Source organism: Diuraphis noxia, unplaced genomic scaffold (genome assembly GCF_037042655.1).
Source record: "Diuraphis noxia isolate RWA-SAM2 unplaced genomic scaffold, SU_Dnox_SAM2 contig0004, whole genome shotgun sequence".
In the NCBI taxonomy this organism is placed as follows: domain Eukaryota; kingdom Metazoa; phylum Arthropoda; class Insecta; order Hemiptera; family Aphididae; genus Diuraphis; species Diuraphis noxia.
Window position 1 is genome coordinate 36790815 of NW_028301714.1, and position 72089 is coordinate 36862903.

A 72089-nucleotide genomic window follows, 5' to 3' on the forward strand; every position below is an offset into this window, starting at 1 on the left:
TGATTTTTCATTGTAAATATTAATTTTTAAATAATAAGGTTTAATAAAACTCGGACTACTAACAACGTTTCAACTACGATCTCGATTTGATCATACCATAAAAATGTATAGTTTTTCGTTTTAAGATATTGTGCAAATATGATATTTTAATGCTCATGTCAAACATAATAGTATAATATACAGGTACTAGTGTGCTACCCTATAATAACAGATTAGATTTTGTACAACTCTTTACATTTTATTCTTTTCGTTTCGTTTCCCCGATGAAAGCCCAACAACGCCCCTGATGTATAAGCATATTATTCTTTAAACAATATTGTACCGACGTCTTTTGTGCTTCGAGAACACTAAAAATTATGATTTTGGTTCACATGAGTGAATCATTACACTCAAGTGAGTCGGTCGGGTATACAGCTTCACCGCATTTTTGTTCAGTTACCTCCTAAAATATATTAGACTAAGGAATTAATATATTATTATTACCTCACGCGGATGTGCGTTTGATTCAAAAGGAACATTATTGTACGTGCAATAGGTACATCGGAGGTAGAACAGCTGATGTACATACACTACACAAATGATTATTAAACAATGAACGATGAATTTTTAAAACACAAATAAAATTTATTTTCATATCACTTAAATTTTTTATTTGTATAATATATACGTATATATAAATATTCTTTTTACAATATAGGCCTTCGATACACTATTACTATAATACAATTTACTAAATTAATAACCGAATGTGTATGTTGGCCGAACATACTCTTTCAGAGTTAAATTCTTTAGTAATACAAGATTGTACAAATATAGTGTACCTGTAAATGAATGGAAGTTTTTTCTCTTCTTTTTTGATTGGATGTTTACAATATAATATTACAAATACATTATATGCAATAACATATATACATGTTATAATGTTGGTATTTAAAAAATCATAATTTTTAAATATTTAATTTAAAGGCACTGTAACAGAGTGGTTCAGTTGTTTACAATACTTAAATTAAATTTAAAAAACAAAAACATCTGCAGTATCGTCAACGTTGTCAATTATACATGTGAACCTTTAAATTTAAAAAAAAAATAACCCATCGATAATAATTACACTAAAAAAAAAAAATAATACTAATAATAATATAAATCACAGGTGGCCCCCACTTCATATCGTAATGGAAAACGATAGAGAGCTGATTTTAAGACTAAAAACAATATAATATATATTACATATTACATATTATTTCTAATAATATAATAAACGATTATACATTCAAACGCGCTGCACGATGATATTGAATATCATTATCAAATGTTTACGATGATCAGATTAAATACAAAACGAAATGTTCATATTTTATACATTATATTTATAAGTGCATCATGTCGTCAAGGCGAGAATGTACTTGCCACTGCTGATCACCAACCGTTGTCATCGTCATCGGTAACGACGACGGTGGCGGTGTGCTACCTCCATTCGGAAGCGGAAGCGGAAGCAGCAGCGGTGTCGTAATACGAAGCGGGGGATTTGTTTCAATAAGCCGCGGTCCCATGATGGTGATGGGCCATTAGTGACGTGTGATGGTGTGGGTGATGATGATGGTGATGGTGATTTAGGTCGGTCAGATAGTGGTGACCGTGGTCGACGGACGATGGTTGAATGGACGGCGTGCCAGGTCCGGTGTTCATGTACCTGTAGAGGGTCAGAAGATCACTGTTAGACAATTAATTTAATATACATAATATTATACACATTAAAAATGGCGATTTCATGTCGTTAAGTTTTCTAATCAGAGTCTTAGTTTTGAAGGCGTACTTATTGTTAACATTTAAATATATTTCAATTGTGTACATGAAAAAGCGAAAAAGACATTATAATAATAATTGTTGTTATGATAATATAGATGGTTGAAATAACGAGATACATAATATAACATAATACATCTCATTCTTCACGCCACGAATTATTTTCAGACCGATGACATTTGTGCAATATAGTATATTTTTTATGGTCGATTAATACGTATATTGTTGTTGTACCTTGTACAATTGCACATGTTTTATAGTTGAATGTACAAAAATTTGAAATATTTCACGTTGTCATTTGTTGTGCATCTATTGGAACATATATAAATATATAATTTGTATTTATTGTACAACAACAAAGTACCTATAATAAATTTCATTGATTGATATAAGTGATAAAATACTTTAAACATAGCTTAGCTTTTCTACCTAATGTAATATATTTTTTTTTAAGCAAATATATTTTAGGGTTGTTTCTGTCAATTTTTTCAAAAGATATTCGTTGTCATGGTTACTTATTAGTTATCAACAAAAGTATATTTATGATGCACATCATATAAAGTATAGCCTGCCAAGGTATTTATTTATTGGTTTAGTTAATATCGTATTAAATGTTTTTTGAAAACTTCTAATCGTTTCTGTATAAATATTTATGTATTGAATACTGAAAACTGTGAAATGAGTTAATAAATGGTTAATAGTAATAATATCTTAAAATGGTCGATATTATATAGAATTATTTTGTCAGTGAACAAAAAAAACTTTTTCACATTACATTAATTAGAATATCATATACACGTCAGCAACCGAAATACAATTTTGTATGTAAATATATTATTATTATATACAGTCTAAGAAAATTCTTGGATCTATTCGGTTATCTAACTACCATTAAAATTTTCATATTTCTTGATATAGGTATACTGGTTTAATTAATTATTGATACATTATTTTTTACCATTGATTACCATTTAATTATTCAATAAATAAATTAAATAATTAAAAAAAAAAAAAACACAGAAATATGGAAATTGTAATGGCCGAAAAGATGCAAATTCTTATTTTAGATGTGCTTACCAATCGGACGTTGGCGGTGTGGGCAGTGGCAGCGCCGTTGGGTGTAGGACGGACGACGGTGTCTGTGCTCCGTGGTGGTGATCTACGGGCGACACAATGCTAGGCGTCGCAGTTGTACAGCTGTCGGTCACCCTGATCGAACCACCGGACGAGCAGTTGGAGTCTTCAGAGTCGTAGTTGCCGTCGCTGTCCATCTTGCCGTTACCGTGCACCTATGGAGATAAATAAACATTAATTAATAAATATGAATAAAATGTTAAAACGAACAAATCGACCCAGGTGTTATCCTGGAATAATGCTGCTGTAATGAATTTATTATCATTCGGCGGATCGGGCTTAGGGGAGATATTATAATATGTATTATTTACGTAAGCAGAATGCGTACCTTCATGTGCTTTCTGAGGGAACTGGGATGAGTGTACGACTTGTCACAGCCAGATATCCTACAGTTGTACGGCTTGTCCGATGTGTGTACGTGCGAGTGCTTTTTCCTGTCCGAACTGTTGGCGAACCTACGGTCACATCCTTCGTACTCGCATTTGAACGGCTTCTCGCCTATAAAAATACAAAAAATGTTATGTTAATATTATTATTATTATTATTATTATTATCATCGTCGTTGTATTATTCCAACGATCAGTATATTTGTGCATCACGTGGCCCATAAACAAAATCACAAAATAATACAAGTGATTCCAATGTTACTGCGGGAGGTTAGGAAACTGTCAAATGCACACAATGTGTTCATACAATAATTTACAGCAAAAATCCGGTGATGTACATTATTTTTATCGTTTTCGTTTCGATAGTGTAGTAAGTCGAGTAATGGAATTTTTCGGAACAAAGACATCCAGTAAATTACTTATTCAATACCTACATATGACCATATATAGAGAAGGAAAAAAAGGTCGTTTAAAAACCTTGAAGATTTTAGGTCCGAGACCCTTTTTTTTTGTTGTGCGTGGTGTGGTCAATATCGTTACTTCTGGAGTTCAGGTTCACTTGTGTTACTCGGATAGCCCATAAATCCTCTTCTAAATGGTATGAGAGAATACAAAAGGCCTTTATACGTAACCCGTGTCGAATCATCGATTTCTCCAAAAAAAAAGAAAGAAAGATTGTTCTGTTTTTATTGTGAGACCAAATTTTGTGTAACATTCGACACTAAGATTGACGAATATGTCCTTGGTCATGATATCATATTATATCTTTTAGCGTGTAAATTGAGTTTGCATCCATTTCATTGGTATGGTAGTTATTTAGGGATACATTTTTCCATTCAAAATATATTTGATGGTACCTATACATTTTTCTTGTTCGAAATGTATACAAAAAATAACAACACGTTTATTATTACGCATTTTAAATATATTTATGATTGACTACAGGAGGTGAACCATAATGTCTCTCATCCCATCTATTATTATAACAATATCTATTTTGACGATTATAATATTATTTATTCCGAAGTTTTTATTACCGAGCAATTACACGATTCAGACATGATTGGAGTTTATGTGGTTGGTCACACGGTATGCCTACCTATGACCTCTTTTACGATAACTCGTAGACCGATATTGTTATTCATTGCAAATATTTTTCATTCCCTCCCCCCCTCCTACCACTCGCACTAAGGTCAGACAGTTGAAAAGGAGTTGAAAGCTTGTTATCGACAATCTGATTATGGCAATCGACATGGTAACGTTCTAGACGGATTCACACCTCCATATGAGAACCGGACTACCGGTCGTGTTGATGGCGTGTTCAGTGTTTTGTTCTTGTACAATAATGTAATATGAAAAGCCCCATTATACATGTCGTTGTTGTGTTAGTATAGACAGTATAGTCGTTAAATACGTAAACTATTATAAAGGAATACATTTTAGGGGTAGGACTCGGGCGATGATAAAGTAGTAGGTACGCGACGGTCGTTTAATAGACTATTAAAAACATATGAAAAAAAAATAATAAATCTGTAATATTTTTGGCCACGACATAATAATAATAATATATCAAACGATAAAACAAAAATAATACGACCAGATTATATTATATTATATAGTGGGAGACGACGTATTTCGTTTTTACATAATTTAAACGCCTACGCGCGTCGACTAATAAAATATATTACTATCGAACTACGGTCAATATCAATATACGACGTGGTTAGTATATAAGCGAATATTATTCCCCCGGCGCCTAAGTCGCGGGTCAGTTTCTTATTGGTAATAAACGATTAGCGACACGTAACGGCAATGTTTTCATTTTTAACGACTCCAGAACGCCTGCATCAAGGTATAGGCACCTTATACAAACGAGCTGGAGATGAGTGTTTTAACGATTTACATATGTTACGGCATACAATGGACTGGAATGCAATAAAAATATACATACGTGTATGTATGCGTGTACACATACAAGCATACATCGTCAAAAGATAAGTGTAATAAAAATATTCTTCGTTTTCTTCGTCCTCCTGCTCCTATATATGCTATTCTTCTTTCATAATTTGGGTGGCATTTCCAAGGACTCTTAATTTTTAATGAGTTATTTAAAAAAAGTACAACTAAACGGGTTTATGACTTATGGGTTTGAGATGCGTATAATGAAAACAACGTGGAAGTATTATATTTCGTCGTGGATGATATATACGCGTCTCCGGAATATTGTGCCCACTCACGGCTGGTACAGCTGCAGATAATATGTTGTCTACCTCTACCGGAGATTTCAATCGCAAATGGTTTGAAATGTATTTTAATCGGAAAACAGCGTGTAGCGTAGGAATAAGGAAACACGTCTTACTAAAAACACAAACAAAAACAATTACAAATTTCCGCTAAGCGAAAAGGTATATGCCGTGTAATTAACGCGTATTGTTTTGTCGTAAGCCAATGAAGAAATATCTGACTCCCACAAGAGATGATTCTCATATATAGCCTTTTCCTGGTAGATTTATGAAAGAATTGTGTGTAACACGTTGTGTAAAGTTCAAATGAATATTATACAATATTATATTATACATGTAACGATAGAAGTATTACGCAATATCAATCGATATGTCGATTGTTCGTCACGAGCATACTTTATTTAATGTACCTGAAGGAGTAATATATATATACAAATCGAAACCTATATAGTATCGTAGATCTAAAACGATTATTTATTTTATTTTTTATTTTGTTAAGCTCTCTATTGTCATATTTTACATGTATCGTCCGTGTCGTATCTAACATGCATCGGACGCGATTTATTTCACTTAAAATGCATTAACTTGTAAGCCCGGTGACGGCTCAAGAACTTACTTGTCCGATGCACTAGGGAATTCGAGGGTAACATCGAAAGGGAACAATAGAGTTTAGATGTAGATATCTTAGATTTGTGTTCTGAAATATGAATTCGGCATGTACACTGACGGTCACCGACCTTACAAATAGTGCTATTGTTTTATCACGTCGGAATTAGCGATGAATGAACGCATGAAATTCGACTCACTGTAGTTATATTATTATAATTATTGAATTTCCAGTTTCCACCACCAGTCACCGCAGTCACCACCAACAATAAATATGTCTTTAAATAATATTGAAAACGAATAGAATATCATCGGAAAAGTCAATCCATATCTGTCAGATTTATATATTTATCGTGGGTGCTTATAGAACGTATTCGCGTGCGTGCGTGGGTCCACCACGAGCAGCTGGACAATGGAGTACACATCTGCCGGACGGAAGCGTCGATGACCAATGACTCCAGAGAAGAGGACCATTACAAAAGATCGCTACTTAATAAAATCTCTATTGAATATCTATACGGTATATAGGTCCCGAAAGGACTTTAAGGTGCTGAACGAATCGACAGAAAAGAAATACCCACCCGGTGTTAAATTGTAACGGGGGCCAGCACCTTCGCGACGGGACGTCCATTGTGAACTAACACGCGTGTATGTGCGCACGATCATAAATATTGCACACAGGACATATTTTTTCGCCTTCTTTTCTTCTTCGATTTTCGGTTTCCTAGAATAAACTTTTTCTAAAATGCTAGCGTGCACGTATAACACTAGTTGAGTCCTTTTTACATGGACATTTAGACCACACGCAACAGACAAGCTCTTAGATTGAGAAAATAATAACATATCTTATAACATGTCAGCCGTTAAACACAATAATATTGAATAACTCCTACCGTTACAGTTGCTCTTATACCTACATCATAAATTATTATTAGTGTACATCCTCTAACCCATCTCTGCAGTAGGTACACAGTAATAATACTTAGTATGTTTTGTCGATGAAAATAAAAACGATAAATTCAAATGAAAACTATCTTGACCCATATAAAAGGGTAGTGTGTAAATCCACCTCATACTGGCATTCGGTTCTCAATACAACGACTATTACTGCAAACATAATAACATACAATACAAGTACCCAAATATATAATGCGACCAGTCTGTCAGCCAATCGGAACGCGTGTGCGCAACACCTCTATTGTTTCGGACGCGTACAAATAAACGCAAATCATTTCGTCTGTACGTACATATCTCGTCTACCGTATGAGGGTATCAATAATGATAATAATAAAATTATAAAAACAATAAAAAATAAAAACAATAATAACAATAATTACTGATTGATGACTCGATTCTGTTTAAACAATGTTATGCCTTAAATATTATTATTACGCCGAGTTTTCTCTATTGTTTATGTTTCGATGTACACCCGCGGGCGACCCCGCGCGCTAGACTTCGACAACATTACAACAGCACGTGTGTTAATGAACAACGAAACTAAATAATTTTCAAACATCTCGCGACACGTGTAGCACGAACTGTATTATGATATCATCATACATTATCATAATACCTCATAATTATTATTATAATATATTTTAATTTATTTTATAGTAGTACCGATAATCTAATAAGCACGCGAAAACCAATGGGTATAGTCATATCGTAGGTATATATATATATGCGTGTACATGGTTATAATATAGTCACCTAAACACGCAATGATATTATGATAAAATAATCGTAAAGTATATGTGATATACTTACGAGGCTACGACGCGACGGTTTGTGGTATGAAATATACACGCGTGTAAAATAAATGAAGAAAACAAATGAAATAAAATATATATAAACACCGGATCACTTTTTTTTCCAACCGTCAACTACTACCATATAATACGTCCGAGTATATTACAGTGATATTGTATATATATATACACATAGTATTAAGTCGACTTATATTATACAAACGGAGGACTATAAACGTATATACCTATAACATAATATTATGCGTATTGTATATACATACATAATAATTTATAGCCATCTCGATTCCGGTGGTCCGGCAGCAAACGACACTACAAATCAAATTACGAGTCCACTTGCAGTTTTAATTATAAGCGGACAATTAAAAGATTGTACAATCGCCGTAATGAATTTACAATATAAAATGGCTTATTATATATGAATTAAACAACGTCTGGTCGTTTTTTACTCGTATGAATATAATGAGTGGGTAACTCCTGAGAACCGTCTTCGGTTTATTATTATTTATATATTTTTTCATATGCATCTTTTATTTTTCAATCATCCTACAGCAACAGCACTTATCTCAGGATATCATTGTCATACGCGTTGGTATATTTCTGTGATTCGTAAATGCGAGGGGCGGTAGATAGAACATGACAGGCGCAAGAACGTAATATAAAGAAAGACGTAATAATAATAAGGGTTATAAACACAGAATTTGTCAGCTCCACAAAAGGGTTGTACAATATAAAAGAAATCATAACAACCTTGAGGAACGTTACCGGTTTACATATATTTTCGTAAGGATTTATGGTTTTGTTCTACTCGGGACATAATTTTATTGTTTCGCGTGTTTGGCCAGCACATTTTATTATTATATACCATCGTAATTATTCAGAAACATATAATATGCGAATATCGTATTATTCAACCACAACTATAATATACAATGTACATGTGATTTTGATGTCTTTTTTTTAATGCTACCTATAGTAGATTTGTTTTCATTAATATTGAGTGAGATAAAATTCATTAATAAGTAGCTCACGTCAATAATTAAGTACGGATAGAAGAAATTGCTCTTTTTTTAAACTTATTTCAAAACTTGTTTTATAAATTTCGTATATAACATTTTATTAAATTATTATATGTCTCGATAGTTTTTTCTTAGTAAATATCGGTACCTATATTATAGTATACACATTTGTTTAAACGCGTCTGTCAATTATGTGAATCAAACATAATAAAGATCAACCTATTCGACTACAATTGATTGAGAAGTTTTGATAGTAGATAATTTAAAATATTTAAATACAAAAATATCACAATATTATACGCATTATTATATGCTCGTGATATCTACGAGTTGGCTTAGGGGAATATGTTTTAGGGACCATTTGTCTTGTATTGTGGCGGCCAATTCTGCAGCTGCTCTCTTCGTGGAAAAATGGATATCGTCCACACACACACACACACACACACACACACACACACACACACACACATAAGAACCGATGACAATTTATCATACGGGGCGTGATAAAAACTTAGAATGCATACTCGAAAATCCCCTAAACGGTTAGGGGCTTCAGCAAACAATACTGCAAAAGTGATTCGAATATAAATATTTAATGCGGTGTCCAAACATTTGCATAGGAAATAGATTGGACAAATAATTCGTTTCACTTAGGGCCGAGGGGATAATGTTGTTTTTACGGATGTCTAGTAAGTCGTAATAACTGTTAAATACGAATCATGTTTTATTACCTTTATAATTACATTAACACACGCGGACGCGGTATAATATGATATTGCGCACCTGCTGCAGTCTTACGGCACGTCGAAAGTGACTAGATAAAAAAAATTATTGGTTTACAATGAACCAATTAACAATAAAGGTACCTAAATCGTAAAGATACCTGGTACGTGCTATAAACTTTGCGTATTTTTTTGTAACCCATGTGTTTTAAAAAATCCTAAATCGATTTATCGTTGAAAAATACCCTGAATCACTTTGCGTTCATCCATTATACACACCTTTTGTCGGTATATAATCCCCCCAAAATCTTGATATGTCATTAATATTTTTTTCTATACCGCAGTATCGTACTATCGTTTTACGAAAATCCTCTTAGTATCGAAAAACCAAAACGATCACGCATATAATGTAATACGCATTCAAAACAATATAGTTAATAATATTTATATCCTAAAATTATACATATATATATATATAAATATATCACGTGGGCAATCGACGTTTAACATTTTATTATATTAGTTATGCAAATTTGATCACTCATTACATCGACTATGGCATTAGTCGATGTATACATAACATGATAATGTAATATATTATATATATTTGATATTTAAACCTCCCAAAAGTTAATCGGACAGACCATCCGGACAACATTGATTGATGATGTTGTTATTACTGTCATAACACGATAGGGATATCGATTTAAGTCGATGATAATATGTCATGTTAATTAAACGGTTGACGTCCCGTCTGTCTGTCTGTCGGATTATTTTTAATAACAATATGTTACACGCGTATGGGAGCGATATCGAGAATTGTAAAGCGCGTGTGCTTCGAAACTCATTCGGCGACGAATGTGTGCGCTGGAAGAGACTTTAACGAACGAACATGAAGCTTATAAACTCAACGGCCGGGCCGTTTTTTTATTCCTATACATCACAGTACACATTTACAATGTCACAGTATCACACACAAACGGGCGTATGCGTGTGAGATTGACTCGTGCACTCGAATTGTGTGTGGCTATATTGAGCGAATTTTAAAATGAAAAAAAAATAAACGTTATTTTTTTCTTCTACACACACATACGCAAACACAAATATATTTAACATAAAGACGTTCGAGCAGAAAAACGACAAATATTGCGGATCGATAAACATCTCGGCGTTCAACAATGGATCCTTGGTATCAATAATCATAATCTGATTGTACCGTGTTTCCCCTCGTATATAATATTATATTTTTACACCGAAAATATAAATGATTATCATACACACAAACACAATAATGGTGCAGTATATTGCAGTGAAATCTAGCTAACATTCCAGGATTCATTACACCCTTGTCACACTGACAGCGAATCTGATCGAAAAATCCGGTCAATTATCCCCGTGATCGTTTTCAGTACCTTTTGACCACCGAGATCGTCAATCACCTCGTGACAACGGCAAAAGGCAAGATTGCGTTTCTCCGTATTGTTACTATTACTCGAATACCAGTTGACGATCTTCAAGTATATAATAATAACATTATATTATATATTTATATTATATAGTAGCGGTATAATACCATTATGTATACCTGCGTACTCGCAATGCGTAAAAACATGTACAATACGATATACAATATGTCGTTTGCGTTTTTGTCAAATTATGATACAAGAGAATAGCGGCGATGCCCGGTAAAGATCGGACCGAGTGAATAGTGTGGACGGAAATAAATATCGACGAGAAAAAAAATAGCTATTCCATATCTGATTGACAGAACAATGACTGTTTCGGTTTCTTACTTATTATTATTATTACTTCACTTTTTTTTTCGTAATAAATAACTCGTGTTAATAATAATCGTTGATGATACATGTGTAAGGGAAATGCAGATTCGTGTGTATATTATACATGGCGAAATGATCGTAAGACTTAATGTATCCACACAGGATCAGATTAAAAAAGGTCCGAATTTGACCGTTATACCATTTTATTATAATATAATATTTTATACTTTTATAAATAACTGGAATGAACCAAAAATATTGGTTTTGTTTTTATTGTAATCTATAATAATAATATTATACTTTACTGACATTGCTATGAAGTAAAAATAAATTATTTTAAAAACTAATACGCAATAATTGTATATTATTATAAAACTGTTATCACCTAGTTATTACGAATTATTCAGTATAAATAATACAATAATTTTGAATTTCAGACTGACACGCGTATATAACAATAATTATATGATCGTGGCTGGACAATCTGGGGAGATGCGATATTACGCAAACGTATATAAATATATATTTCTATATGTATATATACATAGAAAGAGAGAGAATAATTAATACTGTGGAACTTATGTGTTTACACTTAACAGCTAAAATCGAAAGATCCGTGGGAAAAATTATGGAATGAGTAGTATTATACATTTGACCACGACAGGTTTTGATTCATTTTTATTTTTTATCATAACCACGTCGTTTATCCGGAATAAATAATATTAGTCACTCCGCAAAACTTGTTTAAACGCGTGTTGCAGTCGCCGTATGAATTCAAATTTTACGATGTTCTATAAAACGTGTATATTAGATTATTATTATTATTATTATTATTATTAAACGTAACGAATATGTTGAGGGGGGACGTTAAGTACAATTATTGACGTCGGTAATCAGATACGCGAATTAGATGTATAGGTACCTACATTTCGCACGCCTGTATTTTCCACGGGCGGTGGGCCGACGAATTACCTCTCATTCGAATCATAATATCTTGGCGGATAGCAGAATCGCAGTTTACGGTTACAACGCGCAATTGTAATTATTAATTTCATATTTTCATCATATTTAACATAATAATATAATATATCATTTGACCAACGTCACGATACACCGGGTGCCGGTGGTCCGTGAATAAAAGTGAGTATGTCTGTATGTATACTGCAGCCATATATACCTATTTCAATTTCAAAACGATAATATATGTTAAACACGGCATCACGCGCGTTTGTGTAGCACATACTGCGATATCGGTGTGTTAACAACTAAACAACGATCCAAAAACTACACCGGACGGATACGCACTCGGCTAATATTGTATATATATGTATACACATTACACACACTTAGATATGCATATAGTAGATATTAGGTGTATAGGTATCATTGCAACGATACAAATGAAGAATCTAATAATATTATGTAATAAACATGTAAACGGGTCCTCGTGTCGTTCGTCGGGTTATTTGACGATACAATACATTAATATGATAACTATATCCAACCAACGGACGGTAATCATCGCCGCGAAAAAAATACCGTCCACCCTATTTCCATCAGCCACCCACCAGAAACTGTACACACACATATATTATATATATAATGTACATGTGATGTATGTGTTTATCCCACATGATTAGAGTTTGGTTTTTAATTATGTGTGCGTACAATTATATATATATATATGTATTTATACGCCCTTTGAAAGGGCCCCGCTCGTTGGCGGTACAAAACAGCTCCGCCGTGCGTCGGATGCGAATATTGTTATTATTACATGTGACAAGACCAGATGACGTGCGTCTCGCGAAAATACTTTTTTCCTTCAGAATAACGTTCGCGTGGCGATGACGTCACAAAGGTTGTTTGGAAAAGAAAAAAAAACGAAACAATAATCATAATCATAATAATAATAATAATAATAACGATATTCGGTAGAAAAAAATAAATGCATAATATTATATATTATATTGTTTAACATTTCCAGAAACTGAATGGATGTTGCACGCTCGCTCGTGTAAATAAATACTATAATATGATATTACGTTCAGTGTACAGGTATCCATATAGACGTGAGCGTAGGCGTTCACGTCGGATGTCGTTAACGACGATATTTGCCAACACGAAGAAGTGTGCGTTCTGGTCTCGTAAAATAAATAAAAAAAAACGGCCAGAGAACCTGTGTGTGAGGAAGACGCGTAAACCGGGAAAAATGCGCTATAGATGAAAACGCGCGAGAGCACTCTCACACGCACACACTTACACACACGAGAGGTTATTTACGACTGGTTCATTGTGCGAATCCTCCGGCGGCCGAGTGGGCACGATAAAATTGTCAATGTCTACCGGCAGAGCTACTATAATATAGTATATTATAGTGGTAGGCATCACTATAATATACTACTATATGTATACTATTACTATATTAATATACTTCTGCTACAACACGGCCATACATATACATGGTATATATTATGGTATACAACACAGTTTCAGCATAATAATATTATATTTACGCAGCAAGTGTATTGAAAATTTTGAAACGCCCATAAATTACCACGCTTGCTGCCCCACAGTGTAAATATCATAACCGTAAAAAAAAGTCTGTACATTCACATTTCTGCTATTATTATATTATATGGTGAATTGAAGGGTTGTAGAGTGCTAATTCCCCCAGAATAGAACTTCCCATATAAAATTAAGTTTTAACCATACATATATAATTACCCAAAGTGAATTAATTGTTTATAATTTTTAATGGACATAAAATAAATGTTAAGATCGAGAATCTTGGTTTCAAATGGCTTAAGTAACATTAACTTTCAGTGATAATCGAATTATCATTTATTTCTGTAGTTATTATGGCCTGATATAGCCTGATGACCTATATAAATTAGATTGAATAATGTACACTTGTATCGAAGACTAAATTTAATACTGTCTCTGCAATTTGTTGTAATAAATTATTTAGCAAAAAGAAATGTTAATAGTAAATATGCCTAATTTTAAATGTATTTATTAGTTTAGCTATGATCAGAAACATGGTGAAACCACAACCCCAAATGATCTGATAGCACTATAGCAGGCTTATAAATTTTGATCCTGCATACGCTATTGGCTGCAGTATACCTAGTTGAATATCTTCCTCATTTTCTTTCTAAATCTGGAAAATTAAGAGAGGACGTGGACCCTTAATTAGACACGCGATAAGTTCATTATAAGATCAAAAGCTCGTTTACGGACAAATAATAAGTAATATTAATAAAATAATTATTTATTGAGTACCTATTATAAATCAGCGACAACGATTAAGTTGTACTATAACGAGCAAGTGAAAGCCATACGACTTCACATTATTAATAACCGTCAGTAAGTAGGTAATATTACTTTAGCATTCCATAGTACGTTCGTTAAGCTATAAAATATTAAAATTATACTACAATCAATATAATGTAATATTTAAGTATGGTTTTTTCGTCAATGACGTTTATACTTTAATATAATAAATGTTATTAATAAATAAATACCTATATATATATATATGAATATTATTTTACTTTTATACGTGTAAAATATTTTCCTTAGTAAAATAAAAATATATTTTCAAGAAAATTTAACAATTAAGATGCATTTGATGTGATTTAACAATTAAAAACGAAGAAGATAGTAAAAAAATAATAATCTGTACACATTCTACCAAGTTTTAATGTTTATAAAACCAGTAAACGAGTTAAGTCATCTTGGATATTGTATAAATATACAACGTCAAAACCCAGTCAGCTTTTTGTATATATTATATTATATTTAGATTTTCCAAACCTTTCTTTCCGCCGTATCCTTTAGTTCGTGTTCCGGACACATAGTTCCTATATTATATTGTCCAAAGTTTTTGTTGTACATTAATAAGGTGCAAAATATTCCTACGGTATAGTCATTGTTCGTCACTACTGCTCCCCTTCTAATCGCCAACCACCAACTACCCCACCAATGTAGTATACGGACACGCCTAATTGTTCATAATTATACACAACAACGAAGTATAATAATATAATATTATTATTTATGTTTCAGCGGACAGCCTTTTTGGCCGAATGTTATTTTTCTGTTCAGTCATGGCACTTCCTTTTTGGAATGCTAATTAACTTAAAAAGCAACCCCCATGCCTTCACACTGTACAACTATTGTTTTCGGCACGGCCAGGCAGTTAGTCCGGAAACTTGGCGGAAACTTTTAACCCACCGTGTTTAACACCGTTTCATATAATTGTTCTGCATAATTAACTCTTAAATCATCATAATATTTGCAATTAAATAAATCAGAGGAAACGAAATAGCTATAGCCAGCTATTGTAGTAGTTATACTTCATGTCTTCATATATAATGGCGTCGCTAATATTAATACATGGTATTTAAGGTATTAAAATGAAAATACTAATAATTTAGGTGATATTATTTAAACTTAAATGTAATAAACTAGTAAATCATTATAAAAAAAAAATAGTAAATAAAAATAAAAATATATTCATATTAATTGTTATCATTGAAACGGTGGGAATTACGTTACAGTGTTTTTCTTTTGAAAACTTCAACGCTATAAATGCGGAAAGAATCGATTTTCCGAGTTTATTTATATCTTTATATCTATATTATACTTTATATTGGCAATAAGAAATAACTATAAGTATAACAACGCAATATATTGCGAGGACTGATACAGAGGGGAGGAGTGGTTGGATGAAAACAATTTCCCCTTTATAGTTTATACCCTGTTTATAAAAATTGTCTTTGCTTAGCTATTGATAGGTATTATGTTTCAGAAATTAATGAATAATTAGTTGATGATTTAGAGTGTATTAGTATTATGTTTAAAAAAAAATTGATTCCAGTTCAAATACACTACTATTTAGTCGCTCAGACTCAAGTAATGAGCAATTTCGTAACGCGACGCAAGGCGATCAAGACTCCAGCGTCCAGCCGGGTACCTATATGGGAAGTTTCAAAATTAAATAATTGAAACGATAACAAAAATAAGAGGTGTACTGTTTAATGCCTAAGTACCTACACGTATATTTTTTTCACATAAAAATAATTTATTATATACCAAATTAATTAATTTATAATATATAAGATCTTACAGCAATTACTTATACATATAGTTATATACATAATACATTATTTACATTTAGTTCATCTATTTAAGTAATAGTATTTTACTACTTTGGAGTAATAATTGTGATTTGTGATAATATTGATTACATTTACATTATACGTATTATTATTATATAAGTACGACGACAGTGATGAAGCGTGATCGATGGGTAGAGTAAGGTACCTATATAATATTGCATAACATTATATTCATTATTAATAGTTAATGCATACATTTATCAACGTTCATGAGTATAAAGTATTTTTTGTACTACTTGTACGTGTCCAGTATATCATAGTAATATTAATATAATAACATAATGTGTGTGACTGTGTAATGATTTTAATATACAAAATACATCATAACATAGGTAGGTTTTTTTATACACGAAAGCCGCTTAAATGTATTTAAATTAATGCTGTTTAATCGAAACAAATATGATATGCTGTCATTCGTTTGATCAAAAACTAGGTGACGGGCGCATTAATACGGTATATGTAGAACTATTTATATTAATTTGGTAATGTTTTTCTGACACAATTTTACTTTGAGTAGACGAGGGAAAAAATCATTGCCGTTTAATTTATTTCAAACCAAACCGGTCTCTGACGAATATGCGCCGGCTACGGTGTAGTTTTTTCATGTATAGAAATTATAAATAATTTTTTTTTCATCGCTCAACATTTATTTAATATTATTACTTTTTTTTCTTATGAAATATTCCGGACAATCGAAACTCGTATCTCAAAAAAATGAAAATATCATACATCTATATTATGTATTTATGTGTACTGAGTAGTTTTATTGTACTTATGTTTTTTTTATATAATATATTATAGATACGAGCTTTTTTCCAACCTCCTCTGCACGCTCTATACTCGCATGCGGACCCATAATATTACGGTCTCGGCCACTGCTTGTACACGATATTATTATACCGTCGGACGTGAAATACTGACAGTGGACGACTTTAATAAATATGGCCGATCGAGGACAGGGGAAAAACATTTCGAGAAGATGATGTTAATAATAATAATAATAATAATAGCAATAAAAACAGAATAAAACGCGACACGCAACGACAATAATGTCCGGCCATTACATTGTCACCATTGAACCGTAACAACAAGTGCAGCGCCGTGTAAAATTATATAATATGGAAAACTCTTCGTTGATGTGTACATACATATAATATTTATATATTTTATTATACGTACCACACCAATGCAGCAGTTGGTATATCATTTTCAAGATCTCGTTTTGGCTCCTGTTACACCGTGAAATATGTTAATGTGCTGCCGGTTGACACACGCATAATTAATATCCACTGCGTACACGCTGGACAACGACGAAGACGGTGACGGGAGAAAGAAAATTATATTATTTTCCAAACGAATACCATTATTATTAATAATAATAATATTGTTATTATATTATGTTTTATAAACACCACGACGTCACCTAGGCGTTTAGGAGGAGGCCGTGAGGAATAGGAATTTCATGACCGGAAACCAGCCCCGCTGGCTGCTACTGAAGTGACGACGTTCCATCGTTCATTTTTATGATATTTTATCGCGCAAACAACAGTTATGTTTATTATCAGCAATATCATAATTACCCTAAACTAAGATAATACTTTAACGTAACGTTGTATAAAATTGCAACGTGCTCTAGTTTTAAAAATATAAAATATTACAAAATTAAAAAATGCTTTTTTAGGCTTAAGATTCGACTGTGTACGATAAATTGAACGAAATTTAAAATAATATATACATATACATGTAGATATATACATGACATATACATATCATATACCCAAAATTCTTAATGATAATATTTATTTAAGTTTAATTTAAAATTTATAAAACGTCCGAAGATTTTTATCTGGTCCACAGGTTAAATCATAAACGCCAAGTTGACGTTTCTCGGACTACAATGAATGAAAATAGTTTCAAGCGTTCCTGTCGTTGTAGGCAAGGAGCGTTGTAGTATAATATCATCCAGTGTTTATGCGTTATACTATATTATACCTACGACAGAACGACAGTATGATCTAACGAAATATCTCGATATTACACGTTATACAATCCACATTTTTCATCTTATTTATAACCTAACGACCCATCGACAAGATTAAAGTTATCCTGCGATTACAATTTAATATGTATAAATATTTAATATAAATTGGGACGTTTTAATATTATCAGTCCAAATGATGGTGCCAACGACCTTGCGATTAAAACGAGACGTTGTTCGAGAAGCATCGGGAAATCAGCAACGAGTTGACGTGTTCTACACTATTACTACTATATATTACAATATATAATATTTAGACGGTCGAAAATATTGTAACGAACCCAATGCTGATATTATAGTATTATAATATGTCTACAAAAACAAAGGGCAATAAAAACTAGTAACGTTCATACTTTATATACAAGTCCGCCGAGTTGTCTGCGTACGAGAGTGTGTATGTGTGCGCGCGCGCATACCGTAAAATCATGATCGGCAGTATATATAGTTTTATTTTCGTTTTTATTTTTTTTCCTCTCCGATAATTAATTACGTATAGCCATCCCCCCACACCCCACTAGCGTCAAAATGCTATCGCTCGTACTTCTATATGTATATATATATAATATATTATATAAGTATTATTATTATTATATGCGCTAGCGGTGTCCGCGTATAAATCATCGCCGTGAACAGTGCCGGGCCCGATATAGTGGTGAACTGCTGCAGCAGCCCGTGTATCTGCCCATATATACTAGTGAAACACGCACGCGGTATACACATAATATTATATTATTTATTGCGTTCGCGGTCATTTCTCACATATATATCTCACACGTGTACCCCCCTCTCCCTACCACCACGCGCCTTGTACACCGTCGCCTGTATGACTGCATGTATGTACAAGCACGCTTTACGGCCGTTTCCGTAATAAGATTTCAAATTTTTGGAGGAAAAAAATCGAAAAGAAATAATGACGCGTCCGTCATGATATCAAACGCGGGCTCATACGTTCTTTATTTATTCATAATTTGGACGCACAAAAGAAACGTCTCTTAGCTGTGAAATCGAAATACATTTATAACGTCATAACCTGCAGTCGCTAAGGTCCAATATCTTGTTATGATAATAGAATCGTTGCATTACTGGGCATCACCCATCGAAGCGAAGCTGTCTAAAAAAAAAATTCGATTAAGCCGCGCCAACTCGAATTTCGTGTTTGTTTTGTACACAGTACCCGACAATATTTTGCTTGAAAAAAGAATGTAGACTATGAATGGTTGGTTTTTCAATGAAACCCTGCAGCAGGAATCCGCGACCCAATTCGCGGGGGAAAAGGATATGATGACACGAGACGTCTCAGCGCGGCAATGTCCCCGTCAAGTGTTTTCAAATACAGTTACAATATAATAATAACACCACAGAATACCCATACAATTGTATATAGTTGCCAGTATCCATATACATTTTTTTTTTCGTTTTTGGAAATACGACCGCCGCCGCATGGTAATATTCGTATAATATAATAATACGAAGACTGTGGTGATAGAAATACCGTCACCGAAGTTACACCGGACGAACAATATAATATAATAATAAACGAACTCGCGCACACGGGTCGCGTCCCCATAGTTGCTGCTGCTTCGGTCTCTCGGGGCGTTTTTGCGGGTAAAACGTTGGGCGTAGGTAATGTATATACATATTTAGATGTTTCAATAGCTGCGTGTAACATAAGCTGTATAATCTACATTGTGCGCGCGCGAGTGTATGGGTTTACTGTGCATGTGTGTATTGATAGAGGGGCACGAAAAAAAAAACGTGTAAAGAATGAGAAAAAAAAATAAGAAAGATTTCGAGCGAAAAAAAACTCTGCCGAGTATTTTTATTTTCGTGAATTACTCCGGTTTGATTTATTTACCTGCAGGCATTGTGTTTCCCTGCAGCAGTGCAGCACTGCAGTTTATGTATGTGTGTATATATATAAATAAATGCGCGTTATTGTACTCTGCGCCGCCGACTTCCGTCGTTCACAACAGAAACGTTTTCTTCTGTTGCTATTTATTATTATTTTTTTTTTTTTACCGCACGAGGGTGGAATCGCGCAAAGCCTCCCCACTAGTCATAATATTTCCGTCTGCTGAGATCCGAATCATACGCTAATTTTGCGGTGGAAGCAGAAGAGTCTTCACGAGTGTACCGACCGCGCATTAATTCGCCACGACGTACCTACAATATTACGTAACTTATAGTTATAATATATTATTACGTTATATTTCTTAGGTCGGGCACACGTGCGCGAAAATCTGTTTAGTGTTCACCCACGTACATGGAGGTTTTTTTTCTTAGTCCTGCTCGTTGTAAGTTTTATACGAAATAATGCAATAGAAAAATCGCTAAAATTATAGCAAACGTTATATTGTGGGACGTCGTCCAATATCGTTTTTTTCGGGCCATTTAAGTAGATATATACGAGTTAAATATATTAGTAGGTATGTAGTACAGGGAGTCGAGACTCGAGACGGAAGATTTATGACTACACCTCCGAGTCGTTGTTTATTTTATTATAATACGGTACGTTTTATTACCGCACCGTAATCAAGACAGTTAGTTATCAGATCTTATCTGCCTGTCAAATTGTAGTAAATTTAAATAAGTACTTTTTTATACTTATTCGCGAAATTCCTGACTAATAAGTGTAACTATAATGATTTAGAACCTCTTGAAGTTTACTTATCTATGCGGAGTTTAGTATTATTGGCAAGGTTTTTGAAATTAATAATTATTTATATACTAACAATTATTTAATGAAAAAAAATTGAATGAAACACAACGACTCTACTTACTATATAACAAGCATAATCTGGCAATAACAATTATCATTGGCATACAATATTGTTTAGGTACATAGGTAAATATTTATATCATGATTAAAAATAACTATATTTTAATTTGTTTAGACGTTGACGAATTGAATTTTGGATGTTCATTTTTCACAAATTTTAAATAATATTATCTATACGTATATCGTTTATAAATAATTGTTCATAATAAAACTTGTAATATTATTTAAATTGATTAAACATTTAAGGGCGCATAAAATAAGAAATAATTTTGTATTTGTTGTTATATAGTTTTTCTATGAAATTAGACTTGCTTACCAAAAAATTGTTACTGCATCAAAGAGCATCTGTTTCTAATAGAATTGTTTTAAACCATAAAGGTAATAAAATATTATTCTCCCCTCGATAATATAATAATGTTGTATATTTATTTAGAAAATTAAATAGTTTAGTTTAAATATACAAATAATACCTACCATAAGAGGGACCCCTTTTTATTTACAAATGAAATCAGATAATATCGTGAAAATTACCAAGAATAACTTAACTATTATAGCCATAAAAACGATTTTATGATGCTATAAATATAAATTTCCAACATCAACCATTATACGTATATTTTGTACTTGAAATCGGCAACCCTTATAACCCTAGTTGATTAATATATTTTATTAAGTTATAATGTACTGTTTGTGTGATGCTTAAACACAATAATAACATATATAAAGACACCGGAACAGATTGTTTAGAGATTGATCGATTTTGTTTTCCCTCGAAAATCCTATAAACGAGCTAATAATAACCGTGTAGACCGTGTTTTCGAATTATGATTTAAATAATATGGTGTTCTGCCCCTGTATCGACGAGTTGATCGATAACAAGGGGACCGCAATGAACCACCCGCGAACTATACGGTACGTGTAAAAGCCTAACAGTAAACATCTGCTGCGACATGTCCAAAAACAGTCAACGGATCCGAGACGAGACACGAATGTTTGTTTATCTATGGCTCGTGCCACCTTCAAGAACAGCAGCTAACATAACATGTACACACTATGTTTCGAATTACGAATAGGAAAATAAAAAGTCGTTTTCGAAATATTTCGATTCAACCCGTTTTGAGAATAGTTTACGGTCGTAGTGGAAAACAGGGGAATTATTTATAAGAGCATTTATAAGACTCATATATCACGTACTATTTATATAATATTGTACAGCTAAGATATCATAACCATTTGCACGCTTTATATTGAAATATTATTAATAGCATATTGTATTATAATGTATAATAAACGCGGTGGGAAACACACCTAATAATAGCATATTTCTTAAACTTATCATGTATCAACGTTTATTAATAATAAAAACATAATGCAAGCCATATATCATTTACGCACAGTGTTATATCGATATAAGCTAATAAAGTAATAAAAAAACTTGTAAAATTATTATTAAAATATATTTAAAAAATACTAATAATAATAATAAGTTGTATTTAAAATGTACTTTATACACTGTATATACATAGAACAATTCAACAAGACAACAGAAAATCCGTTGTGTACAGTAAAAGGAGAATGGGAGAAAAAAATCGTATTAACACGTTTACGAATTTATAAGTTAGATCTAACACGGTTTAAAAAAACGCCCACCGCCTCGGGTGCATTACCCAGAGTAACAGAAAAGTGAAAAAAAAATATATTAAAAAATGAAGAAGCCTTATCGGGAGCACTTAATAATAAACAAGTGTAGGGTGGTATATATAAATACCCTTGGGACGTTTTACAACCATCGCATAACCTCTCTGTGGACTGAGAACACACACATAATATATGATACCTATAATAGTGTATAAACATATGTATTAAACACGTACGCCTACTTATTCACGTTTCGTTGTTTTCTCACAAATTAGCCTAATTGCTCGATGATGTATCGTTTGTTCTGGGCCCCGACTGTATACTTATTAGCCCCTAAGGGCGGACTGGTGGTGCGTTATAGTATATACATACATATATATATAGTAGCGAGTCGTGTCGGCTCGCGCGCACAAATTATATTATTTTATTATATAAGTGGCCTATTACCTATACACTGCTGCTGCAGACCTCTCTCTAAACGAGAAACGCCTACGGGCGGAGCTGCTGGATGAAGCGGTTTAAAAATCAATTATCATACGCTACTAATAATATAATATCTATGTTATATTAAATAACGATAAAGGTACGAATCAATTTCGAATCACAGCCAAAAGACGGAAGTCTCTTCCTGCGCGAAAGTATATCCGCAAATGTATGTCGTCGAAATCCGCGCAAACAATGCTCGCACGCCTCCGCTGTCGAAGATTCGTCGTAAAACGCTCCGGCGTCCACTTTAAAATCGGGTTCTATACAGATGTCGAAGACTACATGAAAAAATAAAGAAACGACAGATGAGTATGTCATAGTCTTTCCGACATCGGACGCGTAGGTATAGGTAGGTACTTATATTATATTGTACAGAACAATATCGATTATTATGATGATTATTATAATAACAATAATATAATATAATATTTACTACTTATTTTTGATGTCCACATAATATATTATATTGTTTGATTCTCGGAAAGCGGCCGCGAAAGGGTTTCGAACGAACGAACCGTTCTGAAACATACACACCGCGGCGTGATTGTCATCAACTCTTTCTCTCGCGGCGACCGAACGTCTGCAGAGTGCAGAGACGAATAAACGACCCGGTACCGCTGACCCGAGTACGGGGCGCGGCGGACGGACGAACCTTTCTTTATATTGTTAGTATTATGTATTATTATTTTTTTAAACGCACCCGGCTCCGATCCACGCTGTCCGCGCCCAAATGCCACAAAGAAGCCGCAGCCGTACAACAATATGATGATAATAATAATAATAGTTGTAGTAGTAGTGGTGGTGCTGCTGCTGCTGTACACATTTTGTAATACGCGAATAATATAAATATTCACCGGAATGGAAAGAAATACACTGCGGAATCGGTCACTTGGCACTTCATTGTGACTGTATAGGTATTAACCGAGTGCGTTCCTGTGAAGGCTCTCTTGACTGGCCGCGAGTGTGTATTTTTCGTCGACAAAAGACGGATTTACCACTACTACTAATACGCACGAGTACGTGCACACACACACACACACACACACACACACACACATGTATTCACATTGGTGTCGGGTGAAACACTCGGGAGTTCTGTAAATATTTACAGGAAACCCCTCGACTCGATTTTTCTCCCTCCGAGGTGGTACGTCACACGGCTAATGATGGTGTATTGGTCCGGAAAGAGGTGTGCGTATGTATGTGGGTGGAGGGGTTGTCGAAGGGGGGGGGGGGGGGTTGTCGCATTATATACCTTTGCAGTCGCCGCCTTTCGGTATGTTATAGAACGTAGATCCGTTTACAACTTTATAATAGTATAATATTATTTATTGTACCCGTCGCCAACGTCAGAGTGGGTGCGAAGTTCTGCGCAATGAAACTCAAGTGTTTTCGTTTTAGTTTTTTATTTTCCTCCCCCTTTTGCTCTTTTTATTTTATTTATTGCGCTTTTCCTTAATTTCGAGTGCTTTAGAAAAAAAAAACAAATAAACCTACAATGCAGTGGTTTTATTTTAATGCGCTGCCATTAATAAAATATTATATTACAATGATAAAGCGTAATGGGCTTAGTAGTGTCAACCATGACTTCTTCACTAATTTTATTGTAATAAATTTAGATAATATATTATACTAGAACTGTCATCTCTCACGTGGAAATATCGTCGTTTGAATTTTAATTTAATACAATTATATAAAACGAATACCTATATATATTATTTAAAACATTTTTGTAGAAAATTGTATTGTGCTAATAAAATCTAAAAATCACTTACCTACATGACGTATAATAAAAACGGCATTGTTTTTGTGAAACGCACAATCATTTTCAACAAGAAATTACATGCTGAATAATAATAGCGTATGGCAACACGTTACTTTAAAGTTTAAACGAAGGATTTGATAATACATATTATATTGCAGCTTATAATTAAATTAATACTTGAATTTCAAGTTAAGTGTTTACAGGGGGCTTGTCAATTGAAATACAGCACGACGGCATTATTAATTTAAACGAACAATACAACACTATTTATATTCGTTAGACGTTTTCTGAACAGTACTTGTCGACGTTAATACGTGGACTATAAAAGAGAGAGGTACATACACGTGTTAAGTAATATAAAGAGCAAGTGTTAAGCGAACACGCGCGTAATGATCTTTCAATAATGTTGACGAAGGAGGAACGCATATATAAATGTATATACCGCCTATGCAACAGATTTTCTCGAGTATCTATGGCTCGGAGGTTGCGGAGATAATTTTAAAACAGAATATTATTATAAATATTATTATACTTTTAACTTTTATATTAGAACGACGCGGAATGATCTTCCTAAAAATTCATTGTGGGGATTTATTAAGTATTTACTATGTACTCGTATATTAGTATTCTATCATTAATCTATATTATCTTACATTTGAAATAAAGCATCACGAAACAAAATTCAAAAATTTAACCATATTTATTACTTTCTCAATTATTTATGGCGAATTAATATTTTTATTATAACTTTATAGTTTATATCATAGTCATTAGTCAATATAGGTCTACTATAAGTTACTATTTAATTTTCATGAAGATGTAATTAGGTACAAATTTAAACTCGTACGTATTGTGAAAAATTTAAAATTATAATTTATAAACTGTTATTAAGTTGAACTAGGGAGTGTAGGGTAGGATTCGTTAACTCACACACAACAACCTATAGAAGCCTATCCTGCGCGTAGAACGTATTCTCTTTCGAACGTTTTTACAATATTTTATTATATATATATATATATATATACAATTTTCACAGCGACGTTACAGTTCAGTTTTTGTGATTCTCACGACCGTAAAATCACGGTCCTTTATTATCATCGTCATCGTTATGCCTACATAATATTATTGTCGTTCCACTGGGAGCCTTCTAGTATATTATAATATATCATGTGTTCTGCAACAGAACATATTACATTGAATACAGACACAGAGGCGAGAACAGTGGTGTTATGACGTACGCTTGTGTGCGTGTGTGTGTGTGTGTATCTACTTCAGGGTATAAGCCCGATTTAATATTGAAAACTGGGATTTAAAGGCTTTTATACGGGATCAGTGAAGCTGACAAAACGCCAAGGGTGAAAAGAAAATCCTTGTTACACGGTGTACCGCGTATACAGTAGTACGCCCCCTAATTATCACGCAAACCACGTTGTTATGTATTATCATCATCACTCCGCTCCAGCGGATTTATCAACGATCGAATACATACATTATTTATTATAATTATTATACATTTTTATCGTGTTTTCCAAAAAATCAGTGATCAATTGGTGGAGGATATTGATACAGACCGCAATAAATAATCATCTCCGAATATTATACTCATATATAGCATTTAAATTAATATTTTACATCCTACGAATAATTGTCGAGTATAATATACGGTCGAGATAATATTATTATACAAACATCAAAAAGTTCGACCATTATAGGATATAATATTGTGATAAATATATCATGGGCTAGAGCACTGAAATATGGTAAATTTTGTACAACACAATATTACAAAAAGAAATAATATATGTATAGGCAATGTATCTATATATGTGTATACATGAGCATCCTGTATCTTTTTAATATTGTATACGACTACGAGAGGACCTGATTAAGTTTTAAACTGTCGTCATTCGCGTATATCTGCATGGGTGTGTGTATATGTGTGTGTACTCGCGTGGGGATGTTGTATGGCTGCAAACGCAGTGTATACCTATACCTAAATATTCGGATTATCAGAGGGTCCTTTGTCCTATGCGTGTTTTTTTCTCTACATGTACAATTTTTTCCCTCATCGCGATTATTATTACACGGTCGTCCGTATATATATACGTATCATATATATATATGTATCTATACATATACGGAAACGGCAACGAGTGTGTCGTCGGGTGCGCACGGTAGGGGAAGACACAAAAACACACATATATATCATATATATATATATATATACATATACCCATACGAAGAGGGGAACTCGCGAGCAGATCGATAAAGGGGTGGCCGCGGGGAAACAGTTACAGTGTGCAGTACAGCCAATGGATGATCTCTGCGCTAACATGGCTGCTATAATACACCATCTGTCACGGGGAATATATTAGATCAGACAAATTATCGTTGTCTGAATGAAAATACTATTTTTTTAAATACGAGTACCTCCCACTGGTAAACGCCGCTGCCGCTTAAGGGTGGCACCGCGGCCATAATAATAATATATAACATTGACCCACATTATATCGTATATTATTATATACATAGGAAATATGATAATTTTAAACATACAACTTTTAACTGTACGTATTCAGCGAGAAGTTCGTTTAATACGATATAGGTACCTACCTAAAATAATAAGTATATTACACGATTGTTATTTCGATCGACCTAGACCATGATGATATCGTTACTATTATTTGGTAGGTATATTTATATGCTTATTTACATTTACGATGATATAATAGTACGAACCGATTACGCACGCGTATATATAGTATTGGCTGCAGTGCATGACCGGGCTCGCGAGCGGTTAAATCGATCGGAACTAAAGGTTAGGAAGTAAATTCTGTCCAAAACGTATTTTGCGGTCTATTGATCACATCCGGTTGTGTATATTAGTAACTCGTTGAACTACGCTCAATATTATGACCACGCGCATTACGTTTCCAATAATCGCTGGAAATTGATGTGATGCAGGTAATTTACATGTTTTTGACATGCCAATTACACAGCATAAATTATAGGTACCTATAGTACTTGGACTACAGCGGTAGCTGTTAAAAAAAAAAAAAACCTAAGGCGTTATAGATGCATATTATTATTGTTTTTATCGTGTATATAATATAATGTATAGAGACGGAATGTCGTTCATATTCCGATTTGTCAAAAAATAAAATAAAAATATACACGTACAACAACCTAGCATCGCTTCGAACACAATACCTGTGTATAATACGCGCACGATGGTGGCTCGTTAAGTCTTTTAGATTTCATTTAGATTAGACTTTAAACGTTTCCCGTGACAAATACGCGTGTGTGCGGTCGCACGCGTCCAGCCGAATAATGTACCTACGCGCGTGTATAGGTATATCGTTTTTTTAACCACTACACACGCAAGTATCATACGCGCATGCATGTATACATAATAAAATGATATAGGTATACGTCTACCTAAATATATATACACAAAATATTATATACGTATAAAATATATCCATCGACCATCGAGTCCGTTCGTCCGGCCCAGCCGTCCAGTTTCGGGAGATCAGAAGTCATCAACTGTGGAATGTGGTTTTCGGGGTGGTGGCGGCGGCGGCGGCCGTGGTATATCTCGTTTTTTAATCTACACAACGCGCTCGCGGGATTGTCTCGTATGCAAATGACGACGACGGCGACGGCGACGACCACGATACCCGCGGTATACATAGGTATATAATATACATATTATGAACGGTATACGATCTCGACGCACGGTCGTCTCCGCGGTATATAATTATATATATTTATATATATACATATCGTGTGTCTGTTATCCCAGGTCGATACCGGGTATACGGTATATATAATTTACATGGTGTATGGCGCGGGCGCGTGCTATGTAACAAACCGAGCCTGTCAGGTCGTCATGCTGCTGCTCCATCGCGTCCGGGCGTGCAGTCCGCTGACGAGCTGTAATCGACGCGATCGCGACAAATTATATACAACGATTAAACCGAGGCCGATAATCGTTATGTAGATATATGCGTACACATGAGCGCATGTATAGTGGCCGACACCAGTTTAAGCCCCTTCCGGGCGCCGCTACCGACGGTTGTTATTATTTTTTTTCTTTGTAATTGAGACGCATCTCAATGATGGTCGTTGACGCCGTGTAAATTTTACAAGCGTTTTTGCGTACGTTTTATGCGCGTCTAACCTATACATTATTATTTTTAATACAATTAAGTACCTAAGCTTCAAATAACGTAATAACATGCAAATCGGAATCACATCGAATATATCGTGTTATCCAAATTTACAAAGATTATTTTAGAGTTAATTAATGATAAGAAGTAGTAAAACAAAATTATATAAACATAATTAAATATTGCACAGATATATGTATACATTATGTGTTTCCGAATACCATGCTGAAAATATAAGAGGTACATATTATTTAAAACAAATCGCACAGTCTTATCTGTATACCTTTATTCATACCTACTTAATGCTATAAATAAAGGTACCTAATATACCTTCACGGCTTCACGCCTCAATAATGTGATACAATAATGTAAACGATGAATAAGATTGTTTTTCGTGGTTTTTTTTTAGCTATATTATCGTTGTACACACGGATAAAAATGTATCATTTACTAAAGTACTACGATATATATTAATTAATACTAATACTACGATATATATATATATATAATATACATTTTAATCATGTGAGGTTGGGTACCAAATTAGTGCGAAACTGGCAGACGGGTAATAATTGCAGTGGTCATAATTCGATGCGCCGCATGCATTAGGTTGAGGCAATATTTTTCACTGTATTTGAGGGCGCTTGGCCAAAAACTTACATAATATTATGAAGACAATTCAATATTTGTAAAAAAAACTATTATAATTAGGTACTTAAATTTGTGTATCTCGATATTATTAAATTAATACATTATAATAGGTTAAACACGGTACATTATAAAATTAAATGTTCTGTACCGGAGCGACAATTTAAAAAAACATAAAATTAAAACCAGTTTCAAATTTGATACGTTTGAGAAAAGCATAATTTTACAAAAACGAGAATGCGTGCACATATTATATTATTTTATATAGTATATTTACCCGTAAAGTGTTGGACTTATATATATATATATATACAAATATTAAAATATTACAATTTAAAAATGAATACACAGTAAACAACTGCTATTAAAATATTATGTTTTGTCTGTTATAAATTTTTGAATAAACAAACTATGAAAAAAAAATTAATAAAATCATATTTTCTGCTGTATAAATAATAATAATTTAATACCTATATATACTTCCATTAATTATTATAAACATAGCTTGGGTTATTATACCGCATAATTCGTAAGAATATCTCGGCCTAACATTATATATATACCTATATATGTATATAAGTAATAAGGTATACGGCACTATTACACATTTACCTTTCGTATAAATGCCAACGTTTAGGTCTACGCGGAATATAAACTGTCGGTCGTCCCTATTTTCTCTCGCGATAATATTATTTATATATATATATATATATATAGCTGGTACCTGTGCTGGACGAAACCTTCCGTATATATATAAGCCAAGGGACTTATCGTGGGGAGGACATCGTTTATATATATATATACATATATGCGTTGTATGCGGTTATCGAAATGTAATAATAATGTTCGACCGTTAATAAACGCCGAGTTAGGAGAAAGAGAGTAAGTGGTGGAACGGAACAAGGGAGAGAGATGGAGACCAAAAATGAACGCATATATACTATATATATTATATCAATGCTTGTGTGTGTGTGTGTTGAAAGGACACAAACGAAAGTGTCGGTGGGCATTTTGCGCCATGGGGTAGTATAGTATAGTGGGCGCGAGACGTGTATATTATTATTATATTATTATGAATGCGCGATAGTATAACCTATATATAGTACATATATATATTATATATATGCGTACCGACTACCGAGGGTCATGCAGGCTTCAGGGGCGTAATTCGCGGTTGTTACACTCTGGTATACGTCGGTTTATACCGTGCATAGTATATTATATACCTATGTATATAATATTATATAGGACAAACCCTCGGCGTACAGCCGCCGCCTAGCCGCCGCCGTTTCCGTCTCATTAGTAATTCTTAATGCTCGCTTCGCCGCCGGCCTTTTGCCGCTGCACGCCCTGGACTTGGTCGTGTACATTCACCCCGCGATATAAACGATATTATTATGTATATATAATATACACATTGTCACATAGGAGCGCGCATTAAATATTATAATAATAATAATATATATATTGTCATTGTCTGTTCAACCCGTTCATGAAACACGCACGTTCGTGGATGGGGCGCTATATGCACCACGCGTATAGTGTATATCTGGTCTCCGTCTGTGTATATATTTTTAATACGTTCAAAAATTATCAGCCATGTTTTTTTCAAGGACTTCCCCGGTGGATTATTAGAAAAAAAGTTTGCATCCTATACAACATCATCACGATTGGGTTTCAGCTGTGGAGGGGTGGGGCGGACGGAACGCACGTTTTGGGGGTGAAGATAAAACCGAAAATATAACAATATATATTTTGCTGTAGCGCACGCTTGGCCTCGACTTTTTTCTCATCGTTTTTACACCTAATCGCAACCGCAACGGTTAACAATAAAATGTACTGCGCCGACCACAACATTGTATACATATTCCATATATTATAATGTATACGAGTAGGTTACTATATTAAAGTATCTCAGTATCTAAAGTCGAGTAATTTGTGCTATAGGCCTGTATAGAGTGGCTTATGTTAAAACCGCAGTACGCAAACCATATGCATGATATGTAACAAGACGATGTAGCCATATATAGGGATATAACCGTATATGTTTTTGAACTGCGGCGCGGCGCCGAGCGCCATCGAAATAATATCACCGTAAGCGCCACGTACATGTGTATTTGATATACATGGTGACAACATAGAGTTTTAATTTCATATTCCAAAGCAGAATATTTTTCTAAGTATTTTGATTCATAAAAATCGAATTTAGGTCGAGTAGTTTATGAGTTATAATATGTATTTAAAGTTTTGACAAGCGGAGTAGTGGACATATATTTCGCGGGGTAACCCTGTACCACTCCACTCTGCTAATCTAAACTTTAAATACTTATAACTCATAAACTACTATCCCTAAATTCGATTTTTATGAATCAAAATACTTAGAAAAATATTCTGCTTTGGAATATGAAATTAAAGCTCTATGTTGCCAGAAAAGTAAAAAACTTAAAAAATGATAAAGATAAAAAATATTTAAAAATGTAATTGTTTAATAAAAACGTTGGTTTTTTAACAACTTGAAACCATGTAAAAAGTATTTTGAAAAAAGTAAATACTTTTCGAGATAATTAGTGTACCCACTTAACAGAATCACTCTGTATAATATGTACGCTCTATTACTGATGTCATATAAATTCGAAAATCGCAGAATTTTATTAACTCTACAATGTACTTTTCAACGCATTAAAGTCAATAACGTCCTTTCAACGTTCTTCAATAACACAAGTAACGTACGATATAGTAAGTATGTGGTACGGATATTTATAATATAATATATGAACTTAGTCATTATATCCTTAAAAGGGCCGCAATAAATGCAACGCAGTGACGTTTTGTTTTCCGAGTACACCAAGATACCGTAACTTATATCATGTATATTATACACGAATTAAACGAACGAAACAGTCATTTAGAGTCTTAGATGTATATATATATATACTATATGAAATTGAAATATTTGCCGAAGGAGAGAAAATTTAATGTATAACATACCAAACGTGTACAAGTACGGTGAGTATATTATTATATCATATAATATCGTATATATTAAAAAATAATAACGATATAAACTGTTTTTTTACAAATACAAAAATATCAAATATAAATATTTCTAACGCGCCACAAATATTTATGTACAAGCGCGTAAATCTCGCATACATACCATTTACATAATATATTTATATACACCGATGCGCATATATCATAGGTGAGACTGTATCGGGCATTTAAATTTAAAAACATTTTCAATGTTTACCACGTAAATGCCTACGTGCGTATTATTATTTGTATCTGTTCACGTACCTATATTATACACCCCGCGATATATAGAACTCGAATTTTGATAAGATCTTATACAGTATATTATTAAAAAATAAAAATCGTTCAATGCATTCATATATATATATTTATTATATACACTGACTATACTTGTTTTAAGCACGTGTGTATATAACGTTATTTATTTATTATTTTTTTTATTCGAACACTACCGACGAACGATGTGACGTTTTTATCGCACTTTTCCTGACTTACCTATAATAACTTCTTAGATTCTTTATCGAACACAGGGGAATTTATTAATTAGTATGGTCTGCATTCTGCACAATACTAAATACACGAAGACGGCTAAAAATCACGTTGGCCCACGTGTGGACGTCTTGATCGGTGGACATCATCATTTAGTATGATTATTATTATCATCATCATCATACGTGTGCACGGGTATATATAATATAATAAAATGATTAAGTGTATTACTATATATATAAATATAATGTTGCGGTTGTATGTGTTAAAACGGGCTGGAAACTTTCCGAGGCACATAAAAACACGAAATTTATGGCCACGTAGTACGGGTTATTATAATATCGGGCCATTATAATATTTTTCTACCAATCTCGGAGTAGGAGAACGGTTTTCGAAATTTATGCTTGGCGAGAACCAGTTTTTTTCCATCTCTTTTTTTCCGTACCATTCATAATGCGCGAACGTGTAATTTATTTTGTTTATAGAACAACCTAAAAAAAAAAAACCCGTTCCAGATGTCCTCGTTCGATAAAATATTAAAATAATGACATCCCTCCCCTACACGCTCTCGCCTGCTGTCTACATTTCCTATCTGTGCACACGTAATAACAACAATTAAGCACGCCTATGTAAATATACATAAATGTATGATGAATACTCCAAAGATGCGAATCCTGTCGAAATATTTATTGCCGCCCAAAATCAAAACCATAATATTGTAATCTCATCCAGACCTCTACATTTAAATTCAATTATATCATTTTAAACCGTTTGAGATGGGATTTACAGGTCAGCTACTAAGCTTATATTAATAATATACTTCATTATAGGTAATATGATACGTAGAATGATGCAAATATTAATATAATGCACCCGTGTTTATTTTATACTTTAAAGCATGAAAAAACGTTTTTGTTACGAGATTATTATTATTTTTGTTTATGACGATTTACGAATAAAATTACGGTCTTATATTTTCGAAGATAAATATTTAATGATACTACAACTATCAATAACGGTTATTTGTAATCACTGAAATAGATACGATATTCCTATAATATATCTTATCTATCTCAGTGTTTGTAATACATTGTGTAATTTTGGAAAATATAATTGATATGTCTCAAGTCCCTTTTTAACCACAAATATTAAACTATTAAATTATTTATCTTAGACATTTTAATGAAAAAAACAACATTGTGTTCAGCCACATAAAGTTATAATAATTGAAAATCAAAATAATGTTTTAAGTTTTGATGATTACATCTGCACCCTGGTACTTAACCAAAAATAACTTCAACAAAGATCTTAAAATCCAAAATCTTAACCTAATCTCCAAATTATATTACACCAGATTTCACAACAAACTTCAACAACATACAAATCCACTAATATCTAAACTATCAACAAAAACACACCCCGATAACCCGCGCCGAAGACTTAAAAGGTAATGGTGTAGAGACCTAATTCTATAGTGAGCAATCCAAATAAGTGATGGATGTTACTATCAGGTAACACCTATAAATTTACAACTTAAAAAAAAAAAAATTGTTTCTATTGCTACTGTCTATTCATAGGGTATTACCACTGGGTTTCCTCCCTATTCTAATTATTCATGTTAATCGTATTTGTCAATTTATTATCAAACCTACTCATTATACAAACAATGTACAGATTGTAGATTACTTCAATAAAAAAAAGTTTTGATAGTAATAATATACAATAAGAAAGCACTACGTTAAGTATAAAAATACGTATATCGAAATAGATTCACAAAATTCCCGGGGGAAAAACTCGGCAGTATAGTGGCGTTTACGTTTCGAGCCCGGGAGGCATCACGGTCAAGACTCTGCATGTGGGTAACCTAACCTAACATTGAACACGACCTATTATCTTTCGGTAGCATATAAGATATAACAACACTTGTAAACAGCAACGCGTAAAACTTTCATACGCAAATAGACATGAAATTTCAACTATAAATAAATCGATTAACGATAAGTTTCCCAACCAGATTCGAAATCATACGTAAACCGTAGTACGCGCTATTTTGAAACTATTTATATTTATAGCTGGCACCTAACTAACCTTCCAATCTGAATGCATTGTAATAATAATATGTGCACCCATAAAATTATAAATTATAATAAATCTATATTACAAAAATAAAATAATAATAATAATAAACGCTTTTACATTGGAATGAATTTGTTTGCCGCTGTGTATAAACGCATTTGTTAATGTTTATTATTATAATATTTATATACTGTATGTTTCCCGAAACTGCAGCAGTGGCAATTAATTTACTCCGAGGAGTATTTCGGTTGACAGGCGGTGAGGTAGTTTGTGGGACAGGGTGTGATCGACATGAATTATCGATTGTTGGACGGTTGGCACTTGTCGGACTTATACAAAAATGTCCATCCAAATAACATAAAATAACAATTTATATTATGTATAAAATAATAATGAATGCGTTCTGCCAGAAACAGATAGAGAAAATGAATAGTTGTAGCCGGATCGTCGCCGACGCCATCCGAAAAAAGAAAAAGGGTGCTGCACAATAGAGGTGCTTGAGATGAAGCCACCCTAACCAGTCGGTTATTATATTTTATTTACCCGTATATGCGCATTAGACAATAAAAAATGAACATTGGATTTCGTTTGTATTTTTTTTTTTTATGATTCCAAGAGGCGTTTATGAAATATTGTCGTATTATTACTTTGTTTCATTATAGGTAGTTTCGTAACATATACATGTCTGTTACGGATATTTTAGAAAATGGCAATAATTTATACAAAAAGAACACCAAATGTATTATAACTATAAAACATAAGTAGTGAGTACCATTAATGTTAAATATTTAAAATTTAATTAATACTTTACTACAGTTAAACTTGGTTTTATTGTTCACAACTAACAAATGAATATGATTAATCAAACACAAACAATTTAAATACATACAATATAATATAATACGATAATTAGTATTTTTAAAGTCATATAATATTATTTATACATCTCTTGTATTTCATAATATTCAAAAAGTTAGTCGTTAATCACTATTCAGTAAATTATTAGGTTAGGTTTTAATTTTCTTCTATAAAATCATGCTTTATTAATTTTTATAAAATATGAGTAAAATTATAGCGGAAAAGAATCATCACTGAAGACATTTTTAAATATTTTTACAATTGTTTTTCTGTTTAACAAGCATTAATTGTCCTTTCACACAGACATAAATAATAGTATAATATTAGTTAAAAATAATATTTCAAATATTTCTATAATAATCCAATATAAATTGTTATACATTGTTTATTTTAGCTATGCTCATTATAGAATTTATGTTATGATATTACAATAAATTTAGATTTAAAATACAACCATCTACATTTTTAAATCTCAATTCCTCCCCCATCCCCCTCATTCCCTTGCAGGTGAGTGATAATATGCACCGCTAATATACCACAATTTTGTTATAAAATATATTTTGCTTTCGTTGAAACGATTTCATCATTACAAAAAATTAATGATGAATATTATTATGTGATTTCGATACATTTAAATTAGTAATGCTGTATATAATATAAACATAATATAATTAGTAACTAATACATATCCATTTTCACCCCGACAATTTGACAAATCTCAAAGAATCGATTAATTTACAAATCGTGTGATAGTGATACTACATCGTCTATATTATCACAACAGTGTTTTAATAATTACTTTTAAATACCAATAAATGAGTATATTAATTCAGCGCAAGTGATAATTTTGAATCATACAGAATGGCTATATTTTAGCCTTTAGGTACTTATTTCTTTTATTTGTTTATCCAGGAATTTACTCGGATTATACCTATTATATTATTATACATGATAGTATTAAAAAATTAAATCGGGTACTATGATTACTATGTTCAATGGTACGGAAACATGTAACGTAATATAAACCATGGATTTTTTCAGCGTTGGGTAAGGTACATTAAAAAATAAAAATTTACAAAAAGTCAAATAGTATAATGAAATAGATCGTTCTCCGATACCTAATCAAAAAACTAAATTGATAATATCATATTATGATGGCTTATGAGTTTTTGTAACGTGAGGGTGGGTCTGACATGATAAAGGTATACTGAAAATGACACAATGTTCTGTGACAGTGATAAATCGTGGTTGATAACCAAACCATTTTATCATCATATCTACGATTACATGCGTACATTGCGAGAACGGCAATTGGCGGTAAAAAAGGGTGTAAATGCGTTAAAAATATGATTACGATAGTGATTGTGCGTACCTGTGTGAGTGCGTTTGTGGATTTTGAGATTCTCTGACCGGGCGAACACTTTGCCACACCCCTGGAACGGGCACGGAAACGGTTTCTCACCGGTATGCACCCTGATGTGATTGACCAGCTTGTACTTGGCCTTGAACGGCCGGCCCTTGCGCTCGCACCCGTGCCAAAAGCACGCATGGGTCGTACACTCGGGCCCACCGACATGCTCGACCGTTATGTGCGACACGATGTCTTGCATGGAACCGAACATCTTGCCACACGTGCGCATCGGCGGCCCAGGCTTATCGATCCACAGGCACGACATGTCCTTGAGCGTGGCTGCAACCACCGGGCCGTGTCGCATGTACCGGTAAAACGCGCCACCTGGATGACCACCCCCGCCACCGTACGGATCTTGGGCGCCGTAATCATTGTGCCGGTGCACAGACGCGGATGGTTGCAGCGACGGCTGGTGCGGCGGCGGCGGGTATGCCTGTCCGTGGTGCAGCTGCAAGTCGTGGTGCACGGCCCCTGGGTACAGGCCGCCCATGTGATGATCCCCGCCGTGCTGGTGATGGTGGTGATGGTGGTGATGCCCATGGTGGTGGTAGTCGGCCACGTCACGGCGGATTTGCAAAAAGTCTCTCGGTCCCGGGTAGCCCGGATGATGCGCCGACGGTGGAGGAGGCGGTGGCGGCGGTGGTGGCGGCGGTGCCTGCTGCTGCCCGTAATGCATCTGATGATAGTGGTCCTGGGAGGCGGCCATGTAGTCTTCCTCGACCTTGACGCCCATGCCGTTGACCAGAGACGCGTTTTCCATAAACGGGTTTAACATAACGCGGTCGTCATTTACGCGTCACACCCTCAGATGTTATATATTATGATGATGATAAAATTCCACCCGTCTGATACAATAACATATAATAGTACAATATAAGCGATGTTACCGGTATCGCAGTAGTATTTTAGCGAAGGTCGCGAGAATCGGATGATGATACGGCAAAAAGACACAACAGCAAATGTATAACAATAATACCTAACAATATTATATAGCGAGTGCGCGGACGGATCGCATATCGACGAGGCGACAAGAGAAAAATTATTTAAAACGTCGGTCTTATCGGCATCACTGGCGAAAAGTCGGGCACGCGTTTATAAACGAGAAAAAGAAAAAAAAACTATCAACACGAAAAGATTTAAAACGAATAAAAATTTAAAAAATAATCGCACACAGGTCGTCGTTATTATATTTCACTCTAGTGCGGGCGCGCACGTCCACGGTCGGTCGGTCGGGGTTTTCGCAGCGGGTTGTTGAACGCCGAGTGGCTCCACGGCGTGACTGACGCAGCGGGTAAACAGACCGGGTCGTGCGCGCCTCGCGGCCAATGCGGCTCCTCCCACCGAACGCGGGTCCGGCCAATGGGTGGACGTGCGGGGCCGGCAGTTCAAGGCGCGCGCGCGTCGCGCCGGTAGTCATCAGCGGGCCGCGGTGGCGACCGAATTTTCACTCTCTCTCGCTTGCTCCCACTCGTGACGCGTCGTGTCCGTGGGTGCCTACTGCTAATACCTACCCGACTACCGCCGCCGGCGCATATACCGCGGTCGCGGTATAATAATAACGATATATAAATGATGATAATGCGTGCGCTCGACCGACGACGGCCTCCTACCGTATAATTAAATATAATATTGTTTGGAAAAACAGCACCACCTCGGTCGAGCAATTATCGTCGTTTTCACGCAAATATAAAATTATAATATACACGACTTGCTACGACATATTATTATTATTATATTACCTGTAGGTACTATATAACTATGCACTCTAAAAATATATTTAACAATAACATAAGATCACGCTGTAACTATGTTATAAATTTATAATGTTTTATTATAAAGCAAATCGCTGATGGTTAGTATATGACATATTAAATATTTGCAGGAATAGACAATCTCAAAATATAGAATGACTGTTTAAAAGGGTGAAATATTTTGTTTTTTAAAATAAACCACCGAGGCATATCGCATAATGTAGTGTTTACCAATATTATATTTATGACTTGATCATTACAGTTCAGAATAACGCGTGTTTTTAATATATTTTTGCTCTGCCTTACCTATTTTATTTATTTTTAGACAATTTTACTTAATTATAAACTTAATAATTAAAACACGTCTTATGTTTATAAAATATACGTATAGAATATATGCTGCAGTATATAAAACATTATATTATATATTTATATATTATAGCCGATTTGTCGGTGTAAGTAAACTATCCATTAATTTTTTTTATATCTTCCTCATTTTAATAAATAAATGAGTGAATACTAATTATACCTACATACCATGAAACTCGTATTTCTAAATTTCGGTCGTAGTGGAGTATGAAATCGTCTATTAACTGAAAGATGGTAAACTTTCAAAATGGGCGATTTAGAATAGAAAATTATTGCAATTTGTAATTAAATGCATTCTTCTTTAATTAACTCACCGCATATACACATACGACATACCTACCCTGCAGTGCAATTCTTATATCGAGTATCTATAACAAAACTTAACGCCACCACGTCGGACGGAGGTGATTAAGACTCGCTTTGTGACAGCAGCACAATATTACAACTTGCAGTATATATATATATATATATATTATACCTACCTAATGTCTCACAGACGTCCTGAAGACTACGCGAATAAACTGTAATGTTATAAAGAATATATGTGGTCAGAATGTCATAATATTTCCAATCAATATACTATATATTAAGCCTATTTTTGATGAGGGACTATACAAACCTATATAATATAGTACATAGGTGCTGTGTTACGACACAAAATACTTAACTCAATACTTATCTAGGGCCGGAACATCGAACAAACTATGTAGTCAAACGAGGCGTCGATTTTTTATCCGCTAACTAGCGGCCGTTAGTTTATACAATACCAATTCAGGACGGCTTATTATGTTATAAGGGTGGCTCGATTGGCTGGGTCTTATTCATTTCATTGATGAACGTCGATTTAATCATTTCAAATGATAACGCGCCGTTACAAAAATATAAGCTTGTACGATAAACCTCTCATCGTTTACTGATGCAGACCATATTATACGCTATTATCCCTTCGTGCATATGCGCACGTGATAAGTAGTAACGATTTTTGTATTTCACGCCACAAAACGTACCCCATAATATATTATTGTTCATTTTCTACCAATATCGTACGGAACGATATATTTCACAATATTTCAGGAACCAAAAAAACGTTCCGCATTTCTCACTGCATTGCTATAAAGTATATATATGATAACATATTTAATATAAGATTACTATGAGATATGATTTATATTTTATTATGCATAAAATACGAGTATGCGATACAGTTTTATTATTATTGTACCTACATTTATTATACTTTGGTATATAAACGCTGTAGTTTAATTCCCTTGTAATTCTATTGAATTGTCATACATAAATATACGTGAGGATTACGAGTGTTAAACTGTTAATAATAATTAATAAACTAATATATAATTTAATTCCGAAACAAAATTTTTTTAAATATTGTTGCTATAATATAGGGCAGCTATAAGTATAGTGTTTGAATTTGAAATTTATATAGTATAAGTGGTATTCGTTATTCCGTGTTACGGTATACATATATTTGCTATACTCACCTCTTTTTTTTTTTTTTTTTATTTAAAGGAAAAGGCTTCAACAACATAGGTTATTTAGTCTGACATTAAATTATTACATGGTATTTTTCTTAAGATTAGTTATTTCATAGTATATACATATTTAATTGTTACAATTTTTTTATAATATTTGTGATGTTTAAAAAGGTTAGTATTTTGTTTGATTGATTTTCGCCAAGTGCTTCTGCTATGGTGGGTGGCATGTTGAGATCGGTGCGAATTTGGGAGTATTGTGGGCACTCTACTATATTATGTGCTTGATGGTTAGTGCGGTGTGACAGGGACTCACCTCTTTTATATAATAGGTACTATACTTATACCTATATTTAATAAAATATTAATATACGTCTATTATAAGAATCTATGACCATCATGTCGATGAATATCGCTGCAGTATAATATTATACAGACTACATCGTCCGAATTCGAGCATTACTCGATTGTACCGAGTTTCGTCATATTAAAAAAATGGTCCGCGACCTGCAAAATCGTATCGGAAAGTCGCATTGATTTCGCCGATTTGGTAACCTGCAAGCGATACAGTTCAATATGCCAAACATCGCAGTGCAGGTGACTTAACCGTCTACCGGCAACTCGATGTAGACGGTTTCGATCGAGCCATTAAGTGGACCAAACCAAACAATTATGCAAGTCCAAAGTTCCGTTATCACATTTCGTTGGTCAACCCGGCAATTATGACTCCAGTTGCCATCGAAGTCAAGATCGAGAGGCCGCGGTCAGTGTCGTCAGTGCACCGCATGTTCGGGCGGACGTGCAGCAGTCAAACCGCGATCTTGCGGATCCGCCCGGCGCCCAGATGATGCCGATCTAGTTCATGCCGCGATGTTCGGCTTACTTGGGCCAAAATCGAGTACGTCCCGGCGTGATTTTTGATCGAGACGTCTGAGTTTGTAAATAGCCAAACTGACCCTCACTTGCAGACAACACAAAGCACGAGAGTTTGCTGAGGGAGATTTATTTCCGCCACACTAATGAGACAAACCAAAGACTCACAGTAACCGCTGCATTTCGTTCGACGTGGAAGCGGATGAGACACAAATCGATTCGCTCAATCAGGTACCATTACATAATTGGGTTGCAGCCAATCTAATGTTTTAGTTGAAAAAAAAAGTTATGCCTCGATTATAAGATTTTTATACTGCAAATCCTATTATTATTTACACAACAGTAAACGTATTGGAATAATTTGTTGACTATTAAATTGGTTTTTATTTTATATTATTTTATTATTGATTATTATTATTAATAAACGCGTCATTATACTTGTGGAAAATTAATTTATGCTGCTAGTGAAAATCGTGACTGTATTGTACCTTCGGCTTTTTGTTTGTAACCGCGGAGTAAAGATCTCTTTTTTATTAAAATATATAAAGAAAAGCAAAAAAAAAAATCGAATGTCTTAATAATAATTAAATAATAATAGAATTCATTGTGCAGTTATCTTAGTAATGAGATAATTTGTGTGAAGCAATTTTTTTTTACAAAGTGACAATAAAAAATCACATATACATGCACATATATGTTTTATATGCACAACCGTGATAATTGATAAAGTCCTTCAATTTGAAAATGATCTCAATACTCACACACAAATAGGTACTGTTGAGTTGTGATGCATATATAAGACCCCTTATTATAGTGGATACAGGTGTAGAGGCTGATGGCTAATGGACGGATATTATTATACTTAGATGATCCTCTTTTGCTCTCCTAATTAAATGTTGTAAGGTTATTCCCGTTCCGCATGATCCTGAATACCTTTTATTATACTCGTTCATTCTATATTAATTATTACGGTTTCACAATCCTAAAGAACATATTTTAGTCAGAATATGCTGTGTATTAGAGCATCATCATAATATTTTTTTTGAATTTTAATATTCCCACCAACGTTTAGTTAAGCTTATATCTGTCGATTATTATTAACGATTACGTAAGCTATCTTGAGCGAATTTGGAATAGTCTAGGAAATGCTTTCACCGTAAAATCCAATAAAATGTATGTGTTTATGTTAAGTAGCCATCAACAAGTTTCAAGCCAAGACTTAAGTAAAAAAAAAATTATAAATTTCAAAATGTATTAATCATAAGTATAATAATCATTGTCAATGACGGCCGAACCGTATTTTGAAAATTTAGGATAGGGCCGCTTTATATTGAGTATTGACCACTTTCCTCTCCACGGTATGCCATTTTTGCCGATATTAAGATGTTGAACCTCTTGAAATATTTTTGCCCTACTAGATTTTTTTTAGGACTTCGGCGGCACTGATCGTCGTTGATATGAAAGGTATTTAAACCCAGTTTGGCAGGTCAAAATACCCTCCTTCTACATTATAATACAATTAACAAATTTGTAAGTATGATGCTTTCACCATTAAGTTCTAATATACCACTGCTGTGTATTTATTTATTTGTTTTTATAATTTGTAAAAAAAGGGCAATGCGTCCAAATGAACTTTGCTATAATTTCCAATTTGTTATTTAATTATGATTGATGTGGGGGCGGGATTATAAGTTTATAACTTACGAGGGTGAGATTATGCTATTGTGTTATCATGCTTGTAGAGAGTTGAATAAGAAATAGTTAATTCACCAATATAATATAGTAAGTTGAGTATACTTATTTTTTAGAAAATATACATATTACATTTTTAATAGACATATTAAAAAAAAAAAACTATAGGTACCTATAGATATTAAAATGGACTCCATACTACTTTCCTATTTCATAATAAATTAATAAAAAATAAAAGTATTGATACTTGATATAATATTATGTAGGCATATTTTAATATAGAATATAATTTACTAATTAGTAATAAATTATTTTACATATTTTTGAAAATATTGTTTCCACCTGCTACAGCAGGGATCAAAAAAAAAAACGATGCCACATTAGATATATTTATAGCCTATTTCTATATAAACTTATACCTATGTAATTTACAGTGCAGCATGCAGTCAGTATCTTTTATATAGTATATACAATAGGTATATAGGTACACTTGGTATGTGCATCGTGCACATTGCCACATTTGCATCAGTAGTGTCCCTATAAACTATTTCCTAGAGACAAGGGGAGGAGTTAACTCGATATTTTACTTTCATGCACACTTTAGTATTTATATATATATATATACATAATTTAATAAACATTCAGTGGTAAGAATTTCATAGTTGCATGTTCTATGAAGTATAATATTATACAATATATATTGTTAAATTCCAACACCTGCATCAACAATTTATGAATGTGGCAATAATTATTTTTCTATGCAATTATATAATACAACTGCAAGTGTAGAATTTTAATGGATTTTGTATACATATATAATATTGTCACTTGACATAACTATTAAACGTTATCTATCTATGAAAAGATTATTAATTATAAATACTTAACGGGAGTATACAAAATTATTTTGATATTAAATTTGACAGAACAGTTATTCATACTGCAGAGTACAAATTTAACGGAAGTGCCTATAATAAAATAAAATATAAAAATAATATATTATTTTATTTAACCAATAACTAATTATTATAAAGTTATTAAAATAATCAGAAATAGTTAGATTTGATGGTGCTCCATGATAATATAGAACAAATGCGCGAGATGAATTTCACACATCCAGCAGATATATATACGTAAGTATATTATTGTAAAATATAAATGTATTGTAATGGAGGTACATACTTAATATATTAAGCATACACTGTAGAAGCTCTAAGAATTTACATCTGTTTAAAATTTAAAAATGTATAGTATAAAGAGGAAATCCCGCGGGACGCAACAATAATATTTAAGACCACAACAGGTGAAATGTCGATGATACGTGATGTTCGAATCTATTTTATATTATAATTTATTAGTATTTAGTTCTAAATTACACGTATAATCTTTAAATCAGTTTGTTTATCTTTGTCTCTTCTATATCATATAAAAATTAAAAAGCAAGGTATGACATTATATTTAAACAACGTAATTCGCATAATACCGTTTGTGCATAAATATTAAATACGTCACACAATCAGGTTGGTACATCATTCTGCACTAAATATATAGTTTACTCAAATTATGAGAATACTTACCCGGTATCCGAAGAGTGTATATAATATAAAATAACTTTGACAGAAAGTGCGTGTCAACATAAAAAATAAAATGATATAATGTACGTTCATTAGATTACATTGGAACTTTATAATCTCGTATTTATAAGATCCATCAATGCATGTTAACGGCTGAGTAGAAAATCAGCCTATATTGATATAAGTAATTTTCCCTACCTATATAAATTTATCAAATTAATCTTTTTCAAAATATTTCTCTAATTAGTGAAAACTATAGGCAATGAGAAATATATCCTATTAAGGAGTACAATAATGTTACTATAATAGGTAGGTACTAAAGTTTATATGGATGCATATAATAGCAGGTCTCATCATGCAAAAACAAACTTTTAAAATTATTTTATATAAAAATCATCATCATTCATATAAAGCGATCAGGAACACTAACTTTTAAGTAGGAACCTATAAATATTTAAAAATTTAAAATAAAAATTTTACATATTGTAAAAATTGAGAGAGCTTAAAAAACAGAGTTTTGAGTTTTAGCCGTTTTAGGTTTTATTAAAAGTTCCCTAATATAGTCCTAATTCAAGGGCCCTATTTTTATGTGCACCGTGACACACAATTTGCACCACAAATGTATACAAATGTACATTACGATTTGAACGTGTGTGCCCTACGATCTACATAACAAAAATTACATAATTTGCTAGCTACTAGAAAATATAAGTATTTCCCGAATTTTGTTGTTTTACTTGATTACATTGTTAAATTATTATACTTATATATATATTATATGTAATACATTGCTTTTTATAAGATAGTAGCTAGTGCACTTTAGTTTAAAGCAGATAAAATAAGTGTGTAGTCCGAAATTTTACAAATAATAGGCCTAAATAACTTTGGTCAATTGTACAAATGGTAGTGAATTGCAGGAAATATTTATTTCAAATTTTTACTTTTTCAATTACACTATCAATCAATAAAATTTGAGATTTTTACCTAATTTATAATATTTTTTTATCATTAATATATATAGAATTATATTATACAAATTAAAACGATGACAATAAAAATAGAGTAGTTACATTTATATACATAACATAGCATATGATCATTGTAATCTAGTATCATCCCAAAAAATTAATGCAGCTTAACATTGTACAAATGTATAACATATTTTTCATTAAGACCAGTCAATAAACTTCTGAATAATAAAATACTTACTATTAAACACCGATTGGTGTATATCACTCCATTAAAAATGAATGAAATATATTGTTATATTATAATTAATGTTGTTTTAACATATAATTTAACACCATAAAATAAATTAATATATACCAATGTATATAAAAATATATACAGTTTTACGATTTACATAATTGCATGTATTATTATGTTTTCCTAAATCTGGTTTCAACAATTTTGTAGCCCGTTCGCCTGATAATTAGGTAACTATATACTCGTCTTATAAATATGACGTACCTACCTATTATAGCTGAAGATTTAAGGTATTACATTTTTTGTTATAATAAATAATCAAAAATTAACATATTACAATGTAAGGTATCGTGCGTTAAAAGAAGAAAAACGTCTATATAAAACTGAGTTTATTTGTGGTGCATTCACTACTACATTTATATATACATATATTATAGGTACGAGAATATAAAAGAAAAACAGTTAAATAAACAAACGTAACTTTTCATAAATAATATATTAATGTTCTGAACGGCTTGTTCTGTACCTATATATATATATCTTCCACATAATAAAGTGTATGATATGTACCTATATAGATGTATAGACTTGATTCAAAATAATTTTGATAAGACTATTGGAATAGGAAAACGGGGAATAAATCAATGACGTTTATTTATTTTGTAATATTATTATGTGAATATACGTTATAAATGTTAATGAGTCTACGTCGAATATTAATTTTTGAGTAACTTTACGAGGAGATTTATTTATCATCTAATTTGAAACCGAATAATATATTATAAAAATTATAGATACATCGTTTTATATTTATTTATTTTCATATTTTGATGACTTATGGGTATATATTATTATAATAAGGTAGGTATAATAATTATATGTTTAGGTTATATTGGCATATATTATTATGTATAGTTTATTTGAGACCAGTAAAACGTTTATACATAATAGTATCGCACGTAGGTGGTATTCGTCTAAGAAACGCAGCAGCCACATTTTTAATATGTTCTATTGATGGGCTTGATACTTACACTTTAATAGTTTAATCTTTAATGCAATAGCCAATAATATCAGAATAATAATATATATATTATACGTCCACCTTTCGAGCATGAAATTTTTTTTTGATTTGTAACAGTTGATAATTAATAGGCATTTCGTATTTAGTGATTTATTGACTAATGACTAAAATATATTTATTGCCATAAGCCATCCCTAGAAATTCATACTGATATCATTGAGATTTCCGTAAAATTGTAATAAAACCTTATACAGAAGTGTACCACGCCATTAACTAAATTTGGGACCATCTAAACCTATGTCCTATTTGCAGAATACAATTTCGTTAAAAACTTAAAAATATGTACCTACCAATCTTGTGTTAGAATGAATTCATTTACTTAAGTAAGAAAGAAAGGTTATCTGTGTTAACATATAAGATTTTTAAAATTGTTACGATATATTTTTTCGTTTATTTGCAACATGAAAATAACGATGTAGTTTCCAACAAAAATTTAAAAATTATAAAAATGCCAACTTACAAATACCGAAAATGTTATTACCTTTAAGATTTATTATAGGTCAATTCAAACTTAAATTAAAGGTGATAACACAAGATTGCTTTTGCATGATGGAAAATATTTATGTTATACCTTCGTGGGTCAGAGATCAGAGTAAGCAAGTTGGTATTAATTATTATTATAGTGATCTGGAATACCTCATGAGACAGAATCAATGTACAATCAAATGTACGTATAAATCTATGCACACATGGGACATATAATTTTTATATAATATTATATTATATATTTATATATATATATATATATATATATCAGTTTTAATACTGAAACAGGTTAAAAATAAAGCAAATTATTAGATGTATAAAATTCTTCGACAGTGAACGTAAAGTTAAAACATATGTGTTAGGCTATAGAGTAAATTATAGTGGCTTTAGGGAATATTAATGTTTGAGAACGATTATTTTGAACAATTTTCTGGGCCAAAACTGGGTTTCATGTAGGCATCAATACAAAATATATTTTATTTTTCGATCGTACATATAACATAGGTACATACGTTTATTCATACACACACACACACACACACACACACACACACACACACACACACACACACACACACACACACACACACACACACACACACACACACACACACACACACACACACACACACACACACACACACACATATATATATCAAATATGTGTTGCGTGTATAGATGGTACCGAACAATATAAATATAACACCCTCGGTGTCGTACGACATATACGATAATATCATGGCAATGACTACGACAACATTTTTGTGTGCCACAGGTAGTAAAAGGTCGCGTGTAGGTGTATATATATATATGTATGTATGTATTGTGTATATTGTGTATATATGCAATTTGCGACACGCAGCGATCCCATAAAATCGGACCAACGCTGTTGCGTTAACTATGTCCTGGCTAAAACGTGTCGATGTAATAATATATATATAATATATAATATAATACTGTTATATATGTACACGATCAGCATGTATTCCGTCGAACCGTAAGCCTTTGTGTGTGTCATCCTCACGATATTTGAAAATGTACCCAAGTATTGTATAAAGAATTCCTTTTTTTTTCTTGAAATAAATTCAAGCAGGCACATTATACATGGTATGTGCGTATCGTATTTTACAATAATAATACATGTAATAGGTTTATCATAATGTTGCGCACTGTCGCAGTCGTCTCCAGTATACCAACGTGTTAGTGTGGGTACATTTTTATATTATTAGAAGTCTATACACTTTAATCTTATATTGCATACCGTTGGCTAGGTACCTGAGTTACACGTCCAAAACAAAAATGGGACTTGTGTAGGTACATAACGTCATTATATTATATTATAAATGTCTTACGGATGTAACGCTCCAGGCATCATGATGTAAGGTCAGTGTATCCCGTATAATCCGTTTATGTGGGATAAAGGGACAATGATAAAATGTTTTTCTGCAATTTTAACGATCTTCTTCGTGTGCAAACAATAATATGTATAGAATGATATTCTACCACTCTATTGTGCGACTCACGTTTACCCGCAAAAAAACCGATTTGGCAACAGAGACATTATATGAATGGCTGCGTGTTGATACAATATTCGGCGCCAGTATACTATATAGAAGTTGGGAAATTTCCGAAGAATTTCCATTGTGTTCTCAAATTTATATTACTTTACCTATATTTTTTTCTTCATATAATATGTTTATAATAAAATAATTTATTGATTTACGGTCATGACGTGTAATGTACTTACACTGACCGGAAGTCATGCATACTGGCGCCTTTTATAAAAATACTTTTACACACAAATAGTTTATTTTATTTAGTTTTGATAAAAAATGGTCAACGTGACATTTATCCAGTTATACACGCTATTATAGTTAACCATGGTCACGTATAGAGATACCTATTGTATAGGCGGGTACAAGGGATTAAAAATAACATATTATAAACTTTTTTTTTTATAGAATGTAATTTTATTGTAAGATGTTCTAGATAATATAATATGATCGTTTTTTACTTAGAAGAGACGAAACCCATATAATATATTACGTTACAATACTGCTTTGTACATTCGTTCATTGTTGTTGAATTCTGTACCTACCACTTATCATTGTCATGGTTCAAAAATATAAATTCTTAAATTAATACCTCCTAAAATACCTATTTACTTAGGGTATAGTCCAATATATTTTCTGCACATCCGGGTTAAATTTATCATTATAGTCACCATTACACCGATAAAATGTCTAGAGAAATGCCGTGTCTAATAAAATTAACTGCTTCAGCTTATTGGCGCCAATATAATTTATCTCAATTCAACACAATCGTAATTAATTGAGAGACAGAAACATATAATATTATAATCTTTAACATGAGGATAGTTACATAACAAAAATACACCATCAAAACAAAAATGGATTTTTGCATATTATTGCATCAATAATATACATTTTCTAAAAATATTTGTCGTAAAATACCAAAAATTTTGATGTGTATATAAAACCTTACTTACTTTTACAGTTGTACAGTTGTACTATGCCTGCATAATATTATTCTGTGGTAATTTTTACCGTTTTAGTACCGACAGCATATATTGACTTACGGCCATTCTATTGAATATTATACTATACTATGCTGGTTAAAAGATGCAACAAACCGCATAGCCATCATTTTTAAAATATTGAAAATTTCTGTAGAAAAGTATTTTGAATTTACGACGTTTATACAGTCAGGTATTATACTATAATTTATAATATAATAAAGTAATAAGGTAAATTATACTTTTTATTAATATAATAAGCCATAAAATGTATCTACTTAACAAGACGTATTAACTCTTATTTGTGTTGTTAAAATGTCTCCGATTAAGGGCGTAATATTAAGTATTCACTAATTCTTGAAAAAGATTTATTGAATGTAATAATTTTGCCCTGTGATGGCCGTTTTTTCAAGAAAACGTAAAATGTATTAATATAATTTATGGGTTAAACATATTCTAATAAATATAATGAATTGTCTCATTTTCACCCATATTATTTTGATTTAGTTTTAAAAATGTTATAATCACGTAAAACGAAATATTAGTAATAGAACATAATAATTTAATATGCGGCCAGTATAATATTGCTTTAATATTGTATCGTCATCTACTCATCTCTGATATTATTTGTATTTTTCACATCTACAATATAATTTATACCTACTCATGTACTCCTACATTACATAATGGTGTTGTCAACATCATATTATGCCAGCTGATGTGTTTTTCTCAAATGTAACAATATTTTTATAATATTTATGTCGTTAAAAAACACGTGCGGTACCCGCATCAGGAATACACAATTTATTATTAAAATAATATATTCAACGTTAAAATGATTGTTTAGAAAAATAATAAATTAAAAATCCACCTGTTCTCCCGTGTCGTTTTGATAGATATTCATAATATCTAATTCTGTATCTAATATATGATTTTAATAATAATGAAATTAAATTGTTTTTGGTATACCTATTCTCATATAATTATCGAGTGTCTTGTTCATGAGCTTTTATATTATATCTTTATTCTTTCTAAACTTTTTACACTGGATAGCACTGTATGATAACTATTGTAATGATTAAACTAAAGCATCATCTACTAAGTAGGTACATTTTTTAAACGACACAAGTCATTACACATGATTTTATGTAATTTAAGTTTCAGTATTTATCTTAGATCATATACAATGGATAAAGCTATCGGACTAATTCTTGAAGCCAGAATAACCCTGAGCCCCAACTGCTTGCGCGCATGCGCGTAATTCTGATTGGTTAATAAATTATCACAAAAATAATGTGATCATAATATCATATACTATACTATTATCAAATACTATTATCAGTCATTTACACATGCACAGTAATAAACAAGGCTCTAGCGTTTTCAGTCATTTTGGCTTCAAATCTAATACACAAGCATATACCGAGTGGCTACATCCATAGTATATGATCTAAGGTATTTATAATATAAACAGGAATATTTACTGCAGAATGTACACAGTATGTCAGCACAAGCTAGGCACCTGTATATTATGCCTATATTATGTAACTCGTCAAATGCAAGTACGTATTTATTAATTGGTGATATTGATGAAAGATAGGCACATTTATATTAGTATAATTTATGTGGTAAATTATATATATTAAAATAAACAATAATGCGGTGCTTGAAATATTTTGGAAAAATAATAAATTAATGTAAGTTTTTTACTAGTTTCCAAACCACGTGTTTTATAATAATGATGTGCCCACTATTAAATACACATACTTATAATATATAAAGTATACTTACTGAACACACACACACACACACTCACATTTACGTATAGGTATATTATATTTATGTTTCGGATTACGTGTTTGGAAATTTCCAAACGATCGTCGGTGCCTCCCGCCGGGAGCTTTGTGATGGTTTTCGCATGTTCGCAAACATTTATATAGGGTGGAGCGCTTATACTTTCTTTTCCCATTAACGCCCTCTCGCCCTCATAATATATAATACAATATAATACGGGTGTGATTCGTATAATATTATATTATATGGTCCCCGGACAAGACGTCAAGACCCATGTTCGTAGCACTTAACGTTCACTTAACTTGGTTCGCACATTTTATTTACACCTTTGTCGCGTTATTTATTATAATAAGCAATAAGTAATAACATTATTGTTGTTTATTATTTGATATTGATTATTACTATATGCATTTTATTTTTTTTACTGAACATATACGATATAATTATTTTATAAATGATAATATTATATTAATTAATAATAATGAGCTGATTGATTTAATTGTTCATTGAGAAATATTATTGGATATTTGGATGCAATAATTAAGAGGACGCCATAAACCTATACATGTATTTGTTATATATACGTTATATAACTCTATACAATTATTGCATAACATTTTTATGGTCTGCACTCTGTAGTTCACGTTTGCAGCCTTCGTTAATTTTAATACTATATAGTACGCGAATTAATATCAAAATTTAGAAAAAAAACTAGGTAAGAACATTATTTGTGTATATATTATTCCATTTTAAGAATTTAGGATACCTATTTTAATTTTAAAACAAGCTATTCGTTTTTTTTTTCGATGCTAATATTATGAAATAGAGCAAAAAAAACCTTCGTAAAAATACAGAACATTTTATTACCTTTATGTTTGATAATAGGTCAATTCAAACAAATAATATGACTTACCGAACCAAAAATGAATTTTTAAGAGTAAAATCTCTATGTTATGCACTAATAAGACTTAAATACAACAATAATGTGGACAATGGACATTGGACATTGATCATGGGTGTTTCAATGAAATAATGCGTGCATGTAAATTTTGCAAAAAACAAGTCGGTAACAAGATCCATGGCAAATTTTACCCAAATTATAAATTAAATTTATAAAAATAAATCTTAAAAGTTAAAATTTAACAAAATGTTATGAAGTTCTACTATTTTAACTTTCAGACTTAATTTGTATGAGTAAATTCATTAAGATATCAACGCACTGATAATAATTATTATGGTATATTACATAATACTATGTATTGCGACATTGCGTATAGGTATGGGTACATTTATATGATTGATATGTGATAAAAATTAATAACTAAAATAACTAAATGCATTCAAGCATAATATAAAAGTTCACCGAAAGTATAATTCCATTGATTTTGAATAAACTATTCATAATGCATACAACTCTGTTTGGCTAAATATTCAAATTAATTAGTCTTGGTGGTATAAAGTGTATTAAAATAATGACACAATTTTTTAATTTATTATTTAATTGATAATTATAATATATAAAATATATTATTATTAATAATAATCATATTCCCATGTAGGTATTTACAATTTGGTGTTATAAACTTATAACTTATAAGTGTTATAACACATGATTAACAAGTAAATAACATCGATTCTGCAGGTGCTCTATTCTAATAAGATAATACATTTTTTTTATTAAGATTACCTATACAATATACATATCTCTGTGCTTTTTAACGATAGAGTTCTAAATGTAATATAAGAAATGAAGCACATAAATATATATCTGGAATTTCCACACCTTTAATCATCTTGTTATTGGAAAATCATTCTATAGTAATTAGTGACTAGGTACTGACTTGGTGCAAATCTGTGTTTCAGGAAGTAGGTAGTTATAACCTATATATTAATATTATTACTATTACTAAAATACATTTGAAACTGAAAACCGTGTCACATTTGAAAAACGATCCTGTTGGAATTCAGTTTAAATAACATCTTATATAAAAATGGTGAGTAAATATTTTTATTGGATGTGTATCGATTATGGTTTCCACTTAGTCCCGTCACTGAGCCACAAGCAGTGCTGTAGTGGAGGGTATATGCCGTATACTTTCTGGTTATTTCTAATAAACTCCGTATACCTGCTGATTAAGGTCGTATACTGTCTGTTGTAATGAAATTACCAAATAATATAAATATAAAAGTCATTAGATTATTATTAATATTGAAAAGAAATAATTTAACAAAATCGGAATCCAGACAACATTTATGGAATATTTTTCAGTAAATTTATTTAGAAAAAAAATGAGTAAATATTTTTATTGGATGTGTATCGATTATGGTTTCATATTTTGTATAGGAAATTGACACAGGGATTTTGTAAAAGATTTATTTTTATTTTATGTTTTATTAATTAAGATATTTTAGTGCACTTTTACATGAACACTAACAGTATCAAAATGATGAATAGCTGGTCTATATACCATGTGTGTACAGCAATAATAATATTTAATTCAAAATATTACGATATATTATAATATTTAATAGTTTTACCCACACAAATGACTCTAAGATAATATATAATACATTTTATAGTTCATACTATAAACTCAGATTAGCACGGATCTTAAATATTTATATACTTGTATTTTGTATGTATTTATAATCGATGGTATATTTTATAGTCGTTGAGTAAATATAATTATGACAACAGGACATGCCTCATGTTAAATAATAATACCCGGGAATATGTACATAAATAACACTATATATTGTATGTACAAAATATAAATGTGAAATAATGATAATTGTTTGGTTTGTTGAAAGAATATTAAATTATAACATAATATTACACTATAGAATATACGCAGCCTTGCGTGCATATCGCATATGTATATTTTATTACCCACTCGCCCAATTCTCGGTTTGCAACAAACAATATAATGACTGTATATTATCATTATAATTATAAATGTAAAAATAAGTACATTGAATATTATTATGATTTAAAAATAGATGCGTATTATATCGATGTAGGTATGTATACACAATACACACTATATTTTTTATTATTAGTAGCGTCGGTAGCTGCAATTGATCAATTACGAATAACATCTATCGGTACCTATAATAAATAATCAGTAAAATATTAGTTTTTTAAAATTAAAATAAATACCATACCTATTTTACTATAGTTACCAGTTTTTAGATATGTTTTATTTTTATATATTTTTAAGTGTATCCGGGCATTGGTGATATTATGTATCTTTATATGCATATACTAGTGTGTGATCTCGTATACGCTTATGTTTCACTTATTAATACAGAATAAAACCTATTATGCCTGTTAATTACTCAGCACCTGTCAGTTATAGATAATATGAATCCAATCAACTTAAGCCTTAAGGTGGGCTTGATGTAATATTATTCATTTTATTTAGTTTTGAAAAAAATATATTTTATTTCAATAGTATTGGACATTATATCTAAATAAATAATCAACCATCATGTTCGAATAAAAAAACGTTGACTCTTTTTGATTAAATTATAGGTACTATATGAATAAACTGCAACAATTTTTTTTTTAAATAAATCTAAATAAATTACGTTTGTTATAAAATAAGAAAAATTCTTATATCTCTAATTTTATAATTCTAATGATAATCTTTTAGTTGTTCTTGTATTATATTACCGTGTCTCTTGGAAGAGAGAATATGTGAAGATTACGTGCTGAGATATTCAAATTTTAAATTCATATATTCAGTTTTCGAGATTATGATTATTACACTTACATTTTAATAATGTTCTAAAAGACATAATGATATATATTTTAGTTATTTTTGAGCCGGTTTAAGATGTTCTACAGCAATGTGTTCTAAGTTATTGTTGCGCCTATAGTTATATGATATATTTTTAAAAGTTTTGTACTCCAGCAATTGTATATTATACGTCGTGTCTAGTATAAAATATTGTTCCGGTCATTTGAAATAAATTCGCAAATCATAAAATCGATGAATAAATTCAAAGTCGGCGTTTCGTCTGGAACTGGAAATCGTTTTCAAAAGCCGTGTGCAAAATCAAATAAAAGAAAATTAATAGGGGGGGGCGAAATCGTCGTCGTCGACGATTGTCGTGACAGACTGTTTTTGGTGCGGTGAGGATGGAAGAAACGTTGGCTTGTACCTATTCAATAAGACCGAAAACGCGGCCGTAGATACCCTCGCGGTGGCGTGCCGCGATTTAGTTATGATGCGTGAAGAATAAATGAGACGATGTGAATCTAATCGTTCCCGAGCTGGCCTGGTGGATACAGCCAACTTGAGGATCGGTGGCACCTTCTTGGTCGTTACAGTTGTGTGTCGACAGTGGATCGGCGCAGAGAGCCAGAGACCGTCACCGTCGGTTGCTAGTCCGTGATGCTCAATGTGCAGAGTCTACACTTACCCACCACGGCACTACAAGTGCAACGACGCTTGGAGGAATGTGCCACCGATTCTCAAGTTGACCTCAGGATCCCCCGGCCTGGGCAAGGGCTCACATTGGACGATAGGATCGGAGTTATGTCCCATCGCGATAGTGAAGGGTTATGAGTTGTTCGTCTGTGTTGTGAAATAATGAGGTGACGATAACGACAAATAGCAAAAATTCCACTTAGTCCCGTCACTGAGCCACAAGCAGTGCTGTAGTGGAGGGTATATGCCGTATACTTTCTGGTTATTTCTAATAAAATCCGTATACCTGCTGATTAAGGTCGTATACTGTCTGTTGTAATGGAATTACCAAATAATATAAATATAAAAGTCATTAGATTATTATTAATATTGAAAAGAAATAATTTAACAAAATCGGAATCCAGACAACATTTATGGAATATTTTTCAATAAATTTATTTAGAAAAAAATGTTTAGGTTTAATTTTAATTTTCACAATTAATGTATGTGTGTTGTTATTTACCCTCTACCAAAGTATTCGATCAGATTAAAATTAATATAATATCGTGTATTGTGTTATTTACCCTCTACCAAAGTGATACCTAACGATAGTATGAATGTTTAATATTATAACTCATAGTGTACCCTCTGCTTTTTTTAGGACTACAGCACTGGCCACAAGCCGTCAAGTGTGAGCTTTCTCGTCTATACCTTTGCCCCACCAGGCCATCAGGCTATTTTGCCATGCAGATGTTGACTTTCTCGTAAGGTATGGACCGTCATGTGCCACGATATTCACGGCACCCTGAAGACTGTGTTCTTTGTGTTTATTTGTGGTTTAAAAAGCCAAAACATTTTCATAGAAAATATACGTTTATATACCTACATATTATAAAAATTAATGATTTTTTGTCAGGCTCAAAAACTGCTGGGCATATTCAATAGAAGTTTCAAAAAGTTGGACCCTTTTCGATCATATAGTATTCGATTTATTTTAGTTTCCATCTTTTGAATATCGATTAAAAATATTCGTGCAGTTAAAACGTTTAAAAATGTAATAAGTACAAGGTTCTTCATAAGTGGTTATTTTAGGTAAGTATATGTATATTAATATTAAAGATTCATACGCAAGATTTTTTTTTTAATTTAAATTTCGTAAAATTTTTAGGGTAATTAATATTTTCAAAACCACCTATACCTATCATTGCTAATAGCAATATTTAATATTATAAGTATAATATTAAATATCCTACACTGACATACCATCTCTATTCAGAATCTTTTTTCCTGTATGATGATATATTAAATCATTTATCTAAAATTTAAAACACATCCATTGCAGTAAACTGCAGTTACTCATCACTTTACCATCTTTAACCAGTATTTTAGATTAAATAATAATATCTATATTATTTAAACAGATGGATCTATAGATTTTAGACTTATTCATATTATTTATTGTAAGTATTTATAGAAAAACACATTTAATAATATTAATAATAATATAATGAGGACAAAAAATGTGACTTTATGTCTAATGATTTTAGTTGGAATAGTATAACGTATACACCACAGATATAGCCGACAGTATTTACACGATTTTAGAAAACTGATGAATGCCTAATTATAGTATAAGGTATCTATAACAAAACGTTTATATAATATTAATACAGTTCTGACTTAAATAATTATTTGTAAATCCTTAATATTATAAAACATCGTTTCCCAATACATGATATAATATCCATAATATTTATTTAAACATCCAATATCTTTAGGTATTACAAAATATGGTAACTAGTAAATACTGTTTTCAACTAATTATTTGCATAATCTCATATTAGATTTTTTTGTATACAAATTAAAACTTATAATTATAAATCATTGAAATATTTAATATGAATTTTGTTGCTCATAATATTATAGCGATTTCACGAGAAAGTTATGATGGTGAACATACAATACAAAAGGTATTTGATTGATTTGATTATTTCTTGTTTTATGAGTCACAATGGGATCTTGCAGGCAATTTTTAGAAATTATTGATGTATAATAATACATATTTACGTCTATTAAATTTGTGTTCATTAAATGTGTACTCAATCTATTCATTTACCGCTTATAATAGGTGTACACAATGTCACGACTAATAAATTATTATTTCCTTTGATAAAATATCATTAAGTTTTTCTTTTTTTTATATAAATTTTACTTTGGGTAGTTAATCTTTTATTATTAGGTACAGCCGAAGAAACGTCTCCTCTTACCACCTTCATTTAATACTCCAAACCGCTATATTATACAGTCTGGTCTAAGTGGCTGTCGTGATTATCGCGGTTGGAGAACGTTACACGGTTTTCAAAATTATAACTATTTGTTGCATTATTTTTCATCTCAATAGAATATAATAGATCCTGTAGGTATAAAAAAATGAGTATAATAGAGATGCCTTTAATTCCGTACAATAGGTCACAAATATTACATAGGTAGGTATGTTCCTAGTAAATTACTTTGGATTTCGCTAAACGTTTCCTAGACAACCGTCACGATACATATAAATCAATAATAAAATAAATCATAGTATAATACACAGGTACGTGAACAACAATACATTATATATATTGGCTCCCGTCTTGGTAAACATTATGATGAAGATGTAGGTACTATCTAAAGTATTTTAGTGTATCTATCGTGGACGAATGTTGTGCGTTATGGTGGAAACACTTGTAAATCATGGTTTATAATATAATATTATAATATTATTATTATGCGAAAATTTACACGTATTGTCGTGTACGAAATGTCTGCAAGAAACTTCGTACACATATTATATTACATAATGTACTTGCCAGAAAAACCACAATAAATAACCGAATCGAAAAGGCACATGCTGGGTTTGTGACCCAAAGTTTGTAAGCCGTTTATATATGCAGAGTGGTTTGCAAATTATGCCATTTATGACAACGAAAACCATGCACATGACTGTTAATTATTATTCCGTAGAACGACGCTTGAATTGTTTACGTGTGCAATGGTACCTATTATGTACCTTTCAGTGGCGTAATTATGGGGGGGGGGTTTGGGTGTCGTATCCCCCCATGACATTTTTTTTTAAGACTGGTTAACTACATTCACCTATGTACTTCTTTATCTAATAATATTATTATATTTTTTTTTTCTATACACACATATATATATATATACATATATATATATATATATATATATATATATATATATTATATATATATTGAAATCAAATACCTCAGCGAATTAATATTATTATAAATATTCTATATTTTATACTTTATAGAAATAATACAAAAAAAATAATAATAATAAATAAATAATAAATAATAATACAAATCCTTTATGCTAGTTGTACATAAATACTTCGTACCTATAGTTCGTTTTAAATGCAGCCACACAAGTTTATAAGTATCACTATTGCAATATGTTTTGTGTATGTTTTGAGTTTGTTTATGCATTGTGTAGTGGTACAAAAATAAACCCCGAGCAGTAAAGTATTATTTTATCGTTGATCGACGACGCTCGACGATTATCAGATTATTTTGTCTCATGTGTACCTACATAAATATATTGCTCTGAATTCTGAAAGGTGCTTATAATAAATACTTTTGATTTTTTTATGGGGGGGGGGTATAGGTAAAATGTTAAAACATTTACCCCCCCCCCCCCCCCACCCCACAAACATAGCCAAATTACGCCACTGGTACCTTTATTGTATTTAATAATATTTAGTATTAGGACACAATAACATCGTATACCTTTTAAAATTAACAGTTAAAATCACAATAACAATTATTTAGCTTGGAGTAAAATTGACAAATGCGCTTAGATATATAAGTTTACAAAGTGTCCATAAGGCAATATATATTTCTTGTAAAATAGCTAAATAAAATTTAATATCAAAATTATTAGATATTATCATTATAGACTTCATCAGTATAATTCAAATTTATAATCATTCTACAAATAAATAATGATAAAATCAGTTTGGTTCGGGGTTCCCCTTCATTCAAATTAATAGGGACATTTAACTGTCTACGATACTGTTATACACATATAATACTGCATGTTATTCGATTCAATACTTTATTATATTTTGTAGGCTTAACTGTAATATGCCGACATGCGTTAAGTATAAATTAATTAGTGTTATATTCGGTTATACCAAATCAGAAGTATGAATATCAATAGGTTTAAGGTGAGAATCGGATTTGATCGGATACACAAATAATAATAAAGACCAAAAGCTCCACCCTTATACACACCAATCCTTCTGCAGTCCCCCTCGCCATCGACAATAAGTCTCTGTCCTATACTATATACTATTAGAATTATCGTTAACACAATAGAAATCACTCACATACACACACACACATAGACATAATATATGTATATGGTGAGCCTCTTTGAATAATGAAATTGCACAACCATAAGACACGTCAAAGGACAATGGGCTTTGGAATTCGATTATTAATGCGGCGAAAGGCTGAAAACAGAAACAGCGTGACACCTATAGACCATAGTTACTTTCTAATAATTTTTTTTTAATTACTGGCATCAAAGAAATTTTCTTTTAGTTGTATATACAATGTGTTCTTGAATTTCATGTATATATTGATGCATGTACCGTACTGATTTTTTAAAAGCTCTATATGTGCAGCGCTCTTATAACGTTTCATGATGGTACCTAGCTATATCAATACTATACATAAATAAATGTAAATTTTTAATAAAGGCACCGAGAATTAGATTTAAAATTATTTTTGAGTTTAATAATTAAAACGTTTAGTGACTTTTAAAAAAAGTCAAATTAGAAAATAAATAGCATAATGGATCTTTTTTTTCATACATACACTATTCACAGTTTCACACTATTCGTACATACTACAACTGTAGGAAGACACTTCTATTATCTTAATTTATTAAATAATCAAATGAACATTTCTATTCGTAAATTGTTCAAATTATATTATAATCTCTTTTTAATGTATTAATATAAATGTTAAACACAATATATGTTGATCAAATACAGTATTATTGTTAAAAGAGCATTCTATTTTTGGTGACATATATTTAGTAATACATCCATAAATTAAATGATTAAAAATTAAAATGTTTACCATTAATATATTAAGCAGATCATATAACACATTATATGAAGTTCAATCGCAATAATATACATTACATTATTTTATTCATTAAACTATTCATACTATTAGTCTGCGTTATTATAATCGGATGATGATGGATTGGGATGTTTTATCTTGGGTTCCTTTTTTTCATTCGGACGCGAATAGCATACAAAATTAAATACATGTATACACGGGGTTCCGTCGACCACCTTGTAGAAAACTATACACACTCACACACATGCACGTCTTGTTGTAATCGACCCCGTCGGACGAATAATAAAAGCGCGTGGCACATTGAAAACCGATATTTTGATACACCAATTAGACAAAGAATAGGTTATAACTAGGGCGACGACCGTAGAAGGTCCGTATGTTATATAGAGATATTTTACGTCACTGCAGAACTGGCATCAGTTCGTTTAACGAATACAAATGTGATCAGTGATCACCATTGCAGAATGAAAATATCGCAGGAGTAAAAAATAAATCACATATTTTGTTCGACGATAGAAAAACTGTTTGATTATCCGTGTGTATACCTACGATATATTATATAAATTCCTTTTGCAAAACTTTGTTGGGTAATATAATATCATTTATTTCATGAAATCAAACAATCTCCAAACTCAGCGTTCATGTAACTGTAAATAACATTTAATATTTAATAATAATTTGTTTTATTCATATTTATCATGTACATCATAAATTTGCTCATTATACAGACACATACTTTTTACACGTTAATATTTATAAAATTTATTTTCTTTAACGTTTATAGCAAGCGAAACGCCGTAATTAAAACTTAAAAGAGACAGAATCTATTTAAAACAGAGCCAGTATTGTGTGTAGGTGCCTATATTTAGGCATATAGATATAGCTATATAATATACACATTATCGTAGGTATATATTTTATGTAAAACCACGAGACTCTCGTAAATATTTTGAAAGGCTAAGAGACAACATTTCGAACAGCTATCGCACATACCTTGCAGCGTTGCTCTAAGTGATATTTATCACTTTTATTAAAGGTGCACCATACTGAGATTGGAACGGCGGTAAAGGCGCTGGAAAGTAATTAAAACAGCCGTGTATAAATCAATTAGTGTTGTTCCTTAAATGTAGTTTGCATCAGCTCCGCGATGATATTAAATCGTAGGCACCTACCTATAGGTATAAACGTTATTAAATTTTTCGCGTTTTTAATTAATTATTCGGGTACGTTTATAATATATATGCGTAATATGCACGCGCGATAACCACAAAATTCATTTACGCGGAACACTCGGAAACTTTGTACGCGTATATAGTAATATATCATAAACAAGACTTGCGTGGTGGTCGAAAAAAAAAATTATAATCACGATTTACCCTATGATAATACGTTATTGTAATATTATTATACAATGCGCCGGAGTATTGCAGGAGTCGCGGTGTATACGCGCATAATCGAATTACACCGCACGCGCATTTATATTATGTACAAACGTCGTGGCGTCGACGCGGAGGGTGCATATTATTGCTTTTATCCTCATCATACTGATTATTGAAATCGTAAAACCGAATACGTATAATAATATATTATACACACGATGGAACATTCAAGCATATTATTATTATACACATTTATACAGTGGGCATTTAAAGGTTATATGCAAACGGATCGCTTATTGAACCGACTGTTGCGCTGCAGTTGCAACAGAGATTATTATATTATACGCGGGAATATTATTGTTAAAGGGTGGATTTCATAGTTATAGTACAACTTAGAGTACTGTTCATAAACAGCGTTGAGCACAGACGACAAAACAATAAATATCGAAAAAAGATAAAGATATTTATTCAAATTTATCTATATAGGAACCTAATATAATAATATAATGATGGATATATTATTCAGATTTTTTTTCAAATCCATAAATGTTGTAGATAACAATAATAGTTTATTTGGGTACAATCCAATATGATGGGTTCATCTTTTCGGTTTACAGAAGGTTTTAAAATTTGGGTTTTTACCATGTTTGCTGATATTTTGGAACATGGAGACCATTTTTTTGTAAATAACTTACGAATCAGAAGCGTTGATGAATTATGGTATTATTATGTAAACTATTGAATTAAATTTAAAGCGTTTGTATTGTATTATGGTAGGTAGTAGGCACCTACATTAATTACAATATTTTCCAAAACAAAATATAAAACCATTGTGTGTATCTTTGAGGTAAGTAAATTATTTAAAATACATAAATTACATTTTAACAATTCATAATAATTTTAATCTGTCTAACAAATATATGATAAGTATTATTAAGTAATGACTGTAGATAAATACATTTAAAAACTTGCAGATCACTACCTAGGTTAAATGCATTCATAATTATACCCGCTGAACTCCTTAAGACATATAGCATGGTAATAAATCTCGTGGGAGACGAATTTATTGTCGAACAGAATAAAACGAATAGGTAACCAATAAAATATTTTTTATATATTTTAATAAATTTGGCTTACCTAAAAATCTCACAAAGTCGTTTTTTTGAATTATAATTCTTGGTACTCTAATGACTAATGCAATACGGACATTTTAAATTTAGTTCTAGCTAGTGTACATATATTAATTATTAATTCGTCAATGTTTATGATAGACACTAGAAAGATAGTCTAATAGGTATATAATTTTAAATCAATAATAAATTGATATGATATGCTGACATCATAATTATTAAGCTGCGTGAAAGTAATCGGTTGTTATGTTTTAAGACGCCTCTTCAAATCACTGAAATCAACATCCAGAAAAGTTATTTCTGCGTACCATTCGCTACCACGTCTTCAACCTCATGGTGTGGTCAGTGTTGTAATGTTCGCATCTCAACTTTAAATGTTCACTACTTTTTCTGCCCATGCGTAAAATACTAGGTAGTTCGGGGATAATGTAAGCCCTATCCGACTCTACTAACCCTAAAAAATTAATGATTTACGAATTTCTTTTTTCTCGCCATTAAATTATTTATCATATGGAATCGACGAACATTTAGAACGATTCACCATAATATAGGTGGGAACTTAGAAATACTGCAGTATACAAACACGTATTTTCAAATTATCGTTAATAATAATAATAAATCATTAAAATGTACTCAAAGGTGCTCACAAAAGAATCGTGACAACAGACCGAATAGAATTCGTCTTATCATCGGCGACCGACATCGTTATAACTTATAAATTATATTATATATATATATCATAATAATATGGGCAATCGTCATCAGTAAAGAACAGCGACCAGTCTTCATGTATATCAGCAGCAGCAAATATATATATCTTTTACATCATGTACAGTATTATTTTATATTATAATATTATGCATAATAGATATGGCGTATTGTTCTAGAAGTTTCACATCATTATTTTGTTTTGATCGTGTTGATGTATACATTTTCTAAAAACTGCCGATATGCTGTTTACATGTGATTATAACTATTTAAAAAAATCATAAATCATAACATAAGTTGCAATAATCTTTCTAATACATATAGATTATATTATTATGCACACATGTTTATACATTGCATCGAATAAATTTCAAAAAAAAATTATCTGTATTTTTAAAATTATTTAGGACTAGATAGGTACCTAAGTATGCAGTCGGTTCATAAAACATAATATATGGGGATTATGAATATTTTCGATTTGTATGGGTCTAAGTTTAAAACAAGTTCTTGTTTTTGTTGCGCAATAACTTATGTATTGGTAGTTGGTACTTATATTGTATTTTGTGATTAATTCACCAGCGCATAGATGTATATATGTAAGATTCCCGGTCTATGATTTTGGACGCAATCAATGGACACCACAAGTCACCTCTATAAATATACTGTAACAATAATTTTATAAAATTTATAGACCCTAGAAAATGTATTTTTCTCGACCGACGACTGTGTATAGACATAGTGTGCTTACAAGTTATAATGTCTATCCACTCTATATATATTAACCATTTATATAAAAAAAATCAATATGTACCTATTACACTTACTACAGAGCATGCACCGTTGCAACGTATGTCCAAAAATAATCGGCCATATCGGTTCATTGCGCTACTGACGTGTTTATATCCCGACGTGGGTAAGATATATAATAGACGTGCCTTATGTTTTTTTTTTATGTTTATCACATTCCCGTATGAATGCGTTCTGCAAAAGAATTTGCAGATAAATGCGTAAAAGAATAAAACGGGATTATAATCGGGTGCTGGGCACGCTTTTTGCAGCCGAACACCCTTTATTCTCTTCTGCTGGAGAGGTCCTGCGCCGAAACGAAATACAATTGGTTCGACTTATTAAATTACGTATATAACACCTGTTTTAGAAATTTGAAAATAAAAAACAACCAAACGTACCTCAAATGACACAGATGTACTAAAAAAAAAAAAAAAAAAACAGAACCAGTTTTAAAAAACTCATTAATTTCATTTTGTTCCGGTGCGCGCAACATATTTTTCCTCTGCCGTCGATGCGAAAAATAAAATATTATTTATCACTGCTCCGAGTTGTTGTAATGATGTGATGTTGTACGGTGTTTCTTTTTCGAGTAATTTTTTTACTAGGTGTATTATTAAGCATCATATAATAATATAAAGCATAATATGCATACGTAGATATACCTACGCTCGACGGTGTACATCGATATAAAATGCATCATCGTCCAGATAGAAATCGTGCAGTTTTTTTTTTATATGTACGAGTATATTCAATATATAATATAAATTAATAGATATGCGCACTCTTGAGTGACGTCTAATTAAAATAAAAAAAACCCTAACAATTTGCCAGTTAATGATATGTACCTATATAAATTAACGTATTGTATTTGTCTTATTCGAATATATATATATAGGTACCTATATGCTATATGTTATATAATGTTGTGCGTAATGTGGAATAAACATTTGAAACCTGGTCTGGCTAGCTGGTGTATATGGTTTTGTAAAGAAATTCGCAACACAAAATAATATACTTCTTAGTATTATTTATTACTATTATCATTATTATTATTCACGTCCACGCCGTATCGATAAATCATGATCGAGCACGTCTAGTACCTACGTCAAATTAATCCTATCGATTTACGTACGTTATTATAAGTGGGAAAACTTGGCCTGTTTGTATTTTGATCTTCCTCTCCTCATCCGCCATATCGTTAGACCTGTCATTGCGGTCGTTTCGTCACGTATTCACACGTCCTCTCGGTCCGGCTAGACTCCGTCACTCATTATAATACACGAGCCCACAGCCGTCTTTATTGCTGTCATCTACACCGGATCCAAACAGCTATAATACCTTCGAATATTAAAATTAAAATAACAATTACGTTTATAATAGTTATATGACGCTTGCATAATACTAATACACTGTTATTAAATTGCCTTACTACTGGCCCGGCTATTGATTTTTTTCCACGATAATAACACACACTAATCGATTTCTTCTTTATTTGATGCTGGAATGTCCGTATGAATTAAATACATTTAAATTATGTACATTGTGTTATATTCGTTTTGGCTATTCTCGCTTACAGACAATCAAACACGTGTATATTATTATTGTGGATTGTAATAAGAACATTTCAAACAAAGGTAGGTATGTAGGTAGGTGATTTGAACGAGTGTGAGGAAATTCGTGGGAAATAATAACGATATATACAAACTTGACATACTTAAATAAAATTAAGCATTATACACAATATAAGCTGCTAAAAAGCTGTAGGTATATATTATTATGTTTCGTTGAATTGGTTTATTATTTACCTACTGTTTGTATAATTTTGTGTAGGTACTCTCGTTACTTACATATTGAGAAAAAATATCACTCGTCAAATTTGAATTTCTTTACAATAAATTATGTATGATAAAATTTGTCAGTCAAGTAAGTGGAAAATAAAAATAAATGATTGTAGATACCTCAATCTTATATATAATATGTAGGCACGCCACATACCATAAAGCAATAATGGTAACTGGTTACTGTTGAAGTAAATGTTCTAAAACAAAATGAAATCATATAATGTTTGAAACCATTGATTTGGTTACAACAATCGTAATTATAATCAACGGAGAGACACGTCATTATTATCTAAATACAATTTATTTTAAAGAATAGTAATTAATTTTGCATAATTACTTATTTTTTATTATTGTCTCAAAATTATTTGAAACTAACCTCTAAGCCTAGCAAATTATTTATTATTTTTATATTAAATATAACTTCTAAAGAATCATTTTAATTTATTTATGCTTATTTATTTATGATTTGTATAATATGTGGCTGGAAATTTTGCCACGAATAACTTATATTTTATTATTTACTTAATACTTAATAGTTAATAATCTATTAATCTAGCATAGGTATCATTATGTATACATTTATACCTATATTATAATGTATAACTATATACTAAGTTTGTTTACAGTGATTTCATAAAACAATTGATGTGGTCTTGACTCTTGATATATAATACTAAAAACTATTTATTTTTTGTGTTTTTTATAAAATAAAAACATATACCTTATGTAGGTTGAATAAAAAGACTCTACCTCCAAATAAATAAAATAATTTTTACTCTCTAAGCTTATAACGTTATTCTTTTAATTTAATTTTATTACTTTACGTTTTTGAGTTACTAAATATTGTTAATGTCTACAACATTTTAATAAAAGTCACGCAATAATAATGTTTATGTTTAAAAGAAAGCATTCAGAATGCTAACTATATGTGTATTCAGATTTGTAATAAATCGTGGAGATATAATCACCGGTCATTCGATTTGTTCACTTTGCAAAAGAAAAAAAATATTTAATAATATTATTATTCTTCTCGGAGAAAATAATGTAATACTCATTATTAAGTACAGCGACGAGAGCGATTTATTCTGAAATTTACTATTGTAATTAGGTATAATACTATTATACTGTATAAGTATACATTTAATTTTATATTTATAATTATTATTCATTACGTATAAATATCAAGTCCCGATAAATCTATATTATATATCCTTTTCTCATGATTACTCTCATATCTCAAATCATCATGATTTAATCTTTTTGGCTGATCGTATTAGACAAAATATTTTAGGTGTGAAATTTCACTGTGGTTTAACGTTAGACTATTTAAACCTAACTTATTTAACCTAACTTCTAAAATATTTTATACGGTCATTAATCTCCATTCATAAAAATAGTTATATAAAAAAAAAACTATTGGCTATGAGACTCATCTGATTGTCTATCACCAATTTAGACCGCACAATTATCAAATTTACCACTTTACACTTTTGAAATAATATATATTATATATTCGTTTCCATAACAAAAATTTAATTATTGTTATCACTATACATATTGTATTTCGATCTAATTTGTATAATAGATAAACTATTTTCATTCCTGGGTTCATAAACGAATAAGTAAATAAAGTGTAAATGTGTAATACTGTCGCGGCGTTATTTGAAATGCAAAAAATCGAATCCTTCGAGCGCCACTCGAATTACGCCCAGAGCAGTCTTTCCACTCGTCGACGGCCATGGCGTTCACCTGAAATAAAAGGCTTGCGTATAATAAATAATATATTTATCTATAATAACATGCATATTATGAACACACTGTGTACTATATTATTGTTTTAACCCCTTGATATAAATCAAAAACGTAGTCGTGACAAGCAATAATATTCGGCCCTCGTGTTATTATTATTATTTTTTTTACATAGGTATAGGTGGGTATTATATTATAATAATATACACGCGGTCGTCATCTCGCACTCTCGGCGAGATCGCATTCCAAACCGATGATAAGGAGCAGGAGGAGGAGGCGCACATCCTGGATTCATGAATGAACAACGTTACACGCGCGTCATATTATATATTGTTTCTAGGTCTGCCATGTATATATAAAAAAATATATGTATATATATATTGTGGAAATACGTATCGCTGGTAAGATATTATATACATATTTCTTTGAAATTTATCGGTATACTTTATTTTCGGGGAGGAAGGAGAAGATGAAAAAAAAGTTACTACACATAATCGGACAGCCCGTAGTCCGTATACACAATAATAATAATAAAAAAAAAAAAAAAAAAAAAACAACAACACGGACCACGAACGTAAGCGCGAACTGCGGTGCCAACCGAAAGCCAATCCGGTCCGATCGGTTTTACGAATGTCATTATGATACATAATTTTCGTAGTTATACAATACAATATATACGAATCCAAATATTTTAATTTTATTCATAATAATAATACTACGTATAGTACCCACACCTCTTATCAGCTGCATCAACATAATATTATTTAATATACATATTATTAAATTATAAATACATTGTAATTAATATATTTCCATTGTATTATCATAATAAGCTATATAGTACCTATATAGTATTGGGACTTGGGATTTGATCATATCGAAAGCGCTTAGTCACTTACGAATTATCGGCATTAAAATATAGCTCGCAATCTAATTCTATGACGTGTTATACGAAGTAATAATATAAATTCTGAATGGTATCTTTTTTTTTTTTTCAGATTAATTCTACCGTGCTGCCCATGGACTGCTTCATAATATTATTATACCTAATAAGGTACTCAATAATAGTGACGGGGCCTGGTGACACGTTGTTGCGCTGCAGTACAAACACAATGACAATATGACGCACATTCCGATATTTTCGGAATTCCATAGATGAACATACAATACACCGTATGAGTACCATCGGACTGTCCTTAGCGCCCTTCGCGGGACACGATGTGGTGGTCGGTGTCTGCCGGCCAGCGGAGGCGCTACGCGTATGACTCGGCATGGGGTCGCCGTGTGAAATGAGTGTGATTATTCGGACTCGAACAGTATATATAATATACCATATACGTACAATATATAATATAATATCATTATACACTTGTTATACTGCCTTACTGCAGCAGTTGGAAGGATATGGAAAACACTCTCGGGAGAAATAATGGTGGAGACACTATTTTAAAACATAATATTATTACGGTGAACAAATATAATATGTATATAAATAAACGATATTAAAAGATAAATATTCATCGGTCCGGCCGCCGTCACCGTTGTCTCGGGACTCCGCCGTGTATACTGCAGGATATACAATATATACATAATATGTATAGGAGACGGCGTTCCTGCAGCAGTAGAAATTCCTCGGTATATCTAGTTTAAATATAATAATAATCGTAATCGTAATGATAATGTGGGCATTATAATATATTTGACGTTAACGCAGCGGGGGAAGTTTAGACTGGTCCTTGTTTTATGCCAACAGATGATATATCGCCATAACGATGATTGCTTCTCACCAGTCTTATTTTTCATTTATTTATTTTCTTTTCTCGTTTTTTTTTCTTTCGTTTTTTCTTTATTTATTTTTTATTTTCATTTTTCCCATTTATATTTATTTTCGGATGTTGTTATTATTGCAGTGGCTCGAACAAAATATAATGTATTGGTGTAGGCGCTTATACTAGATGTTTGATAGGTAGGTATCCTACATACTCGTTGTGGTATGTGTAGTACTGTATAGTCGTGATAAAATAATATATTATATTA

The 72089-nt window shown here is 31.8% G+C and overlaps 1 protein-coding gene across 1 annotated transcript; it reads right to left on the reverse strand.

The window, feature by feature from the left end:
• Positions 1-603: 603 nt before the first annotated feature.
• Positions 604-39304, reverse strand: opa (Zic family member odd paired). Its single transcript, XM_089226644.1, has 4 exons — positions 37995-39304; positions 3266-3435; positions 2881-3092; positions 604-1690 (listed from the first exon to the last, which is right to left on the reverse strand). The coding sequence occupies exons 1-4, from the start codon at positions 38806-38808 to the stop codon at positions 1531-1533; spliced, it is 1356 nt and encodes a 451-aa protein (XP_089082770.1). The 5' UTR covers positions 38809-39304; the 3' UTR covers positions 604-1530.
• Positions 39305-72089: the final 32785 nt, after the last annotated feature.

Excerpts from the sequence above, each read along its gene's own strand:
- opa (XM_089226644.1), bottom strand. The coding sequence starts at position 38,808 with ATGTTAAACCCGTTTATGGAAAACGCGTCTCTGGTCAACGGCATGGGC. Across the intron at positions 3,436-37,994 it reads CCACAAACGCACTCACACAG|GCGAGAAGCCGTTCAAATGC; the intron begins GTACGCACAATC and ends GTATTTTTATAG. Across the intron at positions 1,691-2,880 it reads ACACCGCCAACGTCCGATTG|GTACATGAACACCGGACCTG; the intron begins GTAAGCACATCT and ends GACCCTCTACAG.